At 46.5% G+C, this 70,712-nt stretch overlaps 3 protein-coding genes across 14 annotated transcripts in view; 1 reads left to right on the plus strand and 2 right to left on the minus strand.

Moving 5' to 3' along the window:
• RNF14 (ring finger protein 14) overlaps window positions 1-11,403 on the minus strand; it is an 18,455-nt gene extending 7,052 nt beyond the window's left edge. Inside the window, exons 1-8 of one of the 10 annotated variants that reach the window (XM_058733265.1) lie at window positions 10,927-11,265; window positions 10,472-10,549; window positions 10,232-10,367; window positions 8,737-8,912; window positions 6,367-6,534; window positions 5,141-5,292; window positions 1,767-2,294; window positions 667-895 (exon numbers count right to left, since the gene is read on the minus strand). In XM_058733265.1, the coding sequence (XP_058589248.1) occupies window positions 667-895; window positions 1,767-2,294; window positions 5,141-5,292; window positions 6,367-6,520 (1,063 nt within the window). In that variant the 5' untranslated portion in view covers window positions 6,521-6,534; window positions 8,737-8,912; window positions 10,232-10,367; window positions 10,472-10,549; window positions 10,927-11,265. The other 9 variants (XM_058733256.1, XM_058733273.1, XM_058733308.1 and 6 more) reach the window with 9 other exon arrangements.
• Window positions 11,404-21,842: 10,439 nt separating this feature from the next.
• PCDH12 (protocadherin 12) lies at window positions 21,843-37,104 on the plus strand. Its single transcript, XM_058733344.1, has 4 exons — window positions 21,843-24,722; window positions 28,021-28,118; window positions 29,980-30,131; window positions 34,877-37,104. Exons 1-4 carry the CDS (start codon window positions 21,843-21,845, stop codon window positions 35,362-35,364), a joined length of 3,618 nt encoding a protein of 1,205 aa, XP_058589327.1. The 3' UTR covers window positions 35,365-37,104.
• Window positions 37,105-38,731: 1,627 nt separating this feature from the next.
• DELE1 (DAP3 binding cell death enhancer 1) lies at window positions 38,732-54,416 on the minus strand. Of its 3 annotated transcripts, none has more exons than XM_058733363.1 (13): window positions 54,165-54,416; window positions 53,396-53,510; window positions 53,176-53,299; window positions 51,065-51,212; window positions 49,964-50,125; window positions 49,620-49,708; window positions 49,422-49,518; window positions 46,591-46,733; window positions 45,382-45,540; window positions 45,188-45,280; window positions 42,527-42,692; window positions 41,763-41,993; window positions 38,732-39,688 (listed from the first exon to the last, which is right to left on the minus strand). In XM_058733363.1, exons 1-12 carry the CDS (start codon window positions 54,193-54,195, stop codon window positions 41,764-41,766), a joined length of 1,557 nt encoding a protein of 518 aa, XP_058589346.1. In that variant the 5' UTR covers window positions 54,196-54,416; the 3' UTR covers window positions 38,732-39,688; window position 41,763. The 3 variants fall into 3 exon arrangements, with proteins under 3 accessions (XP_058589346.1, XP_058589338.1, XP_058589356.1); XM_058733355.1 differs by lacking the exon at window positions 38,732-39,688 and adding an exon at window positions 40,447-41,024 and having other exon boundaries at window positions 54,165-54,413; XM_058733373.1 differs by lacking the exons at window positions 38,732-39,688; window positions 45,188-45,280 and adding an exon at window positions 40,447-41,024.
• Between the last annotated feature and the right edge of the window lie 16,296 nt (window positions 54,417-70,712).

Genomic DNA, 70,712 nt, shown 5'->3' on the forward strand with positions numbered 1-70,712 from the left:
TAGATAGAAATGACCTTGGGGCGCCTGGGTGGCGCAGTCGGTTAAGCGTCCGACTTCAGCCAGGTCACGATCTCGCAGTCCGTGAGTTCGAGCCCCGTGTCAGGCTCTGGGCTGATGGCTCGGAGCCTGGAGCCTGTTTCCGATTCTGTGTCTCCCTCTCTCTCTGCCCCTCCCCCATTCATGCTCTGTCTCTCTCTGTCCCAAAAATAAATAAAAAACGTTGAAAAAAAAAAAATTTAAAAAAAGAAATGACCTTGCCATTCCTTCTCTGTAATGGTCCCCTGGTATCTGCATGGCCGTTTCCTTAGTTCCTTCTTCAAGTCTTTATTCAAACCGCTTTGCCAGAGAGGCCTTCCCCTGGTTTCCCTAAGTATAAAACCTCAAGCCACTTCATATTCTGTTCCTGCTTTATTTTTTTTCCTCCATAGCACTTAAAACCATCTAATATCATTATTGTTCTGTTTGCCTACCCATTAAAATATAAGTTCCATGAGGGTATTTGGTCACTACGATACCCCAGAGCCTAGGACAGTAACTGAAACAAAAATATCTGTTGAAGGAACACTTCCAAATGGAAGGACTGAAGTGATAAGGATTTTTTTTTGGCGGGGGGGTGGCGGGTGGCATAGAGGATAGGAGGACTGAGTTGACACAGTTAACACTTACCAGCAGTTACCTTACATGGAGAGACCCCGTGGTAAGTCAATCTGCACAAGGTACAGAAGGCAAAATTGCAACTAGAGCAGATGCCCATGGTGCAACCGGGCTCCTGCATCACAGGCAACTGGCAGCAGGGGCGGGGACAATACACCACATCTGCCATCAAGTCCAAGGTGGACTGGAGGAGAAGGCGGTCATAGCGGGCAAATAACTCTGTTTCCACTAGCTCTTTGACCTGGAGGGAAAAATAAACCACGCAAGTTTAAAGATGCCCAAACGGTTCTGATTCTGGGGAGATCCTTAAAATGCCGGTGCTAAGTTCACATGAATCAAAACACTCTATCTCACTTCAAAATCAAACCAAATGTGACAAGTCTAGACCCTGACTGAGGTGGTAGTTATATGGGTCTACAAATGTGTGAAAGCTGAGCCAACGTACACTTTAAATGGGTATAGTGGGGGCGCCTGGGTGGCTCAGTCAGTTGCGCGTCTCACTTCGGCTCAGGTCATCATCTCACGGTGGTCTGTGAGTTTGAGCCCCACGCTGGGCTCTGTGCTGACAGCTCAGAACCTGGAGCCTGCTTCAGATTCTGTGTCTCCCTCTCTCTCTGCCCCTCCCCTGCTCAAGCTCTGTCTCTGTCTCTCTCAAAAGTGAATAAACATTAAAAAACAAAAAATGGGTATAGTGATGGCTTAACAAAGTTGATTTAAAAAAAAGAGTCAAGCCAAGTACCCCGTCCCTGATTGTTACCCATTCTAAGGATATGCTCTTCAGATCCAAACCTCACACAAAGGCAGGCTAGTGATTCTCCAGGGTTGATGGGAATCCAGCAGATAAACAAAGTAAATCACCAGAACACTTTATAATTACTTTTCTAACACTCATCTTTGCCAAGAACTGCCCATTCCAAGTCCAGCAAAGGAAGCATTTACACTGGCTTCAACAATAAGACCCCAGCATTCTTGATGGATACAGTGAAACTATTTGTGGGCTGGCTCCAAGGCCTCAGCCTGGCCTGATGAGCCCTAGCAAGGAAAATCCTGAGAAAACATCTCCCTTTGGGAAAGAGAAACGGGAGGCAGCTTTGAAGAGAGCAGAGGATTACCTGACCAGGAGTGGCCACCGAAGAGCACTTGGGTTCTGGGCAGTTGAGGCACTGAACTTGGCCATCTCTGATCTGGATTTCAAAGTAGTCCTTTAGACAGGCTTTGCAGTACACGTGCCTGCACTCCAGGAAGTACATGCATTCGCTACCCAGCTTCTCACAGAAACAGATATTGCACAGGAACAATTTACTGTTAAAGCATTTAATCTGCTGAGCTTGATCGAAGTCCAAGATTTCCTGGATCAGACTCGACAGCGATTCCACATCCTGCACCGCTCGCTCATCCACAGCTTCCTCTTGGTCAACATCGGATCCAGCAGCTCCTCCAAAAGCTAGCTCTGTGCTGGGGGAGGCTTGAGCCATCCTTCTCTGCACCTTTTTCTGAGAACCCATCTTGAGCTCAAAAGGAGAGACAATATTCAGGTATGCTAAGGTCTCTTCCTTAAGAAACTGCATCCAAGCGAACAGGACCACGCTGCCACGGTGTTCTTCCCACAGGTTGTCTAAGTGCTTGCAAAGAGCAGACAGCTAGGAGGAAACACACGAGGGTGCTGGTGAGTTTGGAAAGAGGAGGATACTGTCAACTCCTCATTTCTCTTGAAATCTTTTTAACCTCTAAGTTAGGCCCTTACAATTCCAAACATGTTTTTTGTTTGTTTTACTGCTGTGATAAACTGTGCTGGAAAGAGAGTAAGAATATTCTTATATTCTTTAACTATCCAACAATGTGAGTCACAGCAGAAAACAAAGTCAAAAACTAAAAGAAGTACCATGAAAACAAGAGACATGGCAAGGCTGTGAAGGGCACAGGTTTACATAGGGGCCACTGAGGTGGAGGAGTTTTCGATTCTTTATTTGTTCTTTGTTTTAGTGTTGCTACATATCTCGTGTAGGAGAAAGAGAGCTAATTTTAAAATGAACTATTTCTATTCCTTTGGAGTCCTAGCCCTGTAGGTACCCTGCATAATAGAAAGAGGGCAGTTTAAAAATATCGTCCAAGTTTTTAATTCTAGCTTTCAGTCCTATCAAACAGCCAACTCAAGAGAAAGAGTAACTAACAGAATCCAACCTCAGAATCCTTGTTATTCAGATTTATAAGCTGGTTTTAACTAAGCAATCTGAGCTTACACCAGATCCTGGTTAATGAAGGGACACAGAATGCTATGGAACCTGGACACGATTATAAGCCCTCAACATGATTCGGCTGCCATAGGGAAAGCTCACACTCTCTAAGCTGAGCAACCAAATTTAAACTACTTCGACTTTTCCTCTTTAAAGGTGGTGTGTTCAATTTGAAAGGCAAATATAAGAGGATTTTCCATTAGAAATGTAAAATATTGGTAAGTAGAGCTCAGGAATTATAAGCAGCTTTTCTTTTTAGCTAAACACAAAAAAATAAGCCTTCCAGATGCAGACAAATTTTGTAAATTTAAATAACAAGTGAAAAAGGACCACATTTTCTGTTCCTTGCTCTGCACAGTGCCATTCACTAAACCCTATATAAGCATGAACTTAAACACTTCCTGAACTTAAAAACTTAGGATGTTAAATACCGTTCAAAATGCTTTTTCACATGTACATGAATATGCTTATAAGATCAATCATACTTTTGAGAAACCTGCTGAAATGTGTAAAATGTACTAAATACGAAAAGGGAAACTCTGAGTGCTATTTGGGCCACCAAGTCCAATGAAGAACCATTCTCAATCCTCTTTTTTTCTCCACCCCTTCTCAAAAGGGGCAGCTGGGGTACACATAAATGTAAGGAGGAAAGAATAAGAGAGAGACTGTGTATGTGTATGTATATATATCGGGGGAGGCATAATGGAAAATACTATGAGGTTAAACCCACTTCCCTTCTACCAACCCCAATCCAGTGACAGATAGGACCATGTGTCAACTTCACTATCAACAGGTGACATTCACAATGTCAAGGAAGCAGGGCCCAGCAACCAACAAGAATTGAACCAAGAAGGAATACAAGGCCAATTAAAAGATCAATTATACGCATAACAATTTATCTGACAGGGAATCCTACTGTTATTTCAGCTGTAACACATAAAATAACAAACAACCCTCCTCTCCCCACACTCCCAAAAGCCAGCAGTAAGGAGATGCTACTTGGCTGGAATCTGAAACTGCAGCCATGCACTCAGTTTATCTGTCCTTGTTTTGTGCTTGTGTGAGTGTGTGCACACAGGCATGGATACAAAGTATCAAAAGCTCTCTGGAGAAATGTGATTATAAATATCTAAATAATTCAGTCAGCTTTCAGTGATCTAAATGTCAAACAGCCTTGACATTCTTGGGCAAATAATCCACTGTCTTGCATGTATTGCCTCTGGCCCAGATATCAGAATGTAAGGTAATAATACTCCTTTCTATTCTACATGTATTATCCTTCTGTAAAATTTAATTTTGTTTTTAAACCATAAGCTCAATTTTACAAAAGCACTCAAAGATTAGACTAGTCAGTGAGGTGGAATAAAAACTCCATGATCAAACAGGAAAAACTGACAAGCTGTTCCTTGAGGTCAAGGAACTCTGACAGCTTTTGTCTTAATATACATCAGCCTATCAATCTTCATCACGACTTGTAGAAAAGTAGCTGCTATTGATCCATTCTCTATCTCAGAGGGCTTTATATTAGCTTCAAGTCATACTTATGTCTCAATCAAGAGTCGAGGTTATTACTTGAAAAGGATATATAAGCCGGAGGAAATGAAGGCTTCATAATACAAGGTTCGTAATATAAGGTCTCAAACCTTCGTGAGATAGAAGGTACAGGAAGAGATAGGAGACCTCTTCGTGACATAGGAGATACATACACATTTCTAGTTGTGTGTATTTACATCCATGTGAGACCAGTCAACAATTATTTGTTATTTACAGATCTCTAAAAATAAAAGCACTTATTCTGTTTACGTAGCTAATTTGTTTATTGTAACTACATCAGCACAACTTTAGCCTTCCTAATTACAGTTAAATCTTTGATTTAAGGAATGGATAAGAAACTAAGAAAAAAAAGGCATACCAACATCTAAGGAAAACGAGAAGGACCTTATAGTCTCTATTGCAATACAGATTAGATGGGAAAAATAGCAAGAGAAGAAAAAATATATATACTTGATTAAAAATTACTCATACTGCAATTCACAATAATCAGTCATCCTAATTACTGCCGTTCCTTTCTAAAACACCACTTTCAATTCATTAACATCAGGTTTCATGAAGGCAAGGGGAAAAAATTACAAAATCAAAGCCATTTGTTCTTCATGCACTGAATTCAAGATCATCAAGGTAGTAGTCTTCAATTAAAGATGATTTTTTAACTTTCTAAAAATGGATAGGAGAAATTAAGTTTCGGGTCTAACCTGAGTTGGTGACAGCCATTTGCCACTAAGTGTGAATGAAGGTGGGGAGGAGGATGGATAATCTGGTGGCAGTTCAAAGTTCAGCACAAGTGGAGGCAGAAAGCAAATGGTGTATTCAAAGCCACTATTCTGGAGACACTCATTTGAATTGCCTGAACCAAAAACAAAAATTAGAAAGAATCAGTCGGTCAACACTTGAGTGTCCATTACTATTGAGCAGGTGCTCAAGAAAGACTAACGCTTTAGCTGAGGGGATAAAAACCCTCCCCCAAAGCACCTTCTATTTCCTAATTATAACTTCATAGCCACCACCTTTAAAAAAAAGAAAAAAAATCTTATAAGCCCCTGAAAAATCTACTAAGCACCATGACATTTCTAAGGAAGACACATAACTTACTCTTGTACATACTTGTGAGTACAATTCCTAACACTAGTAAGTAATACACAATGTTTTCTTTTGTTGTTGTTTTACAGTAGATGATTAAAGACACTATCTAGAGAAAAGGATTTTTATTTCTATCCAAGAGCTATGACCTACTTAGACCAGCATGTGCCAACTTCCCATGAATCATAGTTGGGACAATTTGTGCCAACACAACGATCTCAGGCTCGAGGGCAAGATACAGCACACAACACTCTCACGAAGTTTCATTTTAGATTATTACCCTTACTTTCTTTACTCAAGGCCTTTATAGTAGAAACATTTTGAGAAAGTGTGCATCAAAGTCTTTTGTGAACGTCTGTATCAAAAGCAGCAATTTTTTATTTTTGTGTGTGTTTTTTTTCTGAAGCAAAAGGTCACAGAGTAACAGCACGTCACAGGCTTATGGTAGTTGAAATGATTCTGGAAACCAAATAGTATTGACAACCACCACGGTACTTTAAAACTTTCCAAGCGTTTTCATGTACATGATGTCATTTTCTCTTTTATTATTCCTGTTTAACAACTAATGACTCATAGCTGATAAACTGCTAGTTAGAAGATTAGGATGCATGAAATATGCGGGATAATATCCCAATTCAGTGGTCAAAAGGCAAATCAAATTGAAAACTATGCACCCTCAGTCCAATTTTCAATTAAAACAGGAACATGCATTAAATCTGTAATACTACCATCTATCACCAATGCCTATAAACACAAGATGGTAAATAATTTAGGGTACACTAAGAAATTGAGAATAACTTTTATTTAGAAAAATCTGTTTAAGAGAGTATTATTAACTAACCGCTCACGAATATCTTGAAATTCTGCGGCAAGTCCAAATAGATCCTGGTTTCTCCACCTTGGACAGACTCTGCTTTCCTAAATTCATCTCCATCGTAAATACTCGCCAGGGCCAGCAACTCATCCTCCTGAGCTTCTCGGTCTTCTGACGACATTTAATTTTCTGGAGCTGAAGTTAAGTTAATCCAAATCAGTTAAGAATAGAAAAGGCAGAGAGTTTGGAAAAATCTAGGGGCAATCCCCACCCTCACCCCCCAAAAAAGGTTAAAGTTGCACCCAAAAAACTGCAAAGAATTAACCAATACTATCAATCTTCTGCTCAACTAAAAGTGATAGACACATCTAATACTCCAGTTCCTTTGCAATAGTAACAGCTTTTTCAAAAATGATGATTGTGGTGCTTCTAAGTGCTGACTGTAACAGACATCAGAAATTTAGGGAAAAAAGGCATGATCTAAAAATTTTTTAAAAATTTTCAAATTATTCTGACTTGTCCACCAATCCTAGCAAATTGCCTTGCTCACAAAATTAGTCAAAGTAGGGACCCCTGGGGGGCTTAGTCGGCTGAGTGTCTGACTCTTGATTTAGGCTCAGGTCATGATCCCAGGGTCATGGGATCAAGCCCTGTACTGAGCATGGAGCTTGCTTTTGAGATTCTCTCTCTCCCTCGGCCCCTCCTCTGCTCACACTCTTAAAAAAAAAAAAAAAAAAAGTCAAAGTATAGGTAATATACTTACTAAAAACAAATGAATTATTTATTATTTTTTTTAAGTTTTATTTATTTAAGTAATCTCTACACCCAACGTGGGGCTTGAAGTAGCAACTCCGAGATCAAGAACCATAAATTGCTCCAACCAAGCCATTCAGGCACCCCTAAATGAATTTTCTAAATCCCTAAAAGTCTCTAGGGCAGGTTTTCTTCAACCTCGGTACTACTAACCTTTTGGAACAAACAATTCTTTGTAGTAGGAGGCTATCCTGAGCCTTACAGGATATGTACCAGCATCCCTGGCTTCAATCTACTAAATTTTTCTTTAATGTTTATTTATTATTAAGAGACAGAGAGAGACAGAGCATGAGCATGGAAGGGGCAGAGAGAGGGGGAGACACAGCATCTGAAGCAGAGACTCCAGGCTCTGAGCTATCAGCAGAGCCCAACACAGGGCTCAAACCCACAAACCACGAGATCATGACCTGAGCTGAAGTCAGACAGTTAACCAACTGAGCGACCCAGGCGCCCCCCGGCTTCAACCTACAATATGCCAACAGTGTGCTTCCCCCTCAATATAGTCAAATGTGCCCCCCAGGGGTGCAGTGGGGGATGGCTCCCAGTTCAGAACACCCTGTTCTAGAGAATGCTACAGGGACAGATACTATATAAGAGGGTTAGATAACTGAGGAAGCAGCAAAATAACATCAAATTTTTATATTTTTTAATGTTTATTTATTTTGAGAGACAGAGAGCACACACGTGCCCAAGTGGGGGAGGGGCAGAGAGAGAGGGGGAGAGAGAGAATCCCAAGCAGGCTCCACACTGTCAGTGCAGAGCCCAACAGGGAGCTCAATCTCACTCACCAGGAGATGACGACCTGAGCTGTTATCAAGAGTCAGATGCTCAGGTGTCCCTAACATTAAACTTTTAAAATACCACCAGACTTATTAAAAATAATTTTAAGATCTACCATTATTTCAGGTGAAACTGAGAATGAAAATATGCTATAATTAAAATGTAAAATTGATACTTTTTAATTGTAGCAACTGAAAGATGCACCACAATTTCAGATAATTTAAATGTGGAAAAATATGTAATGAGTATCTGTGAAAATTACTTTATTAAAACAAAAAATTACCATTCTGTCAATTAAAATACTGGAGTATAACTGGATTTGCAAATGCCCCCTCTTGACTAACATTTTTTATTTTTTTTTTAATTTTTTTTTTTTTTTTTTTCTCCAACGTTTTTTTTTTATTTATTTTTGGGACGGAGAGAGACAGAGCATGACCGGGGGAGGGGCAGAGAGAGAGGGAGACACAGAATCGGAAACAGGCTCCGGGCTCCGAGCCATCAGCCCAGAGCCTGACGCGGGGCTCGAACTCACGGACTGCGAGATCGTGACCTGGCTGAAGTCGGACGCTTAACCGACTGCGCCACCCAGGCGCCCCTAACATTTTTTAATTTAAGCATACACAATTGCAAAGTTAGGACATTATAAAAGGTGACACTTCAAAATTTGAACAAATTCATTTAAAATGATTCCATTTAAAAAATAATTTTTTTTTTTTTCCCAGCAGATCCTCATGGTTCTGCTTAAGCTACATTCCCATCCCAAACAGAACACACTAACATATTCTAGTTGAGGTGAGTTAGTACCTGTTATTAACAATCAGAAGAAAAGGCTATTAGCAATGCAGTCTGTCTTTCAATTCAGAATGTGGAATTCATGCAAATCCCATTTATTCTCCAGGGGGTGGAGATAAGAGTGTCGAAGCTGGATAAAATGCCAAGATCTGGAACTCATGCTAGATATACTATAGAAATCCTGCCATCTGCAGAAAAAAAAACAAAAACAAAAAAAACCCAGAAGATGGTGTCAGGACCCTCACCAAATTTTAATTCCAAATTTCCATTATTACCAGTTAAGTCAAACACATCCTAACATATAGTCAATCAATCTACAGCTGCCTATTACTTTCTTTAGGACAGCCTAGTCTTTCTTTAGGACAGAGCCATGTGGTTAAAGGAGTGTTTACAAGGCCCCAGCAGTGTGAGAAGCCTTATCTGACTGCCCTCAGCCCTGGGAGGAGTCAAGGTGGAATACCAACATCATATGAGAGTTGAGCACACCATGTCTCATAATAAACATCTAAGCATCTTCTTGGATTTGTTTTGTTTTTGTTTCTCCCTTCTTCTTTCGCTTCTTCTATTCTTTCATTTTCTATCCCCCTCCAGTTCTTCCTCTTACCTGCTATGAAATTAATCCTGCTAGGGACACTCAACATTAGGTCAATTTGAGTGTGACAGCAAGATATTTAAAAATAGAACAAAAGCGTGCAAAGGTACACATATACACACACTTTCAAGTTCTACTTTGAAAATTTTAGAGCCAGACTTCTCAACTGGGAGTAAATGGAAGTGGAGGGTGGTCGATAAATGGGTTATGGAGAATCCTAAGAACACTCTGAAGTTTTATGTAAAAATCCTGTAAGAAATGGTAATTCTGAAACCAAATTCTCAGATGTGTGACTCCCAAATAAACTAAGAATGAAAGTCACAATCAATTTACATTCATTGAGCGCCTATTACATATTGTATTAGGTCCTTACACATTACCTTATTTAATGCTAAACAATTAAGTTTGTTTCTTCCAGTGTAAACATTTGTAAATGGGGTGAGAGATGATTTTATAATGATTCAGGTTTTAGGTTACTCTTCTCCATCTTGTCTGCACATGGGAATCACCTGGGGAGCTGCTTTTTAAAATCTCAATACCCAGGCCATTAAATCAAGCAATTAAATCAAGCATCAGTAGTTGCCCAAGCTCTCCAGGTGATTCTAATGTGCAGCTAGGATTAAGCTCTACTTCAACCAGAGTTTCCCATCCACAGCTCCTCAAAACCTACCGCACAAACCCCAGCTTCTGAAGCTGCCACCAGGTCCCAGTGCCTTAATTCACATGACAGACCTACATTTCATTTTCATTCTATCCACTCAGCTTTCAAGACTCATCTCCAAAGACCCTATTCCATGTAGAAATTTTCAATTAGATGTCCTGTCTTTAAAAATCCAGCAAACTTTTTTTTTTTACGGTAACTTTTCTATGACATTATCACATCCCACTTTGCATTACAATAGTTTATGAACTTACACTTTCAGGCCACATTAGCTCCTTAAGGGCAAGTTTCAAGTCTTTTGCATCAGTGTGTTGCTCTCAGCATCTAGCAGTGCCTTGCGTTTGACAATGGAGACAAATATGTAACTGAACTGGTTTAAGATGCAGCGTGCTGAAAAGGGGGACCAGAATTCTAAGGTTCAGTGACTGCTTTGCTACAGCCCACTAGAAGCAGGAGTCACAATAACACCGAGAAAAGTAACACCGAGTTCTTACCGTGTGTCAGGCATTGTGCTAAGCACTTTAAATGCATTAACTCCTGGCAGATTCCCACAGCCCCAAGCAGCAAGTCCTCTATTTGCATTACACGGATGAGAAAAATGACAGTTTAAGTCCGTTTCCGGCCCAAGGTCACAAAGCTAATATGTAACTAAATCTGGGTTCAGACCACTGTTTCTTCATCTGTAACCCAGGAACGAGACGAACCCCCAAGCCATCCGACAGATATTAAGTTTACTACTAGTCTCGGCAAACGGAAACTGCTACACCAGCGAGGGAAGCCCTCCTCCGCCGGGTTTCCCTTCGGCCTGCGAAAATCCTCCTCATTCTCCCAGGCCACACCGTGCAAAGTGTCGAGCTGGGGTCAGCCCTGGCTCCGGAATGAGCACGCCGCCGAGTGTGTCCCCAACGCTCACCACCCGGGGTGCTGAGTCGTTGTTGGTACGACTCACCTACAACCCGGGGGCAGGCCCCAGCCTCGCTACCTGCCCCGGCGCTCGGACACAGAGGACGCTGCAAGAACGTGAGATGTGAGCGAGACCCAGGTGTCCCGAACCAACAGGGCCTGGGCCTTCCCCTTCCTCCTCTGAGCGCCCCGAGTGGGAAGAGGGTTGGGCTCTTAGCCGGACCGGGCTGGGGACGCCCTGTCCCAGGTCTGGGAGGCTCAGGCCCACAGAGCAGTCCCGGCCCGGCCGTTCTTCTCTGCCTCGCGCGCCCGGAGCTCGGTCCACACCGTCGCTTCAGGCCACCCCGCCGCGCCGGGCCCAAAAGTTCCGCCCTCCGCCCTAGCCCTGGTCCGCTCACCGCCACCGCCGCCCCGGCCTGGAGACGCCCGGCTCAACCAGCGCTCGGCACCGCCTCTTCCGTGTTTGGAACTGTCAGCTGAGCCGCGCGGATCCGGCTGGCGGCCCGGCGAGGGGAGGGCTTGCGCAGCCGCCGTGACCGCCCGGTCCCTCGGCCGCCCCCTGAAGGCCAAAGGCGGCGGTGCTTGGGCGATCGCCGTCACCACTCTCCCCGCCTCGCCTGGTAAATTTGTTTGCCTCTGGAGAAGTGGGTAGAAATGCAGATTCTGTGACCAGGAGGTTCCTTTCCGTAGTTCTGGGATGGGCCCTGGAATTCGAAATTTTGCCAATCCCTAGAGGTGAGAGGGAGACAGTTCTCTATCCAAGACAGACACTCCTGTAACAATCTCAGACGTGCTCCTCCAGGTAGAGTAAGCAAGGTTCCCCCGTCCAAACTTCTCAGAAATGCTGCCCATCTTTGGGGCACCTCCTCCATGAAATCATTCACTCACTGTTCATATTACAACACTAATAACTACCATATTTATTGAGCAGTCAGGATGCTTCTCTTCACCATAACCTTATGGTTTTAGAGACTATTTGTTATTCCTACTTTATTAATGAGGAAATTCAAAGTAGAGAGGTTCAGGAACTTACCAAAGGTCACATGATTATTAAGAAACTGAGTGGGAATTATAATCACATGCCCTCTACCTCATACCATATGCATAAGTAACTCAAAATGGATCAAAGATCTAAATGTAACGCTAAAACTATAAAACTCTTAAAAGAAAATGTAGGAGTAAATCTCCTAAACTTGGATTAGGCAATAGTTCCTTAGATGTGACACCAAAAAAACACAAGAAAAAATAGATAAATTGGAATCAACACAACTAAAATCTTTTGTGCTTCAAGTACACTATCAACAAAGTGAAAAGACAATCTACAGAACAGGAGTAAATATTTGCAAGTCGTTGATCTAATATTCTGTATATATAAAGAACTTCTGTAACTCAACAATACAAAAAGCAAATAACCCAATTAAAAAAAATTTTTTTTAATGTTTATTTATTTTTGAGACAGAGAGAGACAGAGCATGAATGGGGGAGGGTCAGAGAGAGGGAGACACAGAATCTGAAGCAGGCTCCAGGCTCCGAGCTGTCAGCACAGAGCCCGACGCAGGGCTTGAGCTCACAGACTGTGAGATCATGACCTGAGCTGAAGTCGGATGCTTAACCGACTGAGCCACCCAGGCGCCCCGCAAATAACCCAATTTTAAACGTTTTCAAGGTTACCCATGTTGTAGCATGGGCGAAGGATCTGAATACACATCTCTCCAAAGAAGATATACAAATGGTCAGGAAGCACATGAAAAGATACTCAACATCATTAGTCATCAAGGAAATGCAAATCAAGACCGCAATGAGAAACTACTTCAAACTCACTAGGATGGCTATAATAAAAAGATAATAACAAGTATTAGTGAGGCTGTGGAGAAATAGGAACCCTCATACACTGCTGGAAATGCAAAATGGTGTAGCTACTCTGGAAAACAGTTTGACGGTTCCTCAAAAAGTTAAACATTAAAAAAAAAAAAAGTTAAACATAGGGTTACAATAAGACCCAGCAATTCTACTCCTAGGTGTATACCCAAGAGAATTAAAAACATACATTCACACAAAAACGTGCACAAATATGCAACTACGTTTGTACCTATTTCTTTGTGTATAGTGTACATAAATGTTCACTATAGCAGCAATATTCACAATAGTCAAAAAGTAGAAACAACTCAAATGTCTGTCCTTGGATAAGTGGATAAACAAAATGTAGTATATCCATATGATGAAATATTATCCTGCCATAAAAAGGAATGAAGTACTGATCAATACTACAACATTGATGAACTTTAAAACCATTGTGCTGAGTGAAAGAAGTCAGACATAAAAGGCCACAAATTGTATAGTTCCAGTTATATGCAATGTCCAGAGATGGCAAATCCACAGGGACAGAAAGCAGATTTGTGGCTGCTGGGGGCCGAGGCAGGAGTTCATGGGAAGTGACTGTTAATGGATATGGGGTTAGTTTTGAGGGATGAAAATACTGTGGAACTAGATAGTGAAGAAGACTGCACAATTCTGTGAATATACTAAAAACCACTGGACTGCACACTTTTAAAGGGTGAATTTTATGAAATGTGAATTATATCTCGATAAGAAAGTTTTAGCTACAAAACACTAAAGTTCTCAGCACTTAAGTGGGATGCTAAAATGTTGGCTCCAATTCTTGGAAACCATCAAACTAATGTGCCCTAATGATCTAATAAGCTCCTGTGTCCTCTTTATCATATACTTCTCCCCCGAGAAAAGCAACTTGCAAGGGTAGTCCTCTAATGCAAACCTACAGGATTCTAAAAGTCTTTACCACCACTATCTTCCAGGCAGGATTGGCTTCAGGGGCCAGCCACCTGTGTACAAGCCATGGGGCCTTGTTTTCAGGAAGGCCTCAGGCTTACAAGGGTCCTGCTCTTGATCTAATGCTCTCCTATGGCCATCTTGAAATTCTTAATTTTTTAATAAGAAGCTGTCCATTTTCATTTTGCATTTGGCTCCACAAATTATGCTGCTGGTCCTGCACCCAGAAGAGAAGAAAAACCAAGTGAGTAAATCAAGGCTTTGGAGGGGTTTCCTTGACTGTCACCAAAGGGAAACTTTTGAATTGCAAATAACCACTCCTAATTTTCCATATTGTCACAGACCAGAAACCTAACCAACCCCTGTGATAGATACCCAAACCAGAAACATATTCCTTAAAGATGCAAAGACAGAAGAAGAGTCTCTATAGTCACTCACTAATATCATTATTCATGTTTAGCCAAAGGAAATAAAACCAAAAGCAAAACATACCCTACCATACATACCCTACCTCACTTTCTCACAGGTGAGACCATGAATCCTGTCAGAGACCTTCCAGATGCAAAAAGTAAGGGAGCCTAAGAACCAGTTCGGGAAATTCTCACAAATCTGAGCAGGAGGTGAATTGTGACATCATGTCATGACCTCATGTCAGAAGTCACAGGATGGAGGGAATAGAAGAGAGAATTTCAAAGCAGTGTTAATAATTTGGACTCAATGCTTAGCGTCCAGAGACAGTGTTGTAATAAAATTTGGTTTTGGACTCCATAAAAATAAAAGACTTTTGTATCTTTGGTTTCATGTCCTTTATCATTTTTCAAATGAGCTTTCCCCAGGGGTGCCTGGGTGGCTCAGTTGTTTGAGTGTCTGACTTGATTTTGGCTTAGTTCATGATTCCAGGGTTGTGGGATCGAGCCCCATGTTGGGCTCCACACTGAGCATACAACCTGCTTAAGATTCTCTCTCTCTCTCCCTCTGCCCCTCTTCCCAACTCGTGCATTCTCTCGCTCTCTAAAATAAAATATAAATAAGTGAATAAATAAATAAATAATTGAGCTTTTTTGCATGTGCCCAGCCCTATACTGTGCTAAGCACTTTACGTGCATTATCTCATTTAAATACCCAGGACTCCATAACTGAGGCAATCTTGTCTCCCCATTTTACAGATGAGGAAGTTGGGGCACTAATGGGTGAAGTGATTTCACCAATGTCAAACAGTGGTGACATTCAAGATTAGGACCAGTCCCTTACCAATCTGACACTCTGCTGTAGCCTACAAAAGAATTAGGTTTGTTGTAGCAGAAATACAAAGAGAACAAAATAGTTCTTGCCATAAGAATTAAAAGGGAAAACCCTAAGGAAATCAGGATTAGATTTTACGACATAATGATAGGTGAGAATGAGAATACAGACGGAAAGAAAGAGACTCCCCTCCATCACTGTCCCCAAGCCTAGTAGATGATGGAGCCATCCTCAATTATCATCCCTATTTTAAAGCTAAGGAAACTGATAACAGAGAAGTTAAGTGACTTTTCACTGTCACACACATGGTATATTATGGAACCGAACTTTGAATCCAGGCGACTGGAGCCCTGAGCCCACATCATTAACCCCAATGCTACGCTTAGATCAAGTTAACACTTCACTCAAGGGAAATGGTCAGTTGGGTGTGTAAGGAGAAACAGCCAGATCACCTGTGAGACCAGCTTCTTAGGTTGGGGTAGCTCATCCAATACCTCAGGTCATCCCAGGGTTATATAAAAATAGACTCCTAAAAAGGCTTGAGGTGGCTGACAGCATAAAATGTTTTCTGTGCTTCTGATGCAAGGCAAAATTTGATTTACAATAATAGGCACAGAATGATCATGTTTATACTTGCAACCTGGCATTTTATTATTATTCCCCTGAATAACTGTGAAAAGGGTTTTGTAACCCCAAGGTAACATGGCTCTGTAAGAAGGAAAGGGGGTGAGATTTAGCAGCAGCTGCCATCATAAATCAGTGTGTGGCTGTTTCTCTCAGAGCTCCAGGCTCAACTCCTGGCTGTCATAAACTTACAAAGGGAAGCCCCATGAGAATTTATGTAATGATAGGAAGACTCATTTTCCTTCCTGCAAGAACCTTTCTGAAGCAAGGCAAGAATTAGGTTGATTAGATTCTGGGTGAAGAAAGAAAACCAAACCAATGGTTCAGAGGAAGGGAAAATGTGGGTCAACTTGAGCTACTTTCCTTGCCAAAAAAATTGACCTTGTAAATAGAGACGAACATGCTGAATTCCACCAAATAAATGAGTGACTGGATGACCGAATAAGCTAATGAATGAATGTGATCCAGGCTTCCCCCTGGGGTGGTTCTGTCAGTGTGAGAACGGTTCGATATTGGAGTCACCCAGCAATGCTGAATATATAACAAGGCCAATCAACACAGTCAGCTTCTGAATATTCATGCACAGACGATGCTTCCAGTCAATATGTTTGATTTTTGTGTTCACTGATAGATTTTCAAACTCGCTGTGTAAATCAAAATTCTAAAGAAGAAGGAGAAGGCCAAGAGGAAGGGGAAGGGGAAGAGATTGGGGAAGAGGGAAAAGAAGGGGATGAAGGAGGAGGAGGAGGAGGAGGAGGAGGCGGAGAGAAAACAGAAAGATAGAAGAGAAACTTGTGTTGAGACTATATATCACTCTGAGTAGGACTGCCAGGTAAAAATACACTAAAAAATTGTCATCATTTGTCTAAAATTCAAATTTATCTGGGCACCTTGTATTTTTATTTTTTAAATCTTTACAACCTGTTTCTGGGCTAAGAACCCTATGGAGAAGAGAAGGTTGAGGACAGTATCTGGGGACATACCCACACCTGGGACTCAGAAGGAGGGAAAACCAAGGATGGAATCAAAGAAGCAGACAGAAGAGTCAGTCTGCAGAAATATGGGGAGAGAACCAGCTATGCACAGAGCTTCTACTGAGTAGTGACACAAGCATGGGGGAGAGTTGCGGACCAGGAGGACACACAGTAAGAAAGGCCTGATGGCTGTAGAATTTGGCTCTGACAAAGTTGTTAGTGCTTCTAAGGAGTTCTAAGTCAGTGGTTCGCAGTGAGATTGGTGTGGAGATGGGGTGTATGTCAGAGTGACTTATATATCAGAATTAAAATCTACGTGCTAGAAGTAGCCCACTCTCCCCCTGAGGTTGGGGGAGAGAGACAAAACACATGTGTAACATGGGATGCCTGGGTGGCTCAGTCAGTTGAGCGTCCAACTTCGATTCAGGTCATGATCTCACGGCTCGTGGGTTTGAGCCCCGCCTCGGGCTCTGTGCTGACAGCTCAGAGCCTGGAGCCTGCTTCGCATTCTGTGTCTCCCTCTCTCTCTGCCCCTCCCCCACTCGCATTCTGTCTCTGTCTCTCTCAAAAATAAATACACATTAAAAAAAATATGTGTAACCCTTATCAACTCAGAATTTATGTGCTCCCATTGTGGTTACTAAAGCTAATAAATTTTAAGTCTTTTCTTGCATTTTTCTTGAAAATCATGAAGGAGACCCATGGTTCACAACAATTCATTCACAAGTCCTCAAATTCAAGTTGCTACCTTCCTTCACAGTACCCCCTCCATCATTTCCGCGGCCTTCATCAACCCCCCTCTCCTATTTTCCTTTTATTATGTAGATCAATTAAGCCTCTCTTTCCAGAACCAAGTTCCAATCAACTTCCCCAACTCTGTCCCAAATAAAAGGTGAAGACTTTTTGAAGGGATGGTAGAGGGAATGGAGCTGGCAGTTATAAAACTCTCTTCAGCCGGGTGGGAAGGGGATACGTTTGAATTTTCTTGCCCTGTCTCTGGAATTCAGAAAAGTGATTCTGACACCTGGCCCTTTTTGAGAGCTATCACTCTTAACCAAGACAACCAAAACACAAAGCCTTTTCATTCCTTGAAAAGTTCTATTTCTTGGCAAACTTTCCCCTACAAAGTACATCTTTCTTTCTGCACTGGGCCCAGAAAGAGGTGCCATTGTGTGGGAGTGGACATCTGTCATCTGTCCCAGCAAAGACCACAAAGTGCCATGTCAGGGGCAGGAGACTCAGAACATCTACCTGAGTCTCCCCATCAAGATTCCTGGCCAGACTGACTCTAATTTCAACAAGGCCTTGCTAAAAGAAAGGGGCTGCCCTTGGGTGGTCCTGTCATCCTCCCAACAGGAATGATCCCAAGGAGGATGAAGCTTGTGAGCTTCACCAAGTGGCCTTGTGATGGTGACTGTGGCAGCTGCTGGGCAGATTCACAAGGAGCCCTGAGGGTGGGAAGCCAGCCAAGCAGCACGTTCATAGCATAGAGTATGATCCTAAGCCTGCATCCAGCTGAGCGGGGAGTCCCCCCAAGGGTCAGAGTCCCACCTTGCTGGTCTGACTCAAGTCTCCTCAGGACACCAAGTGTTTTGAAAAAATCCCGACTCCACCCCTCCCACTTCATCCCCCAACCCCTCCCCATAGCCAAGGGCCCAAGTGTGAATGACCTCAAAGTTGGTGGTGAGCAAGGCTTTCAAACACCAGCCCTGATGCTGCCCTCTTTAAAAAAAAAAATATTTCGGACATAAGGGAGGCCATCCTTAGCTTTTCCAAACCTATTTGAGAGTACCTGCATGACTTCAAACCAATTTTCAAAACTCAGAGTGATGAGGGCTCTCCAGACAAACTCCATTCACCTCTTGACATATGACTGCTAAAGAACAACTGATCCCCGCAGCCAGAAAGGAAGAGAGGAAATCACTAAGTGGGGATCTCATTCCCAGAGAGAATCACCTTGTTTGCTGGCTTTGGATTCTTATAGGGTTGTCTCAGCTTTGTGCCCCCAGTGTGAATAAAAGAAACAACAACCATAAAAACCATCTGTGAAATCTAAATTCAAGTTTTCTTGTGACCTGTGAGACCACTTTTTGCATCCATGGTACAGCCAAGGCAACACATACAAACAGAGCATAGATATCACAGTGTCCCTTCAAGAATATAAATATTAACACAGGTAAAATCATGAATTCCATAATTCTTTCAGTGGGCCTTGGGTGACATTAGGTTTCTCCTGAAAGGAAGCGATTGTCTTCGTGGATAAGCTCCTTACGTTGTGTTCCATGAAGCATGGGTCTAGAGCTATGGATATGGATATTCGTGAACTCTAGCCACCCACCTCTCTGCCTCTGTACCTTTTTCTCTGCCTTTGGCCACCAGATGGCATTCTGGAAACATTCTTTGCACCAGAGTTTTCTGCACCAAAGCTCCCCTGCATTACTCCCAACTGCCTCCCCCTCTCCCTCCTCTGTTTTCTTCCAGTCCATTTTCCAGAGTGCAGCCCAAGGGGCTTTTTGGAGGTCCAATTTGCGTGATCTTGGGCAAGTTAGCGAGCCCTCTGTGCTCAGCTTCTTTCTTTGGTATGAGGGTGGCACAGAAGGATGTAGGTAAAGACCTCAGGACAAGGCCTGGCCTATAGCTACTGTCCTCATCATCCTTCTCAGAGCCATCTGATCCATCTCCATTCAAAAGCTCCCCTGTGGCCTTCAGGACAAGGTCCAAATTCTTAGCATGGGACCCCAGGCCCTCCAGGATCTGGCGGCCCCTTCTAACGTCCCCAGACCACCTTCTTCCTCCTCTTTCTTCACACAGGCCCTCTTGAGGTACTATAAGGAGCCAGATCCCTCACCTCTGGCCTTTGTCCACTCAGCTCCCCCTGCATGTTCAGTCTCTCCCTTGTTCACCCACCTTCCTCTGACTAACTCCTCCATGTCTTCAGGATTCAGCCCAGTGCCCTCCATGAGGGAGCCTCCCCTGACCCCCAGGCCCGAATGCAGAGCCACTGGACCCACTTCTTTCCTTTTCCCCATGCCCTCCTTAGACTACAAGCCCCTTGTGGGTCACTTTGTCTTGCTAGCTGCCTTGCACATGATAGGACACATGAGGGCCAAGAAGCGAGGTTGCCATGCAAGTTATCACCCAGGGGCAGTGAGCACACGGCACGTCTCTGAACATGGGGCCTGTGCTGGCTCACTCTGATGCACAGGCAGCATGGCCCAAGCCTGAGCTGAGGAAGCCCTGGAAAGTGAGCTTTCCTGGCCAATGAGGACGGAAGGGACAAATGCAAGGCCATCTTCACCATTTGCATCAGAGGCATAAAACCTGGGGAATAATACAAGCTACAGTAACAGTCCCAATGAGTGCCTTCCCTGTGCCCTTATAGGTGTCATCTCGTTGCATCCTTACCACAACCTCAATAGGTGGGTGAAAACTACATTCTACAGAGAAGGAAACAGACGCCCAGAGAGGTTAAGGGACTTTTACAATGTCTCCAAGCTTGTGAGTGTTCTGTCTCTAGGACCATACTGTAGGAGATGGCCCCATGGATTCAGGCCCTTGCTGTGTGTGGTTCAACAAGTGACATGGACGGGAAACCTCCAGGAGTGGAACATGGACCGGGTGTGGGGAAGAAAAGATGAAGGGAAGGAAGGGGGCACAGATGGCTCTAAGGCCACGGGACTTCCTCAGCTGCCCCTGTCCTACAGGCCCACAGGACCAGTCCCAATGGGTACCTCCAGCTTTAAGGACTCAGCAGCAAACACCCACCTCAAGGAAGCTGGCCTTAAATTCCCATTATTTCAAATCCTTTACAAACCTCTAGACTCAGCCCAAGGCAGGGTGTAAGACCAGGATGGTGCTGGGGCAGCAAGTGATCCTGGGGGCCTCACTGTTGTGAGGAGGTGAATGGGGGAAGGGCACACCCGAACACATCCACCTCCTTAGGAGTGTCGGGGGTGGAGAGGAGTACTGTTCGTGGGACTCTGTCATAAACAGGAGTGGGGAGACAAGAATCAGGGGAAGGGAGGGATAAGGAGAGGAAGGCGTGGGAGAGGGAAAAGTATAAAAATCTCCGAGGCAGGGGAGCAGGAGGCCGGGGATTCCCCTAGACAGGGACTCAGGCAGGACCAGATGCAGAAAACAATGGGCCTGAAGGCTGGGGAGCAGGAAGGGAAGGGGGAGGAAGCCACGTGGTCAGGTCAGAGAGATTCCTGCGCTTCAGGAGCCAAGGCCATGGGCACCCTCCTGGGTTTGTGTGGACAGGGGCTGCCCCAGGGCCAGTGGAAGAGCCAGAGCTTAAGGCGGGACCAGCAATTCAGTTCTCAACACCCACTGCTCACAAACTTCATCGACTGTGACTTTGAGCCAGGACTCAGCCCTTCACGCATCATTTCATTTCGTCTTCACAATTTCCTGTTGTGAGTGCTACTGTTCTTATTCCCATACACACTTTAAAGATGAAGTGGAGGAGGCCCAGAGAGGTTTAGTGACTTGTCCCACATGGCCCAGCTGGTAAATTGCAGAGTCAGGATTAGAACCCAGACAGTTGGGCTCTGACAGTCACTCTCTTAATCACAGTTGTTTCCCAAGAGACAAAAATGGGTGATCCAGGCAGAGCCAAGACTTTGAAGTAGATGAGTGTAAGGAAAAGACTGGAATGGGAGAGGAATAATGGGAATATGAGGGAATCAAAGAGAGCTGAGGAAAGGAGAGACACAGGGTGCATGACACGGCCAGGAAGGGTATCAGGGGCAGGCGGAGGCTCAGTCTTTCTGCCCACTTGTTTGCACAGCAGCCTTTCCCTCGGCGGCCACCTTGAGTGGATAGCACCTTTCCATTGGCCTGTCCTGGGACTCCCATCCTGCTCAGCCACAGGCCACTCGACAGTGGGGGAAACACTCTTTCTCTAATTGGCATTGAAACTTACAGCCCTCCCTTTTCCTGTAGGTGGGGTTTCCATAGGAAAAAGCTGCTTCTCCGTTTCCCCAGCCCAGCAACTGTTTGGAAGTCAGATCCCCACATCCTGCTTTACTGGGTCAAGTCCCTCTTGGACCGGCTCTTTCTATCATTTACTGAAGAGGACAAATGGGTGCCCCTGTGTGGGGTCTCCCTTAGCAATTCCACTTCATCGGTGCCTGGACCTCTGAGATCTCTTCAGATGAACATGGCCTTGCCTGGGAATCCTGCTACTTCCATCATCATCTAATTATGGGACAAGGCTGTGACAACAGGTTTTGGAGAACGGGGCTAATCAAGCCCCCCAGGAAACACTGGAGGACTTGCCTACCCTTTGAAGAACTCTAGTGGTTTCTGAGTCTAGCCCACTCTGGCGGTAAGCATGATACAACTTCTGCCACTTCTGCTGGGGCTTTTGGGGCCAGGTAGCTACTTGTTCCTTCCAGGGGGTTGTCAGGAGGTGGCCACTCTCACTGTGAGATACCAAGTGTCAGAAGAAGTGCCGTCTGGCACAGTGATAGGCAAGCTGTCCCGGGAACTGGGTTGGGAGGAGAGGCATGGGCAAACGGGGACTGCTTTCCAGATCTTGCAGCTGCCTCAGGCGCTCCCCATCCGGGTGGATCCTGAGGACGGCCTGCTTAGCACAGGGAGGCGGCTGGACCGAGAGCAGCTTTGCCGGCAGCAGGATCCCTGCTTGGTTTCCTTTGACGTGCTTGCCACAGGGGATTTGGCTCTGATCCACGTAGAGATCCAGGTGTTGGACATCAATGACCATGAGCCACAGTTTCCTAAAGGCGAGCAGGAGCTGGAAATCTCTGAGAGTGCCTCTCTGCGCACCCGGATACCCTTGGACAGAGCTCTGGACCCAGACACTGGCCCCAACACCCTGCACTCCTACACGCTGTCTCCCAGTGAGCACTTTGCCCTGGATGTCATCGTGGGGCCTGATGAGACCAAACATGCGGAACTTGTGGTGGTGAAGGAGCTAGACAGGGAAATCCACTCATTTTTTGATCTGGTGCTAACTGCCTATGACAGTGGGAACCCCCCCAAGTCAGGCACCAGCTTGGTCAAGGTCAATGTCCTGGACTCCAATGACAACAGCCCTGTGTTTGCTGAGAGCTCACTAGCACTAGAAATTCAAGAAGATGCTGCCCCTGGTACTCTCCTCATAAACTTGACTGCCACGGACCCTGATCAAGGCCCCAATGGGGAGGTGGAGTTCTTCCTCAGTAAGCACGTGCCTCCAGAGGTGCTGGACACCTTCAGTATCGATGCAAAGACTGGCCAAGTGATTCTGCGTCAACCCCTAGACTACGAGAAGAATCCTGCATATGAGGTGGATGTCCAGGCAAGGGACTTGGGTCCCAATCCCATCCCAGCCCATTGCAAAGTACTCATCAAGGTTCTGGACGTCAATGACAATGCCCCAAGCATCCACATTACATGGGCCTCCCAGCCATCGCTGGTATCAGAGGCTCTTCCAAAGGATAGTTTCATTGCTCTCGTCATGGCAAATGACTTGGACTCAGGAAATAATGGTCTGGTCCACTGTTGGCTGAGCCAAGAACTGGGTCACTTTAGACTGAAAAGGACCAATGGCAATACATACATGCTACTAACCAACACCACACTGGACAGAGAGCAGTGGCCCAAATATACCCTCACTCTGTTGGCTCAGGACCAAGGACCCCAGCCCTTATCAGCCAGAAAACAGCTCAGCATTCACATCAGTGATGCCAATGACAATGCACCTGTGTTTGAGAAGAGCAGGTATGAGGTCTCTACTCGGGAGAACAACCTACCTTCTCTTCACCTCATTACCATCAAGGCTCATGATGCAGACTTGGGCATTAATGGAAAAATCTCATACCGTATCCAGGAATCCCCAGTTTCTCACTTGGTAGCTATTGATTCAGACACAGGAGAGGTTACTGCTCGGAGGTCACTGGACTATGAACACATGGCTGGTTTTGAGTTTCGTGTGATCGCAGAGGACTGGGGGCAGCCTCAACTTGCATCCAGCGTCTCTGTGTGGGTCAGCCTCTTGGATGTCAACGATAATGCCCCAGAGGTGATTCATCCTGTCCTCGTTGATGGAAAAGCCAGCCTCTCAGTGCTTGTAAATGCCTCCACAGGCCACCTTCTGGTACCTGTTGAAACTCCTAATGGCTTGGGTCCAGTGGGTGCTGATACAACACCACTGACAACCCACAGTTCCCGGCTGTTCCTTTTGACAACAATTGTAGCAAGAGATGCAGACTCAGGTGCAAATGGAGAGCTCCTCTACAGTATTAGGAGTGGAAATGAAGCCCGTCTCTTTGTTCTCAACCCCCACCTGGGGCAGTTGTTCATCAACATCACCAATGCCAGCAGTCTCGTTGGGAGTGAGTGGGAGCTGGAGATAGTGGTAGAAGACCGTGGCAGCCCCTCCTTGCAGACCCGAGCCCTGCTGAGCGTCTTGTTTGTCACCAGTGTGGACCACTTGAGGGACAGGGCCCGTGAGCCTGGGACCCTGAGCACATCGGTGCTGACAGTGATTTGCCTGGTCGTACTTCTGGCCATCTTTGGGTTGGTCTTGGCTCTGATCATGTCCATCTGCCGGACAGAGAAGAAGGACAGTGGGGTGTACAACTGTCGGGAGGCTAAGTCTACCTATCGCCACCAGCCCAAGAGGCCCCAGAAACACATTCAGAAGGCAGACATCCACCTTGTGCCTGTGCTCAGGGGTCAGGTGGATGAGCCCAGTGAAGTTGGACAGCCCCACCAGGATGCAGGCAAGGAAGGGACGATGGAAGCAGGCTGGGACCCCTGCCTACAGGCCCCCTTTCACCTCACTCCAACCCTGTACAGGACCCTGCGTAACCAAGGCAACCAGGGAGCACTGGCTGAGAGCCAAGAGGTGCTGCAGGACACTGTCAACCTCCTTTTCCACCATCCTAGGCAGAGGAACGCCTCCAGGGAGAACCTGAACATTCCTGAGTCCCAGCCTGTGATGGGCCAGCCACGCTCAAGGCCCCCGAAGGCTATGGGCAGCCCTGCAGGGAGGCTGCCAGGAGACGCAGGCAGCGAGGAGGCTCCACTGAGTCCACCGGCCTCCTCTGCAACCTTGAGGCGGCAGCGGAATCTCAATGGCAAAGTGACCCCTGAGAAAGAGACAGGTCCCCGTCAGATCCTACGGAGCCTGGTCCGGCTATCTGTGGCTGCCTTTGCAGAGCGGAACCCTGTGGAAGAACTCACGATGGATTCCCCTCCTGTTCAGGTACCTTGGGTGTGGGCAGCTCTCTCTGTGGTCACCCCTGGACCACCACATCAGACACCCCCATTACCCTCACATTCATCACATGCATTCCTTGGGCTCACTAGGGACTTTACGGTACATTGGATGCAGTGGGTCAGGGCACAGTTCTGAGGTCAACAGAATTTAGCTGTTGGGCACCTTACTTGCTATCTGAGTCTTTGTTTTCCTCTCTGTAAAGCAGAGATCATGGTAAGAGCATCTGTCTTGGAGAGCTGTCCTGAGGACTTAATTAGTTCTTATAAAAGCACTTACTTACGGTCTGTCAAGTAGACACACAGCAACAGGCATGCTTAAGAATACATGCTTTGGGTTCACACTGCCTGGGTTCAAATCCTGGCCCCACCTCTTCTTAGCTGAGAACCAAAGGAACATTACTCAGCTTCTCTGTTGTTGAAGACGTCTGCGTTAATTGTACCCATCTCCTAAATTTGCTTGAAGATGAAATGAGTGCACTTAAAGCCTAGAATAATGTCTGGCACATAGTGAGCACTCAGCAAATGGTTACGATTACTTCTGCAAAAGCTCTTCATCTCTTCTTATCTGGGCAACCTCCCCATGAAGCAGGCCAGCATGGGCATCATTGCCCCCGGGCTCAAAGGCTGCATGTGACTTGCCTAAGACTAGACTTTGCTGGCGAGGCCTGTAGAATGGGGCAGTGGAAACAATCTCAGAACTTGGGAGTCTGGCAGATCTGGGTTAAATTTCAGCATAGCGGCTTAGTAGCTGGGCAAACTTGGGCAAGTCTGTCAATATCAGAGCCCCCCTTTCCTCATCTATTAAATGGCAATTATGATGCCAAAATTACCCTGCGTCTACCTCCCAGGGGTTGAGGATCAAATGGGATAATGAAGGACAAATATCTAGCGACCAGGGATTTGCTAGACAAAAATGGGAAACCTTTTTCAGAGACTGTAACTTATCTCACACCCATATCTGTTCCTCTCCACTTCAGATAACTTTCCCTGTGCCAGGCTGCCCACTCAAGGCACACTTCTGTTTGGCCAGGCCATTGGCTCAGGTTTCCTGTGGAGCAAGGACACAGATTCCTTCCCCTACACCCTCCCCAGGAAGCCACCTGGCGAGAGCCCGGCTCCTCTCTTAGGAATCTTGCTCTGGGACCTATGTAGCCCCAGAGGTTGCCCAGAGCCATTCATTCGTTCGTTCATTCATTCATTCATTCATTCGTCAAATGCTTACTGAGGGAGCTTTTTGAGCCAAACACTGCGCTAGCAGAGATAGCAGAGAACAGGGACTGTGGTTGAACCCACCGGGATGATGGAAAGAAGGGTGCCCAGCTAGGATCAACTTGACAGAAAGAGGCAGCTTGCTTAATGCTCAGGTCTTTCCAGCAGCCACAGCAGAGCTAGATCTGGGATCAAATTGTAGCCTACTACTACAAATACTAACTGCTATGTAGTCCCTGTGAGCCTCATGTTCCACATCTGCAAAATGGGTGTAATGGTGGTATCTCATCCCTAGGGTTATTGTAAAAATTAAATGAGATTATACACCACCCCTACAGTTTTTAAGTGATTATCATAAGATCTATTAATAAATGAATTATAGGGGTGCCTGGCTGGCTCAGTTGGTAGAGCATGTGACTCTCGATGTTAGGGTTGTGTGTTCGAGCCCCATGCTGAATAGACAGATTACTTTATTTTATTTTATTTTTTTTTTAAATTTTAACGTTTATTTATTTTTGAGACAGAGAGAGAGAGAGAGACAGAGAGAGAGCATGAACAGGGGAGGGTCAGAGAAAGAGGGAGACACAGAATCTGAAACAGGCTCCAGGCTCTGAGCTGTCAGCACAGAGCCCGACGCGGGGCTCGAACTCACGGACCGTGAGATCGTGACCCGAGCGAAGTCGGACGCTTAACCGACTGAGCCACCCAGGCGCCCCTAGACAGATTACTTTAAAGAAAAGTAAATAAATGAATTATATATCTTCACTCATTTAATCCTTATAACTACAACCAACTGGGCCTCATTATTATTCCCTTTTGACCGCTGAGGAAACCGAGACTCAAAATGCTTAATTTCTCAAGGCCATCCAGTTGGAACTGGAACAGGGGCAGATTTAGAATTTGAATCCAAGTCTGACTGATTCCAGAGTCTGTGCTCTAACATTGAAGTGACTCTGAATGACAGCACTATGTTCAGGGCGTGGCAGTCGGGGACTGTCCCTGAAACATCAGCTAACCCTTGGAAGAGTGGCAGGTGCCTTAGCAGGGCTTCTGGGCCCGGGCAGAGAGGTGGGATCTGCCCTGAAGCAGGCAACTGGACACTGACTCTCCCAAGTCACAGTGAGACCCCAGCCCTTACCACCTCCTCTTCCAACTGTCCTCTGTGGTTTTGGCACTTTCTAGCTGGAGCTGCCCAGAGAGGCCAAGTGGGCCTTCTCAGGGAAAAGTGGGGGTAGGCCCAGGAGCCAGAGGCAGTGTTTCTAGGAGCAACAATCCTTACTCCTCACATTCTCTGAGCATTTAAAATTTTAAAACCATTGGATTAATCCTGACAACCCGGTGAAGAAGGCTGGGTGGGTATTTCCAGCTCCAACTTAGAAATGAGGGAACTGAGGTCTGAGTATGTCTAAAAACCTGCCTAACGTTACACATACTAGAAATGACCTTGAACTAGAACTCCACTTCCCAAGACTTGGTCTGTTGCCTTCTCTTTCACAAGTCCCTGCAGGGTCTGGTCCTGACATCTCATTCACCCCCTGCCCCACTGTCCAGCCTTTTTGAACCTCTACCGTCTCCTCTGGGCTCTCAGCTTGCCTTCTGTTCTCATTCTTACTCTTGCTGAATGAATGAATGAATGAATGATACATTTTGCTTTCTCCACAGCAGAGTCTTGCGGTCTGAGTGTTTGAATACTGCTAAAGGCATGGAAATAACACCTTCAGACAACGTTTATCAAAGTAATAATGAATTTATGGTCAGGAAATGCCCTTTTCACCCCCATCCCACAGATTCCAGCGGGAGCAGGTCACTGAGAATGAGAATGAGGGGATGGGCCCAGGGGGTCCCCATTCTCTCCCTCAGACACCCATGTCCTGTGGTGACAGGACAAAACAAGGAACCTGCCTGCACAGGTCCCTGCCTCCGTCACTGGTCACCATCCCCCATCTGATCACACAAACATCTGAAGCTGGAGGAAAGACTATAAAAAGAAAGCGCCGGCATTGAGGGAAACATCCGGCAAGGAAGTGTGCTGGGTCGGAATTGTGTGGAGTCAACAGATTTTTCCTGTCTTGCAGCAAATCTCCCAGCTGCTGTCCTTGCTGCATCAGGGCCAATTCCAGCCCAAACCAAACCACCGGGGAAATAAGTACTTGGCCAAGCCCAGCGGCGGCAGGTAAGCAGCACATGTACCCACAGGCTTCTCGAGCCCCCCACCGGCTCGCGTGCACCCCTGCGGCCTCTGTGATCTGAGGAGGGGTGAGCACATCCCAGACAGCAGTCCCCTGGGAGAGCACCGGACTGCATCCATCCCCCCATTCCAGGCAGCGTGGTCCCGGAGCAACTGTATTTATAGTATTTATAGGACCCAGAGTCTCTAAGGAAATGACTTCATCCCTGAGGCTCTATCTATCCCCTGATTGCAGAGGTGCTGGGCTAGGGCTTTAAATGTGTAACTTTCAGCTTTCTTTCTCTTGACCCTTAAACATAATATAAGGACTCCCCGGCTAAGGATATGGGTGTGTGGATGTGTTCTTTTGGACACTCCTAGAATTAAAGAGACCTCAAGGGGACATCTAATATAATTCTTTTTTGTTACGGATGTAGAAACTGGAGCTCTAAGTAGTTTGATCCGACCTCGCTGTGTTAAACTTGAGCAAGCCAGATAAATCCTCAGGGCCTCAGTTTCTAATCTGTAAAATGGAGGTCATCACACTTCCTTGCAGTGATGGGGTAAAGATTTACTGATCAGATTTACTCGAGGCCCACAGCCCAGTGACTGGCACACAGTAGGTGCATAACCAATGCTCAATCCTTTCCTCCTAAAGTGACTTTTCTCAAGGTCACATAACCAGTGAGTGGCAAAGCTGGGACCAGCTCAGGGCACCTGACTCCAGGTTCGGTGCTCTTGCCTTGACAACTCATACCTTCTTCTTTGCAAAGATGGTGGGAGGTGGTGGAGAGCACCACTGATTGTTTTTCTCATTTGCAAAATGGGAATAATAACAAGAGAACCCCTTACAGATGTGAAAAGTCTGAGAAGGTGCACATACCTTGCAAAACCTAAGGCCTGACTCCGAGTAATTGCTTAATAAACATTAGTTGTTGTCATCATTATTGCAAACTTGTCACCTCCCTGCTGATTGCTTCATGACAGCAGGAATGGTCACAGAAAAAAGGCAGAAAAGATGCCCAGACCTTAAAGCTCCTCAGGGAGCCTTCCCACCTGCTGGAATGTGGGGCGAGACCTGTCCTGCCATACTGAGGCAGTCCCGAGAAATAGCCTCCCCAAGTGGTAGGCAGGGTTTGCAGGAGGGAGAGGCCAGGATGGGGACAGCAGGAGTCAGATAGAGTCCAAGTGGCTTTTGGATTTCTCACCTTAGCTACATCTTCTGCTGCCCTGTTCTTCTGGTCTGGGATTTGGCTTCAAATAGGGAATATGGAATATTCAGTCACTTTGTCCACAAAGTATTTATTAAGCACCTACTTTGTACTTAAGCCAACCCTTGCTTTGAGCACTGGTGAGCGGGGAATGAGGTGGACAAAAATCTTTGCCCTCACTGGAGCTCATACTCAGATGGATGGAGGTGGATGGATAGATGGATGGATGGGTGACTGCATTGTCTCAACCAAAGTTACTCTGCTCCTACTTTGGGCCAGGCATTGCAAAGGAGTGGGAGGGACAATGGTGAGTAATGATATCAACGCATTCATTGTTATTTCTATTTGCTGAGTGCTTGCAAGGCATCAGGCACTGCACTGATTTCTTTACATACAATGTCTCATTTTACCCTCACATGACCCTTGAGGTGGGGGTTATTATCCCCATTTTAGAGATGAGGCAACAGAGTCAGAGTAGTAGCGCGAGGCCTGGGACCAAGTTATCCAGTTCGTCTGACTCTGAAGGCCGAGCTGTGTATCCAGTTCCTTATGTGAAGGAATGAATGCTGGCATGAATAGAAGAATGTTCATGAACAGGAATGAATGAATCTATGTGTGAATTTCCTCACTCATGGACTGGTTGGCTTCCTTTGTAGGAGCACAGTCCCAGACACAGATGGCCCAGGTGCCAGGGCTGGTAGCCAGGCAGAACCAGACCAGGAGGAAGGGCCCCTGGATTCTGAAGATGATCTCTCTGTGAAGCAGCTGCTAGAAGAAGAGCTGTCAAACCTGTTGGACCCCCACACAGGTAAGGAACTCCTCAGGATCACTCTGACCTTGCTTCTGCCTCCAAGGTCACCTTGCATGCCCTCCATGGGAGAACACAGACATTCTGTTTCTGGGCAGGAATATCAGCAGCATTTAACTTTCCCTAAAGCTTCAGGCAATCTTCATTTGTTTAAAGACAAGATGCTACTTTGATTATTCATTTTAAAAATCATATTAATAGCAAATGAGCTCTTGGTATGTGCCAGGTACTGGGGAGTGTCTCATATACATTATCACATTTAATCTTCCAGTCTTTGGAGGCAGATGTTATGAGCTCCAATTTAGAGATAAGCAAACTGAGGCTCAGAGAGGCACCGCAGCCTGCCTAGAGTCACTTAGCTCATCAATGACGGAAAGGGAACCAACCTGGGCCTGCATGCCATCAAGGAGACCTCCCCTTACTTCCTAAACCACTCATTTGTGTTTCTTTGGTGGGCTTAAATATCCTTTGACCCTGAGAACTGAGTCAAATCTTTAATGTGTTAATATTTCTAATTGAAACAAAAATCACATTTTCTAGAGAAACAATTAGTTTTGATATTAAGTACATAATCTGGTGCTAGCTGGACATTGGTTAGCCTCCTTTAGGTAACATAGCATACCTCTGTACATCCCTACGCTGTGGTTTTCGGTTTCTGTGGTTAATAATGTTTCTCAGCTGCACGTATCCTATGTGCTCCATTTGGCTGTAAACACATCGAAGTCATGGCAAGGACTATAGCTAACAGGCGCACCTGGGTGGTTCAGTCGGGCGAGTGTTGGACTTCAGCTCATGATCTCATGGTTCATGGGTTTGAGCCCCATGTCGGGCTCTGTGCTGACAGCTCAGAGCCTGAAGCCTGGTACAAATTCTGTGTCTCCCTCTTTCTCTGCCCCTCCCCCACTCATGCTCTGTCTCTGTCTCAAAAATAAATAAAAGCATTTTAAAAAATCTTAAAAAATTGGGGCGCCTGGGTGGCGCAGTCGGTTAAGCGTCCGACTTCAGCCAGGTCACGATATTGCGGTCCGTGAGTTCGAGCCCCGCGTCAGGCTCTGGGCTGATGGCTCGGACCCTGGAGCCTGTTTCCGATTCTGTGTCTCCCTTTCTCTCTGCCCCTCCCCGGTTCATGCTTTGTCTCTCTCTGTCCCAAAAATAAATAAAAAAACGTTTAAAAAAAAAATAAATAAATAAAAATAAATAAAAATAAAAAATCTTAAAAAATAAACATGGGGAAAAAAATCTTTACAAAAGTATAGTTAAAATTTATGGAGAGCTTTCTATGTACCAGTCCCTGTTCTGTGCTCCTCACGAGAAAAATCTTACAAGATAGAACATCTTAAGAGAAACTATTCGTTATCACCATTTCATAAAGGAAAAAACTGAGGGGTGAGAGTGTTTAATAATTTTCCCAAGGTTGTGCAGAAAATGGTTACTAACACTGGCAATGTGGCTCTAAATTAAAATTAAGGAAAGTTAAATCTAATTAAAATTAAGCTAAATGAAAAATTCAGTTCTTCAGTTATAGCAGCCACATTTCAAGTGCTCACTAGCCACTTGTGGTTAGTGCATATTGCTTTGGGCAGCATACATACAGAAAGTTTTGTAGGACAGCATTGTCTAGAATCTACAACCATGAGGTCCAATATGGTAGCCACTAGCCACATTTGAAAAAGGCTAGTCGGAATCAATTTGGGTTATATGGGGGCCTGTACCTGGCTCAGTGGGAAGAGCATGCAACTCCTGATCTCGGGGTTGTGAGTTTGAGCCCCATGTTGGGCACAGAGATTACTTTAAAGAAAAAAGAATCAGACATCTTTAAAAAAACAAAAACAAAAACAAAACCTGGAGCGCCTGAGCCGGCTCAGTCAGTAGAGCATCTGACTCTTGATCTCTGGTGGTAACTTCTAGTCCCGTGTTGGGCATAGAGCTTACTTAAAATAAATAAATAAATAAATAAATAAATAAATAAATAAATAAATAAATAAAAATGTATTTTAAAAAGTGTAACTTATTATTTTTTTAAAAAGGATGTGATAGGGGCGCCTGGGTGGCTCAGTCGGTTGAGCGTCCGTCCAACTTCAGCTCAGGTCACGATCTCGCGGTCTGTGAGTTTGAGCTCCGCGTCGGGCTCTGGGCTGATGGCTCAGAGCCTGGAGCCTGCTTCCGATTCTGTGTCTCCCTCTCTCTCTGCCCCTCCCCCGTTCATGCTCTGTCTCTGTCTGTCTCAAAAATAAATAAATGTTAAAAAAAAAAAATTAAAAAAAATAAAAAGGATGTGATAAACATATAAAACACACTTCAGATTTTGAAGACTTAGTATGAAAAAACTAAAATATCTCATTAATTAAAAAAATTACATGATAAAATGATATTAATTACAAAAATGTTTTACAAATCAATTTCATCTTTCCTTTTGACTTTTTTAACATGGCTCCTAGAAAATTTAAAATGACCTCTATGGCTCGCATGAATCTCTACTGGCCAGCTCTGGGCTGGAACCTGTGGGCATTGCTGCCACACGGTCCTGCTTCTCCACAGCACAGAGGGCAAAGAGCACAGGAGCACTGTAAGAAGTAGGGGGGGTGGTGACGAGGGCAGCAAGGATAGAAAAGCCTGTGCTGCTCACAGGGCAGGGCTGAGAAGGGGTGAGCTTGCTGACCCCAGAAGTCTGGGGAGCACCCTTCTGATGATATGATAAGGACAATATTTAACTGGTCACACGAGCTCACTGAATGCTCCCAGCAACCTGACAAGATGAGTCCTACTATTTCACCACTTTATGAGAGAAAAAGGAGGCTCAGAGAGGTTACAGGATTTTCCCAAGGTCACACTGCTCATAAATGGCAGAGGTGGGAAATCAAGCCCAGGCCAGCCCAGCGTCTACCTGCCTCGGGGTGGATTCACCACTGCTTTTCAGCCATTCTTATACACTCCAGTGATTTTCTCATTCCAAGCCTCATTCCTTCTGAAGCTCTCTGACCCTGGTACAAAAGCCTGATTCTATAACACCAAAAAAGTTTCAACCTTATTACCAGAGTCTCAGGGAACTAAGGTTTACATTTCCCAAATGCCCAGGTTAATATTTATGTTCACTGAGTCATTCAAGAGATGCTTACTAAGTCCCAGGCAGGGGCTGGACCAGTGGGGAAGAGGTCTGAACCTGACAAGGCAAGACTAAGACTCATTTATCAATATAAACAGTGATTAACTGTATTTTGGAATAACTTTTCCAAATTACAAAAGTAATATTTGGTTAAGGTAGGAAAATGTAGGCAAACAAAAAGAGAATAAATCACTTCTGCCTAGGGGTAACTCCAGTTAACATTTTGACATATCTCCTTCCAGTCTTTTATTATATGCATAGATTCTAAAGCAGCTCACCTGAAGCAAACATTAAATACACACTAAAGTGGATGTTGTACCTTTTTTTTTACTAAACACAGTTGCTTAACCATAAGACTTATACTTTTTTTCCTTTGACTTGGCCTCTACCATTGGGCCCAGGGCTAGTTTTCTTTTTTTTTTTTCTTAAGTTTTTATTTATTTCTAATAGAGACAGAGACAGTGTGAGCAGGGGAGGGGCAGAGAGAGAGGGAGAGAGAGTCCCAAGCAGGATCTGCGCTGCCAGCACTGAGCCCGATGCAGGGCTTGAACACACAAAACTGTAAGATCATGACCTGAGCCAAAACCAAGGGTCAGACACTTAACTGACTGAGCCACCCAGGTGCCCCCAGGGTTATTTTTTTGAGATAGTATTTTTGTTCAAGAGATGTGAAAAGGAAAAGCGTGATGGTGGCATTAGGGATCTAGGGGACAGTTTTTCACTGTCCCTTTCCTGGGACAGCCCTTAGGCAGACAGCCCTTTCCCAGCCTCGAGGCCAGGGTTTCCTGCAGCTTGAGAAGTAATGTTTGAGGAGTTTAGGGCATGCTGACAGTACAGACCTTAGCAGGCCTGGGGATTCCAGAGGCCACAGGGGGGCACCCGGAGCACCCAGGGGGATAAGGGGCCGGCTCCTCAGACAGTGGGTGGGTGGTACAGTCACATGAGGCTTCGAAGTCATCAGATTTGGTATCAAACCTTGGTTTGGTTGCCTAGTAGATGTATGATTCAACTTCCTGGAACTTGAGTTTCCTCATCCATAAAATGGCATAGCACTCTTAACTTCAAAGGTATGTGCAGAGGTTAAATGAGAGAATTATATAAATTGCTTGGCACGAAAGAACTTAAGAAGTGGTCACTATTGTTATGAACACAGGCAGATGGCAGGACCAAGTCAGGAACTCCAGCCTCGGCTAAGAAGAGGGATGTCCCCTCCTGCCCCCCCACCCCCTCACCCCCCCCACCCCACCCCCACCCCACCCCCTGGCAATGCCATCTTCACCTACTAGTGCCCTGAGGGAGCGAGGATCCCGACTACCCGGGTAGACGGAAGACACCCAGCCTGAAACACACCAGGCCCAGGAAATTCTTCAGGAAAGGGTCAATTTCTAATTCAAGGTCTTCTTCCTCCTCCTGCCTCCTCCCTACTCACCTCGTGTGGGTACTTCAGTCAGCAGCCTTCCTGCCCAGCAAGCTTCCCTGTCAGGGCCTCTTCCTTCCCGTCCCGCTCTGGCCTCCCCGTCTGTCCCCCGCCATTTCCCTTCCCTCCTTTGTCCACTGCCCTTGCCCTGCCCACAGCCCCACCCTGGCCTGCCTGGCCCTTCCCTGGGCCCAGCCCTCACTGTGTCCCCTCCTTCCCATGCAGGCTTGGCCCTGGACCGGCTGAGCGTCCCTGATCCGGCCTGGATGGCGAGGCTCTCTTTGCCCCTCACCACGAACTACCGTGACAACGTGTTCTCACCAGACGCTCCGGCCATGGAGGAGCCGAGGACCTTTCAGACGTTCGGCAAGGCGACGGGGCCTGAGCTGAGCCTGACAGGCACGCAGCTGGCCAGCACCTTTGTCTCGGAGATGAGCTCACTGTTGGAAATGCTGCTCGAACAACGCTCCAGCGTGCCTGTGGAGGCTGCCTCCGAGGTGCTGCGGAGGCTCTCTGTCTGCGGGAGAACCCTCAGTCTGGACCTGGCCACCAGCGGGGCCTCGGGCACAGAAGGACAGGGGGGCCCAGGTGGAAAGAAGGGGGCTGAGGGCAGGACTGGCAGCAGCAGCAGCAGCAGGGGGCTGTGGATCCAGGAACCAGGGATGTTAGGGAGCCCAGGCACTAAGGATCCTGGGACACGAGCTGCTTTCTAAAATCTTTGAATTCACTGTTGAGAGGTGGCCCAAGAACTTTAGGGCGACCTATGCTGCCCCACAGAGGAGGCAGGGGAGCCACAACTAACATCTGACTGACCAAAGCAGCCCCTTGTGAAGGGCTGGCTCTGCCTGTGAACTTTTTGGAGTGAATTTTTTGGCTGAAATGAGTGTTTGCTGGCAAAACACATGTAGAGCACAGAGGGTCAGGCCTCCTGTGGAACAGATGCCAAGGAGTGTCAGAAGCAGGAAAGGATGGCCTCATCGCATAGTTGGGGGTGGGGTGCTGGTCCTGGGGTGCCAGGCAAAGCTCTCTGACCTACTAATAAAGGAAAAGCACTGGCTCATTCTCCTGTTTGCACCTGTCAAGAGGGGGCAGGGGAAGGGTAGCAGAGTGAGGTGTCCTTGTTGCCCATTTCCTGGCAAGATGGTATGCTGGACGTGGACAGGAATAGGGCACATTAGTACACAGTGCTAGGTACACAATGATGAACACGTGTGCTCTTGACCCTACTTCCCTATTGCTACCTTATCAAATAATCTGCTTCTCAGCTGGAAAATTAGGGCTAAGAAAAGCATGACTATTTATAGAGCATTTATGTGAGCCAGTAAAGCCCTGGGCTTTACGCTAGGATTTAGTTTAATTTCCCAACAACCTTGGGAGGGAGGTGTTATTATCCCCATTCCACAGGCAAGGACGTGAGGCTTGAAGAAGCAGAGTGTCTTGCCCAAGATCAAGAGTGGAGGCAGAAGCAAGCTTTGGAACTAGTCTTGAACACCAAAACCTCTGCCCTCCACTTTGACACTACACTGCCAGCCAAGGAGAGGGAAGGAAAAGGCCCCACAGCTGAGCTCCTGCCAGGTGTGGACTTACCTGAGTTCCCCTCATGAAACACTGTTGAAAAGAACGTTTCTAAAGCTGCTCAGGCCTCCACAGCTCTGCATTTCTGAGCACAGAACAAGAGGGACTTGGATCTAATCTGACACGGGCCTGAGCTTCTGCAGGCTCCTGTGCCTTCCCAGCGATTAGCCCTTCAGGTACAGACGTCATCCTTGCAGACGCACCGTTCATGGGTAAATCTTCCTCTGTCACAGCAGGTTTGGGCCTGTGAATTCAGGCCCTAGAGAACAGTGTATGAACTGGGTCTATGAAATCGATACTGACAGCAGCAAAACTTCCAGGGCAGGAGGGAGCAAAGAAATAGCAAATATTTTTCCAAGTCTTAGCCTTATAATTTTCCTGGAAATTTCCAAGCAGTCAGTCAGCTAGCCATTCAGCTTCTCGGTAGCATGGGGCCCTCCTGGACACTACAGGCAAAAATTTCTCTCTGTGCTCCCCCTTTCGTTCTCTGTTGGAGGCCAGTACTTACGTTCATTGTCCACAGTAACGGGCCAATCATACTCCCAGCCAGGGATAATGAAAATCATATATATTTGGAATCCAATGTGGCACCCTTATCCAGTTATTCCATTTTACAGATGAGGAAAATGAGGCCCCCAAAAGTTAAGTGCCCCAAGAGCAGGGTCTCTGGGTGTGTGTCACCTCACTTCAGGCCCAAGTGATCTCCTTATAAGATCTGTGAGTTTTAAGCTGTTGGGTTCCCCAAGTAAATGAGAGACGCCAGGGGAAACTAAGCAGACAGGGTCTCGAGCCTGACCAGCCAGGTGACTGGCACAAAGCAACAATGGATGTATACTTAACTTGTTGAATGAATGAGTAAATAAATGGATAAATCAGTGCTTCAGAGTTTCCTTTTATCTGTATTGGAGCTGCAGGTAAGACGTCATTACAAAGAAAGAAAGAAAACTTCCATTATGGGAAATCAAAGTCTGAAAACCACAGAACTAGAGTAAACTACGCTGACCGCCACTCTCCACCCACAATTACTAGTGGATTTTTGATGCAGAGCTCATGTTGGGAGGGTGGAGAAAAGAAGAGATGGGGGAAGAGCCAACCTAAGAAACCCGGAGCCAAATTAATTAATTAAAAAGAAAGCTGGAACTGTGGCCGTCAACTGGATCACTGGATGCCCTTGATCACTGCTTCACTCTAGTTCAAAAATCCCTAATCTGTAGCTCTTGGACCTTGAGAATACTAGGCAAAGCCTTGTGTATAGGTGTTTTTCTAGGCAGAAGATGCAAAGTCCTCATCAGATTCCCAAAGTAACAAGTAACCTATGAAAGGTTATACTGCACCTTGTCTAAATCACTCCCTAAACCTCCACAAACACAAGCAATTTTACTCGTAAGGAGCCAGAACATTTTATAGCCAAGAAAAAAGCAAGACACTTCTGATCTGCACAAAGCTGCACGGCGGGCTTGTGGCAGGGCTAGGATTTGGATCTGGAATTTGTGTGATGTTCTTTCTAACAAATCAACAGTTCTTAACCTGGAGTCCATGGTCGGGCTTCAAGATCTATAAATCTGCTAAAGTGCATGCAAAATTGAAGGGCTGCATACTTTTGTATGGGAAGGAGTCAGTGCTTTTGCCACATTTTCAAAGGGGGTCTGGGGCCTCAATAAGATTAAGGACCACTGTGATCCTCTCTGTTGGTCCTCGGCTCTGCCTTCTCCGCAGACCCTAAGGAATTCATGGGTAGAGCTGTTTCTGTTCTGAGGCAACTGATCTCTGGTCAGAGTGGGGATGTATGTAGCTGCTCTCGTCTGCAGCATGCAACCAACTCCTAGCATGGGAACACCCAGCACTTTCCCATGAACAGGCTGAGTGACACAGTGTGTATGGTGACAAAATTGAGCATGCTGAGCAAAAAGGTTACGGAAACTTCTTCGCATCAGCCAAAATGTCAAAGCTGAGACTTCGGACATGCTCAGAACAGTTTTCACCAAGATGGGCTCAATCCCCTGGGATATCGAGGGAGCAGGCAAGCCAGCAAGCACTCAGTTAAATGTCGTCTCAATTTGGAAAGCGCAGAGGGACTTTTTTTTTTTTTTTTAATCAACAGTCAGCCGGTTCTCCAGCACGAGGAGTGTGATGCAGTGCTCACTTGGAGCCTGGGGGCAGCTCAGAGATTGACAGGCAGCCTCCTTGTCTGTCACCCAACTTCAGCTTGGCAGCTCACTGACCCTACCTCTCCTCTGGCTAAAACAAGAGTGAGATGGCAACCAATACCCATGGGACTCCGGAGAGAACCATATCCCAAAAGGAAGACAGGAGGGGGAGGGAGGTGTTTTAGCACGGGCTCGGCCTGGCACATAGTATGCACCAAGAAAATAGGTCAGCCTTTTCCAGCTCCTACTAAGTATGGAGTCTGACGTAATGGGGCAGGGGAGGACGGAGGCATGATCAGAAACACTCATTCAACAAACACTTTGTATTTATTGAGCACTTACTAGGTGTCAGAAGTAGCACTGGAAGCTACTTCTTCCAGTGGGGAGTATACAGAATCATGGATTCAACAAATATTTAAAGCACTTACTATGTGCTAGGTAGGCTTGGTGCAAGGAACTGGGTGGAAAGGGGGCAATGCATAAAATCACTCATTCCTTCAATAGATATTTACTGAACATTTACTAAGCACCCTGCACTGTATTAGCACTGAAGATATAATGAATCGAACAGCCTTGTCTGTACTGTGTCACGGATCCCTGAAAGCAACATCTCTGGATAAGGGAACTGAGTCAGCACAGCCTCGCACAAAAGTCTCACTGCCGAAGGGCACCAGGTCCTAAAACTTGGGTCACCCTGTACCTAACCCAGGCAGGGGCCACTCCCCTGTCCTCCCCACCTCATATTTCCTTTCAGGGCACTGATGACAAGTCATTAACAATGGAATTGTAATGGCGAAAGCACAGCAGTGCCTGGGTCTGTGGATGAAGGCCCACCCCTTGGGGATGGACGGAGACCGCAGTGACTGAACAGCCAAGGATTTCTGGTCCCTTGACAACATTGCTCTCACGACTCTTCCATCCTGCCTTTCCACAAGGAGAGCTTAAAAATATCCTACCTCCACGTTTAGCACCCCAAATTGAATCAGTACTTAACTTGTAATTACTGAGGGGGAAGGAGAGCTGCATCTGGCCCTCAACACGGGACGCCCGCTGTCCCACGGCTGTCTGAACTGCCACTCCTTCCCCAGAAGGAATCGGTAAGCCAAAATGACAAGAGGAGGGGAGGAGACTGGAGAGTAGGGTCCCACAGGAGGGCAGGAAATGACATTTTACAGAAGGTGCCCCAGGAAGTTTGATCGGCAATCTGTGTGTGGCTGGGCTCTGTGCTTGGCTCAGGCTGGCAAACATGGGGTTAACCAAGTTCTTTACTGCAGGACTTCTTGGAACCTTAAAGATGCTGATGTACACTGTAAATCTATAAAAAAAGGGATGTCTGGTATAGCGTTTCCCAAACTTATTTGACCACAGAAACTTTTTTTTTCTTGCAGAGATTAGTGCATTGTACAGCTTAAAAACCTAACCTTTAACCAATGTGTGTATTGAGCTCCTACTAGCGTGGGCCTTGTGCTAAGTGCTGAGGATACCAGAATACAAAGACAAGGTCCCAGATCCCAAGGAGACATCTGTGGGAGGCAGCCGCATGAGGGGATCAGTGTGGGGGTGGGAAGGCCAGCATGCAGGGCAGCTCTGGAAAGGGAGTAGCAGTCAGGGGAGACACTAAAGTTGAAAGAAGCTTAGGGCCCCCATGACAAGAGGAAAGTGCTAGAAAAGTGTGGCAGGAGCCACTGGAGGTTGGTAAGAGGGGTGGGCAACAGAGAAGACAACCTCCACCCCCAACTCCTTCCACTGTTGAACTGGCCAAGCTGGGTGATCTTTCACATCTGAACAGTTACTAGAGGGTTTGGTCCTTCCCACTCCCTACCCTCAACCACATCCATGCTATTGAACTTGGGCTAACATCCAGAAGCCAGGGAATAGCTATTCACAGATTCAGTAATTGGAGTCATTAGTGTTGACTCAGAAATCATTTTTTCCTAAGTCTCTCCCTTGGAGAAGCTTTTAAGACCCTTCAAATTGGTTAATGGAGAGTTTAGAGATGAGGTTGGAGCCTCTGCTTTTAGCTCCCCCTGCCCCACCCCCGGCTCTCCCCAACATACTCAAAGGCAAGAGTGATGAGATAATCCAGTATCTATTTTATTAAACTCCCATCCATTTCTGGCACACCCTTCACAAACAAGGATCTCAAAATCTATACTTTCCTGCTCCAAGCCTCCACTTACTCCCTCACATTGGAGAGATGTGACAGTAACACATAAAGCTAGTGTGAACTGGCAAAACAGAGCCCTGAGCCAGGAGTCAGGGGGCCTGGTCTTCTCTTGGCCTGGTGACTCATAAAGCCATACAACCATGGGCAACAGTCTGCCTCATTGGGCCTAAGTGGTCACCAAGGGCCTTTCTGCAGTGAAATGCCCCCCATGAGCTCTGTAGGGTCAAAGGACATACACCAATGCCTTCGGTCAACAACTGAGAAAACAATGTAGTGGGTCAGGTCACTACTTCATAAGGTGACACGGCCAGGCAAGGTGACATGGCCAGGACCTGGGTCTTTACACACTTTCTTCTTCTTTACTATGCTGGGGCAGATGCTTAAGTTTCTTTGGGAAGTTGTGTAGATATCTGGCCTCTGCTTTGGGACTCAAGTTGTAACAGAGAAGCCACAGGCTCCATCTTTAGGGCTGAAGTGAGAAGGTCTGAAAAAGTCAAGCAGACATATTAGGTATGTAGGCAAGAAACTCATTCCTCCCAAATCAGTGATGAAGATGATCCTAACTCCACTGGGGATGAACAAAAGTGAATACAGAAGCCCATCTTGGAAATGGCCTGACTCAGTGCTCCTCAAGTTTTAGCCATTCATGGAACCACCATGGGTGGGACCTGTGCTCCCTTTTATCCAATTTCACAATGTTTTTCTTTAAATGGATCGTTTTTAATATCTGTGAAACTATAATGTGCTAGTCACATTTTTACATTATATATTAAATATACAACTACTAAGATAGAAAATATTAGAGTACCTAAAATCCTCTTATGAACCACCAGAAGCACATACATCAGATGTTGGCAAACATCTGTCATGCAGTCTAAGCCTAAGGAAACTGAGACATGGGAAAGAATATGTAAGTGGTTTACTCAGTCACAGGCTATGGTAAGACTCTGGAACCTTCAGGAGAGTTTTTTACAGGTCACTGAATGAATCCCTTTCGTGCACAGAACCAGAAATAACTATCAATGTTTCCACTGCCCACCTGTGAGGCTACCAACTGGAGGAAAGGTCAAAGTCATTTATTAGCCATGCACTTGAAATTGCTTGAGAACCTCAGCTCTCGCTAGAATGTCCACCTCAGAAAGGGACACTGACACCTATTTTTGTTGCCATCCAACCTGTGCACCCTCCCCACCCCAGCACCAGTAACTATGTCTTATCTTACCTTAGCCAAAACCCAGTCTGACGAGACTCCTTTCCAAAGGGTAGTTGTGTGGGGGAAGAGCTCCCCTGGGACTGGCTCCGAGACGCCCACTTCTACAGAGGAGGCCAAGGTTCCCTGTGCTCGAGGCATGTGGGAGGCGTGAGGCTCCCGCCAGCAGGGTGTTGAGGCTGCAGAGGGAGGGGCTGGAGAAGGACTTCAATCCTTTAACTGCCAAGTCGCTGGGCCCCAGGGCTGTGAGGAGAGGTGAGAGCGACTCTTACTCATACTGTGGGTTCTTACTTTGGAGCAAGGACTTCTTAAAGGGCTTGGTTGCCCCTGGCGTTGGTAACCCCGGCCAGCCCGAGTGACTCAGGAGTGAGCACTCAGAGCCCTCGAAGGGTAATTCAGGGAACTGAGGCAATCTCAGGATACGGTCTCTCCTGAAAAATCCTCAGGGAGGCTACCATTTATTCAACACCTGCTGTATGCCAGGTTGTGCCAAGCCCTCTAGAACCATCTCATTTAATCCTTACAACCGAACAAGTAAGGTACGAGTAGTACCCTCATTTTCAGAAGTGAAGAACCATGCCATTTTCAAAGACATGGAGTCCGAGTTCAGTGACATAGCAGGGTTGTTAAAGCTCAGGTGTGTCTGACTCAAAAAGCTGTGCTCTTACCCATTACTGGGGCAAGAAATGCCAAGGAGACCAAGGACTACTGCCACCCCCTTCTCTGTCACAGGGCACTGAGCTCAGGGAAGGGAACTTGTTGGCTCTGACATGCACCTTTAACCGCTGCTTCCATGGAAAAGAGGGTCCGCAACCTTTCCTGGGCAGGTTCATTGCCCAGAGCCGCTGACTGCTGGTAACATCTTATAGCCTCTCCCAGATTCCTCTGCACACCAAGGCCCTTCTCATAGCAAATTCCCAAGTGGTATCTGCTCTGTGAGTCCTAAAAGGGAAAATAGACAGCTGTACAGATATGCACACATGCAGGAGAGAAGAACTGAAATGCTAAGGCAAGAGGAAGGTGGGGTAGTCGGGCAAGCTGGGGCTTCATCCATATAGGTCCAGTCCCAGTCCCCCCTGTACCAAGGGATCTCAAGTATGAAAAGCCAGAGGCCCAGAGTGTGCCCAACACAGAGGAGCGGGGGATCCCTCTGCCCAGGGAGATTCGAGTGGCAGTGTGGCAGCCTCTCGCTGAGGCTGATGCTGAAGGCAGACAGAAGTGACGGCCACAGGAACTACCAACCCAACTGTGGGGAACCTGGGAGTCAGGCTCCTAGTTAGGCTAGAAGAGCCAGGAGCCAGGGTAGAGGCTAGGCTTCTCAAAGGCCCCAAATGCCTTTCTGAATCTCTGCCCAGGGGCTGCAAAACATACACTACAGAGAGTGTCCCTCCTTTTAAAGGTTAAAAGTCTAATAATCCCTTTGCCCAAAATGCTGGATCCGCTCTCCTCTCACTGAAAACTATGATCCTTAGAGAGGCATTAGCAGGTAGGGCTTAAGAGAACAACCTATATAGCCAGACTGTCTGGGTTCCAATCTTGGCTCTACCACTTACCAGCTACGTAACCTCAGGCATATTATTCTATGCCCCTGTGCCTCAGCGTCCTCGTCTATAAAGTGGGAAATAATAATAACACCCACCTGATTGAATTGTTATGAAAATTATATGTGTTAATACATTAAAGTGCTTACTGTTATTATTATTTTCTTATTATTTTAGTTGCCCTAAAGAGATTTTATTTTTTATTTTATTTTATTTTTAAAAATTTTTTAACATTTATTTATTTTTGAGACAGAGAGAGACAGAGCATGAACAGGGGAGGGGCAGAGAGAGAGGGAGACACAGAATCGGAAACAGGCTCCAGGCTCTGAGCTGTCAGCACAGAGCCCGACGCGGGGCTCGAACTCACGGACTGTGAGATCATGACCTGAGCTGAAGTCGGACGCTTAACCGACCAAGCCACCCAGGCACCCCGCCCTAAAGAGATTTTAATCTCTCCCTCTTTACTGGAAAATTATTATATTCAAGCGCCCAACTTAAAAACAAACAAACAAACAAAAAACTCTGTTGATCCCCAACCATGGTCTCATTTCTCTTCTAATTTCCAGAGTCCAATTTCTTGAGAGAGTTTCTGTAACTTGCAGGGCAAAGTCTATGTAATAAATATGGTGGACTCATGACCGTAGACCAGCTCAGAACACAGCGCTGCACATTCCTAAGGCCAAAACAGCCACCCTGCAACACTGCTCAGTACAAACCTACAAAGACACAATTACTCCCTGGGGGTGGGTGTGTGTGTCAGGACTGTGCCCAACACCCTCTGTGCATTTCTCCCAGCGTCCTGACCGAAGTGGACCAAGGTGCCCTCAGGCATGTCTAGCACATGAGACGGTGAAGCACACTCAGCCCAAGATAGAGCTGGGACTCCATCAAGGAAGACAGGCACAGAGGCAGTTCTAGTTGGTGACACTGGTCTCCTTCTGAAAGCTACTACAGGTAACAGAGTAAAAACAAAAAAGTATTCTGATGCCCAAGAGTCCAATCAGGTACCACTGTGTTGGCCAGAATACACCGAGAATCAGCAGCCCCAGTGCAGGAAAATTCCAGTACATGCACATGGCTTGCTTTAATCCACTACTCCTGATCTTTCAGCATGCAGCGCCCAAAAAAGTCCTGCTCAAGTACATTTCAGGAATACAGCAAACCACAGACACCTTTTTGGTGATTCACACTGAGGTGAAGCTTTGAGATCACCTGCACTGAAGACACCTGTTTAGCGCAGCATTTCCCAAACCCATCTGACCATGTTTTCCTTCCTATTATAAACACCCCATGAAACTAACACTCTGGGGAACAAACTCACGGTCCTGCAGCCTGGATGCCAAGGCCCCCAGACACCTGCCACCCCTGAAACTGTGCAGTGTCTTCTGACTTCCCCAAACTGCACTGTCCATGAGGGTGCACCTTCCCTGTGTTCAACTGACCAAGCACTCACACACCTGCTACCTCAGTTAGATTTTGATCCTCACAACACCCCTGTGAAGCAGTCGACAGGTGAGGCAGTCATTCCATCGCAGTTTTCCAGATGAGGAGAACAAGAAGTGACCGGCTCAGGAATATGCTGGTAAGCGTAGCAACTGGCTCCGCAGTGAAACAGGCCCTGCTCTGGAGCATGCCGTCATTTCTGTGGTGCAAATACTCCACCCACAGCTGATTTTAAACTACCGACAGCTCTCACTGATTACTGTCAGCCAACTCCAGGGCCCCACTAGACCTGCCCAAGGGTCACACAGTAAGTCAGCAACAGTTAAGACCTGAAGCTGGCCCAGCGTTCCTGTCAACCCTCTCCTATGCGCAGCAGAGCCTGGTACCAGTTCCAAGATTCCCTCTTTCAGCAGACTCGATCCCCAACATGTCTGGACACTGGCAATCCCATACCCCATTGTTGGCCGCAAGCCAAAGGTATTTCACAGCTCTCTGCTCATCCAGGTGTGGCTCCTTGGTGAAAAGCACCCCGAGGAAAGCTTGAGCCTGTGGTTCAGGAGGAAGGAAAAAGGCATTTCCATCACTTTCAGGCCCCGCATACTCCAGGAGCCCAGGAGAGACTCCCCACACCCACCCTGGGCACTCACCTCTCTCAAGCCCGAGTGTGCAGCCTGCTTAAGCATGGACACTGCCCTCTGGCACTCAGGATCCCAAGTGGAGGCTGGGCCTTGCAACAGGCACCTGGCGTAACGGTACTGAGCCAGGCGGTGACCCTGGCTGGCAGCCAGCTGGTAAAAAAGAACTGCCTGGGACAAAGGGAGAGACACCTAGTCAACTGATACCTCTGCAAGCTAGCCTTCTCTTTGAGCGAATTTGTAAAAACTATTTTAATTAAACAATACATCATCATTACAGATTCATCAGAAAATAGATAAGCCAAAATTTCAAAATAGATAAACCAAAAATAGAAACATAAAATCCCCCCCAAATCCTGCCTCCTAAAGATCATTCTCTGTTCACTTTTACTTTACAGCTTTGCAAATTTCTTCCCACATATATGTGTATTTATACATGTACACATATACACGCACACACACATACACACATAAATGTGTGTATGTGTGTGTGTGTGTGTGTGTGTGTGTGTATAGGGAGAAATAGTGAGAGAGAGAGAACATTCACACTTTTGTAACCTGTTTTTTCACTTAACAATACACCATGAATGTCTTTCCCTGCCAGTAAATATAGATCTAGTGCATCATTTTTAAAAAATGTTTATTTACTTATTTTGAGAGACTAGGGCAGGAGCAGCTAGAGAAGGAGAGAGAGAATCCCAGCACAGAGCCTGGTGTGGAGCTCAAACTCAGGAACCATGAGATCATGACCTGAGCCAAAATCAAGAGTCATATGTTCAACCAAATGAGCCACCCAGCTGCCCTTGGTGCATCATTTTTTAAGGCCCACATAGATATTATTAACCAACTTACTATTGAATAACTTTCAAGTTGCTTTCCCCTTTTTTTTTTTGCCATCATATACAATTCTAAGAAAAGTACATTCTTATATATATATAACATCTTTGCGTACTTATCCTACATTTTTACAATGAATTAATCCATTCATCAAGGTAAGGTTCTAGGTCCTGAGGATACAGCTGCAAAGAAAAAAGACAAGGTCCCTGGCCTCCTTCTGAATCTAAATTCCTACAAGTTAGGAGCTTCTGTCTTCTTTTTCCCTCATGGCTGGGAGAGAGAAGGTGAACTCTCCCCAAGCCCTCCTGCCGCTCATTTCTGGAGGTCAACTTTGGGCAGGGCAGCTCAGGAGACAGGCCTGGGGACAAAGAGGAGGTGCAGTACCTTGCCAAGGTCCCTGGGGGTGCCTCTGCCATGCTCATGACACAAGCCCACATTGTACTGTGCTTTGCTGTAGCCACGGTCTGCTGCTTTCTGGAAGTAAGAAAAGGCTGCCGTGTAGTCCCCATTCCTCATGTTCTCTGTCCCTGTAAGAAAGCACAGAGTGTAAACACAACTTCCTCTGTGAACCTCCCCACATCCTTGGCCAGATCCTCATAAGCTGCTTCCTTTCTTTTTTGTGCTAGACACTCAGCATATGTTTCCAGCCTCCGAATATTTCACTGGTTTGCCAGAGACATCAGTGGGTTCTGCCCTCCTATACAACATCCTCCTCTTGGTACCAGCACCCCAGTTTTCCTTGGAGAGCAGCCCTCCTCCCCGCTGCCCAGTGCTATCAGTCATTGTGCTATGCTCTTCCCAACCAGTAGGTCCCTCACTCAGGAATCTGAATCCTGATCTGGTTGAGGCAGGAGAGAAAATAGCTTTTGCAGGTTTATTCTGACAGCAAAACTCTGAAGACACTGTCCCTCAGTTACTGCCCCCTGGATCCCCGGACCTTCTCTATTCCTGTCCTGAGATTTGGCAGATCAACAGATCCCAGTAGATTCCTTTTGTGCTTAAGTTAGCCAGAGTGGGCTTAGGCTGCTTGTGATGAACTAGATCGAATTGATAACAGCTGATACTGTTAATCCTGCTTTAGGAGGAAACCGTGAGAGAGAAAGTAAGACAGCTGTGACCTGAACTCAGGTGTGTCCAACAGCAAAACCCACGTTCCGTTTTATCATCCAAACAAATGAGCAAACAGAAAACACAGACGGGGCTGGGCACAGCCAAGTCCCAACTCAAACCTTTGCTCAAGTTGTCTCTCCTCCCTGGGCTATCTTTCTGCCTCCACCATCAGACTTTCTCATTCTGCCTCTGCTCTGGAAGCTTCAGACCACACTCAGGCTTCAAACACTCTTTTGGTTTTTACTCAGGATACAAGCCTTTTTCCATGAACTAAACTGTTTCCAGAGTACAAGCCCTGTCTCCTCAATTAGACTGCAAAATCCTGGAGGCAGAAGCAGAAAAAGAATGTAGAAGAAATAACTTCGCATAGGGTGAAAGCTCTATACAAATGCAAAATATGATGATGGCTTGTGCTCCCTTTGTGTTCTGCCACACTGCTTAGCATTGCTGAATAAATGAATATATGAATGAAGGAATGGGCAAGAAAATCCTCAGAAGAGACTGTCGGCCCATCAAAATCACAAAAAGCTAATGAGGTAGAAGCCAGGTTCCATTCAGCCAGCAGTGAATTAAAGTTACCTCCCTGCTGCCTGAAAATTTGCTGTCCAGGATGCACAGAGCCGTCTGTCCTTGAGAAGACTCAAGAGGGCAAAGGATCCCACCCCTGTCCCCACTGTCCACACTGGCTCCTCGATCCATCTCTCTTCTCTGTCCCCTCTGCCTCTAACCTAGACCAAGCCACCATGACGCTTTGCTATGCCATCAGTAACAGCTCCAACCCAGTCTCCTGTTTCCTCTGGCATGCCTGCACTCCACATTTGTCCACACAACAGCCAGAGAAATCTGAAAAAGTACATTAGATCATGTGACTGCCCTCCTCCTCTTCCACTGTAAAACCCTCCAATGGCTTCTGATCTCCCTTAGGAAATCCACACTCCACAGTGGCTCAGAAGGCGTTGCCTGACCTAGCCCCTTCCTCCTTCTCTCACTTCATCTGTTTCTACTCTCCTGGTGATTTCTAAGTTGCAGCCACACTCACCTTTCTTTTATTCCTTTCACAAGCAAAACTCAATACTGCCTCAGGACCTTTGTACTAGCTGTTCCCCCTGTTTGGAAAGCTATTTCTCTATACAGAAACAAGACTGGCTTGTTTTTGTCAGTCAGATCTTGGCACAGAGTTCTTCCCATCAGTGAGGACTTCCAAATCAAAAGCTGCTCCTTCCCCGAGTCACTGACACATTCCCCTGTTTACAATTCTAACATTTACCATCATCTGAAATTCTTTTTTATTTATTTGGCAATGTTTTATTCTTCTCCCCCTCAATTCACACATCAGCTGCATGACAGTAAGAACTCTGTCTCATGAATCACTGTATCCCTGACACCTAAAATAGGGCCTAGAAAAGGTGAATGCTTAACAGCTTTGTGCTGAAAGAATCCCACCTTCTCATGCATCTGCCCATTACACTCCAACAGATGCTGTTGGCAGTCTGGGTCGCTGCATTAAAAGGCCTGAAACTTAAGCCAAGTCACTGCAGAGAACAGAACAAATGGTGGAGGGGCATCTAGAGTCTCCAGATGTGGTAAGAGTTCCTGTCTGTGCATTTGAGAGCCTGCTCCAGACCTTAGGAGTCTCTTCTCACCTAAACGTGTCAGAAAACGTAAGGTATCCTCCCAGATTTATCTTCTGCTTCTTACATAGTAACAGAATGTTCAGGTAAGCACATGGACATTCAGCTAGAGACTACATTTCCCAGGCTCCTCTGTGACCAGGTGTGGTCAGAGGCCTACATCCTGGACATTGATTTGTGCAACTTTCTAGGTGGGGAAGGAGTAGTCCTTTAGCTTTCCCACCTATCCCCTTCCAGAAAGAAAGCTGCAATAGCCAAACAGGACCTTGAGACGGAAGTCAGTTTTAAGAATGGCAGAATCATGAGGATGGGTCCCTGACACCACTGTGCCACCATGCCAGGTCTAGTCTACCTACCCGGGAGAAGATAAATTCTCTCAATTTAAACCACTCCCTGCCCTAACTCTGTTTGACCAACCCCATACGCTTTCCGTTCTCCCATCCGCCTGCCTTGATGCAAGGTCCACCCAGTTACCCAGGAAGTTGAAAGCAATGGAAACACTGAGCTGGAAGAGCTGCTGAATGGAAGTCACAGCCTCCTCGAGGGAAAGAGTTTTTGATTTATCTTGTTCCTGGGGAAGAAATATAAAGACTCATCATGGGAGGGTTCACTCAAACTGCAACCTGCCCAGGGGAATGTGATGAGGGTCTGGAGGCCACATCTGAACCATACCTGCTTTTGTCCGGTGGGCACAGGCTGGGCTGGCTTTGCCCCGGATCTGAAGCTACTGCTGGCATGCAGGAAGCCGAGATCACTAGGGTCTGCAAGGGAAATGGGTGACACCCAGCCAGGGTAAAGGAGAAAGTGTGGTTTCTCCTTTTCTCCCACTGCCCCAGTCTCCCCGGCCCCTCTGGCCAGCACCACCACCAGGAATCAAAATCATTCAAAGGGCCCCAGAAAGCACGGGCCCTCACAGGAATGACAATTTCCTCATCTGGCATAAGCAGCAACAAATGTCCATCTGCCCAGTCCCCACCCCCTCTACCTCTGGCTGACTCTAGGTGGTGAAAACATACCTTCTTCAGAGAGACCCTGAAGACCAGATGCCCTCAAGGAGCTGTACGAAGAGAGGTTCTCAGGCCGAGTGGAGGGTTCTTCCTGGCCCAGCCTGGGTACACTAAGGCCAGTGTGCCTGGGAGCTGGGCCATCAGGGCTGGGGAGAATGTGCCTCCGGAGTGCTGGAAAGACCCAGTAAGAGTAGTCACATCAGAAGGGGATCAGCTCAGTCTGCTCAGGCTCGACTGAGTGTTCCCTGAGGTTTGGGGGAAGAATGTGGAATTTCCTCCTTCACATACCTCTACCTCCTCCTCCACTTCCTTTGCTGGGGTCAAGAGGGGCCTACATTTATGCTGATCTCCTGCCCTAGGTATAAATGCTTCATTTGCCTGAATTCTTCCAGTGGCAGGGAGGCATCTACCTCACTCACAGTTGTAGCCCCGACACCTGGCACTCTATTTGATAGTAATATTGATAATGATTATAAGCATAAGAACAAGACCTTAAACTAATACTTACTGGGTACTTACTGTGTGCCAGGCACTGTTCTAACTCGTTGACAGGTATTAACTCATTTAATCCTCCCAAGAGACCTATGAAGTGGGTTTTATTATTATCCCATCTTATGGATGAAAAGATTGAGGCACGGGGGAGTTAAAAGTGACTTGTTCAGGGACACAAGACTAGTATGCACCAGCTATGGGGCCTGAACCCTGACACTAACTCCAGGGCCTTAACCCCTGGGCTGTATCGCCTGTGTACCATGGTACATAGTAGTTATTCAATGAAGATTCACTTAGTAATGAATGACTGACCAGAGAATGACCTGAAGGGTCATGGGTGAAGGGTAAGCAGGAAGCCACACCCAAGATCTAAAGCAGCCTCGATCCCTGTGGGGCTCCCTTCATGGAAGGGGAGGGGAGGACATGGGAGGACACTGAGGGGCAGGGGTGGTCCACACCCTGGGTGGGTAGAACTTCCTCACATTCCCCTTCCTCTGACTTCAGATAGGAAAGGCAAGGAGCTGCTGATGGCTCTTTTCCTGAGGTGTGTCCAGAGATGCTTCCTGGCCTAGAAAAACTCCCAGCCTAGCCCTCCTCTCCCTGGGACTGAAAACTCACAGGAGCGCGGATGCCACAAGGGAGATGAGAGGAAACAGTCCAGGGGTCTGCGCCAAGAGCAGTGCTCTGCTTGTCGAGGTCCTGCTGGCAGGGACGACTGGAAGTGGATCTGCCTTGCCAGTTGCAGGGCCAGCACGGCCAGAGTGCCCTGAGAAAGACAGCACACTGGGGACCCAGCTTTGCACCAGTTACCTCCTTCAGTCTCACCCTTCAGCTCAAACGCCACTTCCTTGGGAAGCCTTTCCTGACTCCTGGCTGAGGCCAACTAATACCCTCCTGGTGCCCAAACTTGCCTGGTAGAGCCCTGATCACACTGGTACTTAAGTAATCACCTCGACAATTATTTGGCTAAGGTCTGTCTCTCCTGTTAGTCTCTAAGCACCATGAGGACAGGAATCATGTCTGTTTTGTTCACCCACGTATCCCTGGAGCCTAGGAGAACACTAAGATGTAGCACTAATAAATAATCACATGTATTTATTACATGCATAAGGAGTGAATGAATAAATAAAGTTTAAGCAGGCAAAAAGATAATGTGGTAAGCTGGGGCTTGGCCACAAATGCAGTGACAGGTCAGGGCTCACCATCAAGTTCATTCTCTTTCTCTGGCCTGAGGCACAACTCTTCCTTTCTCTCTGACCAAGCCACCCCACCACAGACACATTCACACATACAGGCTTGTTGAAGGTATCTCTTCTCTGACAGGTGTGTGGAAAACCTAAGCTAGCTCCTAGCTCAGAGACTGCTTGGTTTTCCCTGCCCCTTCCTGTCCACACCCAAATACCTGTTTATTACAACAGGCGCTGGGTACACTGGGAAAGATGATAGTCACGTCTCTGTCCTTATGGACTTTATATCTTCACTGAGGGAGAAAGACAAAATTCACGTACACAGAGAAATAAATATAATAACAACAAATTATGCTAAATGTAAAAAAAAAAAAAAAGAAAGAAATCAGAGGAGTTTACACAGAGCATAAGAGGGAGGTCTGACAAAATAGGGCATTAAGGATAGCCTCTCTGTAGGCGTGATGTGTGAGCTGAGGCCGGAAGGAAGAGAAGGTGCCAGCATGTAAATAACAGAGACGTGTATCCAGAATACTGGGACAGCTCGTACCCTTTCACAAGGGCAACAGTGACACAGCTGAGGGACAGCATCAGGACCCCCAGAATCCAAGCCCAGATTCTAGAAGGACTCACTGTAGAATAGCTCTAGGGCTCAGATCTTTGACAAAATGAGAAAATGCTCCCTTCTCCAAAGTATGTTATACCCCTAGTCCACAGCACCAGAGAGAAGTGGCCCTACCATGGAGACATCCCAGGCTCCATTCCGCTGATGACACCAATTTACAGATAAGACAACTGATGCTCGGGGAAGTCAAGTCTTGCCTAAAGCACACAGCATGAAAGTGACAGGGAGGAGATGTGACAGAAATGAGAGTGATGTGTGCAGAACCTGGATGACAAAGATTCTGCCTTCTTGGACCTAATGTTCACTACTGAGCACCTAACTTTATACATCAGAGTCAACAAATATTTATTGTTCTGTACTGGGATCTGTAGTAGGTGCTTTTACAAAGCCACACTAAGTATAGCAACCAAGCTGTAGAGCATGGTAGCTAAGAGCATGAGCTCCAGAATAAAACCTGGTTTCTCTACTTAAGAGCTGTATGGCCTTAAGCATGTTACCTAAAGGTCCAGAGCCTGAGTTCCCTTATCTATAAAACAGAGATTATATTTCCCTCGCAAGATTTTTACAAGGATTAAACAAGATAACGCATACATAATATTCTACATTAATATATAACATGTTAGCTATTTAGTATTATTCATTGATAACATCTACCCTTGTTCTCAGCTGTGTCACAAGTGCCTAACAAAAATGCCTGGCTCAGCGAAGGTGTTAAATAAATGTTTACTGAATGAAAGGAGAAATAGGACTGAGGGGAAGAGGAGCCGCAATATCTCCCCCAAATATGCCCCAATGACATGGGTTACTCACATTTTGAGTGTGGGGACAATGATGCCCTAGCTCTTGTTTCTAGGCTTTATTACCATGCAGGATCATTCTCATCCACACAGAAGGTCAAGGACAGAGCTGGGAAGCCTTACCCATGATATGGCATCCCACAAGGTGTTTGGGGAGACACGGGCAGACATCCACTGGAAGGCATCCTTCCATCCATGAGACCTTGGGCCCCTGTTCGTGCCTGGGCCTGGGCCATGGGGGCCTGACCTAGATGAGACAAGAAAAGCTATCAAGTTATATATCCCAAGTGGAAGGAGTGGGGGGTAAGGGGAAGGGATGGGTGACGGAATGGTAATATCTCACCTGTCAAAGCTGGGGACAGGGACCAGCAGAGTGGAGGAGGCAGCCTGAGGCTCATTTGGGTTGGTAGACTTTGGAGTCAGCCCCCGGAAGCCGGGTCCCAGCAGACGGGGAAGAGCTATGTATAATAACAAAGATCAACCATCTCAACATGAACGGCCCCACCAATCTTCCCTCTGTTCCTTGACAGAGCCCCACTCCTGGAACCCAGGAATCACTGGCATCTGCCACTGTGTCAGTTCTTAAACAAGGACATAAGTGGGAATCTTTTGCCTAGTACAGTTTCTGAGGTGCCACCCAGGCCAATAAACCAGGATCATCCAGGGCATATTCTGAAAATGCTCCCCGGGTGACTCTGATGTCCTCCCAGGGCTGACAACCACCATTATGAAATTACCAGACATTCCTACGCAAACTCTCGCTCAATGTTTGGAGCGCCCTGACTCTAAATCCTGCCCCTTTTCATTGGTTCCGCACTCCATTGGCCACTACCCACCTTTCACGAATTCGGAACTCCAGCCACTTGACCCCTCCCCCTTTAGATAGCCCCACCCATCTCCGTGGCCCTAAGCTCCACCCTCTTCCCCACGAGCCCCACTCACACCTCAAATTCTAGCAGCCCCTGACCAGCGGGCGTAGCCCCGCCCCTGTGGGCCCCGCCTTTCCTCAGCTTTAACCCGGCCCGCTCGGGCTTCGGCTCAGTCCTCCGGCCCGCCCTTCTCCAGCTCGGAGTTTCAGCTGCTTCTCGACACGCGGCTCCGACGCCCCCTACCTCTGCCCAGGAGTCCCGGGAGGCGCCACATGTCGTCGCCAACAGCATAGAGAGCTCGCAGTCCAAAGAGCGAGGCCAGACCTACGGGCGGCGGCTAGAGAGGCCGCTGTCGCGCCCTCCGGACGGCCGAGTCCCGAGGAAGCTTCCAGCCAGCCAATTAGAAAGGAGCCTAGCCGGAAGACCGGCGCTGCGCGAAAGGAAGTGGGGGCTGGCGGGGAGGTGAACTGCGGCAAGGGCATGGACGTGGGCCCGGCCTACCCTGGAAGAGGCGTCGCTTGCCGCCCGCAAGGGAGTGGGGAGAACGCTCAGCGGTGGGGAGGGGTGGGGGTGGGGTCGCAGGTGGCGAAGCTGAACCGAGTCGGAAACTGGACTGTGGAGAGGCGGGGCTAAGGGCGGCCTCGGTAGCGCGGGACGACCTTGCAGACACCGTGGAGACGCGAAAAGGGGAATAGTGTACCCCAGCCCCGCGCCTGGACGAGGCGGTAGTAAGCAGGGCCAGTGGGCGGAGAGGAACGCTAGGGTCTAACGAGAGAGGCCCGTAGTCCGCGCTTTTCCAGTCCAAGGCCCTCGACTAGGAGATTCGGGCTGGGACCGACGGGGTAGACGTTAAAAAACTGTGCAGGCAGCGTTGTGATTCCGGGGTTCTAGCTCTGGCTCATCTTGTGTGTACCGTGCAGCCACCGGACGACCTTTTCCCCTGTCTGGGCCTCAGCTTGCGCCATGATAGGATCAGATAGATGGAGGGATCTCGAGTAGTCCTTCCTGGCTCTACGGGAACAACTTGAGTTGCTTTCGAAATACCTAAGAGGAGACCGACCCCCCACCCACCCCCCAACACCTGTTAATCAGAGCCCTCATACTCAGACCCAGCCAGTGTTATCTATGGAAGAGAATGGTTCTTTCACCAAATGTGAATATATGAAATAAAGGACTTCAAGTTCAAATCTAAGGTTCTTAGACATCCTTCCTCCTTCTTTCCCCCAGGTACATGACTTCTGGTTGGGAAGAAGTCTACACCTGGGCTAACAGCTTACTGGGGTCACCTTTTAGACCTGGTTTTGTGATAGGACAGTTGTATTTGTTCACCAGTTTTTGAGCCATGTGGCAGTCCCCATCGTAGAATCTGAGAAGACAGATGAGTAAAGAGTATTTGTGGCCTTGAGGAACACTTGGTCCAGTGTTTTAAGAATGGCCTCTGGAGTTCCACAATTGCTTTGAATAATAGCTTTCTTACTTCCTAGCTATGTGTTCTATAGCAGTTAACAACCTTAAGCCTCAGGTTCTTCATCTATAAAATAGGAGGAAAAAATACCTCATGAAATTGTTGTGAGGATTAAATAATGCATTTAAATGGTTAGCAGAGCCCATAGCACATAGGAAGAGCCTAATAAATGTAAGTTGCTATTAATTGCAGTGGCAGAGGAGGTGAGTAGGGAAAAACGATAGATCTGTTGCAATAGAATCGTGAATACTGGGCTATGGGATACTGAGGAAAGATTCAAAAAAGTCATTGCATTTGAGCTGCATCTTTACATATGAGAGTTTCCTAGGTGGAGAAGGGAGAAAGCCATTGCAAGCAGAAAAAAACAATAAATAAAGGCCTAGGAGTACAAATACTGGGAAACTGTGTTCAGAGATACCCTTGCTTTGGGATTTGGGGCAGGCACCTTTCACGTTCCTTGTGTTGCTGCCCCAAAATAGCTGATTTGGGTCTGTTCTTTCTCCCTGGACTTCTGCACCTTTCTTCCTGCCAGCTTGTCTGCAGTTGTTTTCATGCCCTGAGGCTCGGCCACATCCAGCTCTTCAGTGAATACTCCCCAACTGTTGGAGCCCTCGCTGCTCTCCGCTTTTCCCAATTTCTTAGCACTTAATTTCTTGCCACACAAATTAGCAGTAATTATATGTTGTCCTGTTATTTAATTGTCTCATTTGTGTAAGTCTAGTCTCCCCAGTTCTTTCCCCCGGGGCAGGGATGGCATTTTCCCATTTTGTGTCCCGCATAGAGCTTGACACAAACTGTCAAACCATGTCTGTTGACTGGACACCTTGTGCTGATGATAGTTACAGACAACAGCACCAGACCCCAATCAGGGACTTATTGATTTGGGTAGGAACGTATTCATTCCATATACAAACATTGAAGGGCCCTTCATGTTTGAAGCTGGTTGAAAAATTGTGAAGATGAGGTGTCTGTTTCCACGTGTAAAATGACATTATGACATCTGTTGTCCCTAGAAATCTAAACAACTAACCACTGTGTAGATGGCAAGGGCAGCTGAAGTCTCACTGGCACAGCAGATCACCTGTTAAGTGTTGCCCAGAGGAGCCCCATCAGAATGACAACTTTGTTCCCGTGCCTTTGGCTTTGCTAAAACCATTGGCCATTCTCTTCTTCAGCTCCCAGGGTTGCTCCCCGTTGTTGGCTTGTGGCCCAGTCAATTTGACCCAGTCCTTCTACAGAGATAAGCTGTCTAACTTAACATCAGGAACCTACTGCCCAGATAGCCACTTCATTACTTTTTGTTCATGACACTGTATACTCATCACAGCCAGTGTTCCAGACATTTTTTGTTGTTGAGTCTCAGTTTACATTAATCAAATATTTTCGTGCTTATTCTGTGCTAGAGAATGTCCTGGTATATAACAATTTTTAAAAAATGGATGTGGTCCCTGCCTTCACAGAGAAAATAGTCTAGCAGGGCAGACACACTCAGTAGACAAATAAAATACAGAATGGTGTCTTGGTACAGCATACAAATTCTCTGAAATTTAGTGGCTTAAAACAATTATCTCTCACAGTTCTGTGAGTTGACTGGGCTCAGCTGGGCAATTCTGCTGGTCTCACTTCAGGTCTCTGGTGAGGTGGCAGTCAGACGGCACCTGAGCTGCAGCTGGAGTCCTATGAAGGCTCAACCAGGACACTGGAACAGCTGAGCCTCTTTCCTTCTCCATGTAGTCTCAGGGCCGTCCCAACTGAGTAGCTGAACTTAAATGGTGGCTCAGAGCTTCTGAATGTACAAAACTGTAAGCTGCCAGGCTTCTTGAGTTTTAGACCTGGAACCTGCACCTATACCCTGTTGGCTAAAGCAGTTCATAGAGTCAGCCCACAATCAGTGCGGAGGGGAAGACAAATGTTAGGAAGTGTGGTTTTTTGGAGACCAGCAAGAGCTTTAGTGGGGAAAGTACAGGTGCTATGAGAACACCTAGGTACGGAAGCTGGGAAGACTTCCTGGAAGCAATGACATCTTAACTGATGAGCCTGAGTGATGAGGTCTGGGATCTAGTGAGATGAAGAAGGGAAAGGGCAACAGTTCAGGCAGGGAAAATTGCTGGTGCAAAGTCTCAGAGAGGCAAAGAGAGCACAACTTAAGATCAGTGTGGCTGTAGCTGGGTGGGGAGTGGGACAGTGGTGGGAAAGTAGGCGAGGGGGTGGTATAGGATAGGGATAGCCCTTTAATCTGGAGAGATAAATAGCCTGATCATAACGTCTAGTAAGCCCCCCTCCCTGAAGATGTCTGGACTCTGTCCTGAGGGCATGGGACACCAAGGAAGGAAGCAAGGGCATGATCAGACCACAGAGATCCTAAAGAGGCTACCAGCTACTGTGTGGGGAATGGATTAGAGGAGTTAAATTCTCATTTGCATCCAGACCCATCCAGTGACCTCACCTGTCACCAAGAAGACTGAGTCATCACCTCAGCACTAACATTAGTTCTTGTTGCTTTTTATTAGTGGGAATGTTTTTTAAGATTAAAAAAAAATTTTCTTAACATTTATTTACTTTTTAGAGAGAGAAAGTATGCACGCGAGCATGAGTGGGGAGAGGCAGAGAGAGGGAGACAGAGGATCCGAAGTGGGCTCCATGCTGTGAGTGCAGACCCCAATGCGGGCCTTGATCTCACAACCGTGGGATCATGACCTGAGCTGAAATCTAGAGTTGGCTGTCCAACCGACTGAGCCACCCAGGCACCCTTAAGATTTATTTTTAAGTAATCTCTACACTCAATGTGGGGCTTGAACTCATAACCTCAAGATCAAGTGTCACATGCTCTACTGACTGAGCCAGCCAGGTACCCCTATTAGTGGAAATTTTTATTAGAAATGCCAGGTCCTTTGTACAAGTTTTTTGTTTTTATTTTAAAATGAACATGTCAAAGGAAGTCTTCTACCTGGTAGAATTTGGACATAAGGTTGGCCAGGTGATCAAACAATTTGTGCTTAAGTGTAAAGTGTGTTAAGGAAGAGCTTGCCTGCCAAGGAGAGGGAGCAGGCCAGATTCAGTGGATTTTACCCCTCAGTTAAGTAATGGTCAGTTAAAAGAGCCCCTATTCTAGGAAAAAGTCAAACAGTACTAAAAGGCTTAGAAAAATTATAAAATCTTTTCCCTCACTCCTCATCTCTAAGATGGGAATGACAATTGTAGGCTTCTCGTGAGATAACGGTATATAAATTGCCTGGCACATGGTCAATAAAAGGTGATGAAGAAGGTTCTAACTTGAGAGCTGCTGTGAGTACAGCTGTGGATGTTTAGTTGCACACTAGACAAATAAATGTAAGTCATGCATAGGAGTTAGAGGAAATGACAAGAACATAGACTCATTTGGAGAGGTCTGTCTCTTCCCTTTGTTCTAAGGCCAAACTCTGCTCTGAGTCCCATTCTCTTCCTGCCTCTTCTAGAACCTTGTCACTATAATTAACCTGACCCTCATGCCAAAGCATATGTGTCTCTACTGGTTATTTTCTTTGAGCCTATGAAATATACAAGCGCCTTTCCTATCTTGGGAGGAAAATCCTTCATTTGATCCTCCTGCCCTTTTCAGCTACCATTCTGTTTCATTCTCTCTACTGCCAGATTTCTTAATTAAGTAGCACACACACTGCTTCCTATAACTTCACGACTCCTTTGCTTTTCAGTTTTGTCTCCCAGCTTCCATTGCTGTTCTTCTGACACAGCTGTCAGTGCGGTCGTCAAAGACCACCTCATTAACCACCAGTGGGCCTTTGCTCAATCAATCTCCTTGGCCCAGAGCACTTGACTCAGTGGACTGTCCACTCCTTAATTCTCACATACAAAACCACCTCATCATCCCACTTCCTTATTTCTGTCAATTGTATCATTTCCCCAAGCCATTCAGGAAAGAAACCTTGAACTCAGGGTTGGCTCAACTCCCTTCTCTGCCCTCCCCCACATAAGTTTTGACTTTTACTGCCAGTATTAGAAATTCATTGGGGCGCCTGGGTGGCGCAGTCGGTTGAGCGTCCGACTTCAGCCAGGTCATGATCTTGCGGTCCGTGAGTTCAAGCCCCGCGTCAGGCTCTGGGCTGACGGCTCGGAGCCTGGAGCCTGTTTCTGATTCTGTGTCTCCCTCTCTCTCTGCCCCTCCCCCGTTCATGCTCTGTCTCTCTCTGTCCCAAAAAAAATAAATAAAAAACGTTGAAAAAAAAAGAAATTCATTAAGATAGTTTTTGGGAAAAATTTGATCAGGATACGGAGGAGCGGAGGGACATTTAATGGACCCTAAAGACAGGATATAGTTGGAATCCAGGAAAGACCAGGACTGTAGACTTAGGAGTCGATGAAGTGAGCCTTCTCTCTCTAGCTTTCTTTCTGGAATTCTCGTGATCTTCACAGACACCCCAAAGGTGCTAGATACTCCCACACCTACTTAGTCCCCAGGGCCCATCAAAAATCACCATCTTTTGCATCAGGCCCTTGAATCTGTCTTCTCCCCAGCTTCCCTTCTACTGCATTTCCTGTGTTGGTTTACCTTCTGATCATTCTGTGTCTGCCATTGCCTCTTCCTCCTCCTGTCCCTGAGTCCAAGCATTGCCCATGTTTCAGTTCTCTGTCCAATGCCCTTTTCTTGAACTCTCTTCTGTGTTGTTGACTCCTAAAGGAGAGGAGACTCTAGGGGCGCAGGGGTGGCTCAGTTGGTTGAGCATCTGACTCTTGGTTTCGGCTCAGTTCATGTTCTCATGTTTCATGAGATAGAGCCCTGCATTGGGCTGCAAAAAGACAGTGCAGAGCCTGCTTGGGATTCTCTCTCTCTCCCTCTTTCTCTGCCCCTACCCCCCTCGTGCACGCACACGCGTGTGTACACGTGCCCACATGTGCACGTGTGCGCACTCTCTCAAAATAAATAAATAAACTTTATATTTAAAAAAAAAAAGGAGAAGAGAGTGGTTAAGAGTTTGGATTCCAGAGTCCTAGTGGCCTGCGTTTGAATCTCCCACCATTTTCTAGCTGTGTGAACTTGGGAAAGTGACTTGAATTTTTTGAGCCTAAATTCCTCATCTGTGAAATGGGGATACGGGGATAGTACCGGTACCTTCCTGACAGGGTTGATGTGAGGATTCACTGAGCCATCATATGTAAAGTGCTTAGTTAGCATAGCACCTGGCACACAGAAAGAACTCAATAAATGGCAACAATTATTAGGCTTAGCCTTAGCCTTGTTCTTTTTCCTGAGTTCTAGCCTGACATCATCTGCTAGACTTTTCCATTAGATGTCCTGCTGTGACCTCAGATCCACCTGTCAGAATTCTCTGGATACTGCTGGAAGATGCAGAGGGGACCTGAACAAAGAAAGGTGGTCTCATCGAGTCTTTGAAGGAACCCCCACCTAACCTCAGTCAGGCCTCAGCAGAGAAGACTCTGAACAGTTTCCCTGTAAGCCTTCAGACCCTTTGCCGGCTGACTCTTGGAATCTAGGAGAGCAGGCAGGGCTGCCATTAAGAGAGCAAATGAAGGCTGTGAATCCAACCTTTAAAAAAAAAAAAGCCCTGGGGGTGGTGAGAGGAGATGTAGCGGGATCAGTGGAGCTTTGAGGTGGGTGTGAAAGGTGAGAACAGCACCCTCAGGGCGCTGAGGCTGGCTTAGGCAGGGGCCTCCCTCCACTGCCTGGGATTTGGCAGCTCAGAAGCCAGAGGCACTCCTGTTTTTAGCTGAGCTTTTGCAGATCTCCTTTGCCACCCTTGTGAACATTCCTCATTAAGCTCAGCGTGGGGAGCAGGGTGTACAGCTTTCACCCGCCCTTCAGCCCCTTGCTCCTACCTGCCTCTCTGCTTCTGGGTGGCAGCATTCCTACTGCATTCGTGGGCAGGGGACAGTATCCTCAGAGCTGTTTGCTCTGAGCCAGAGTGGCCAAAGAGGTAAGAGCTCTGACCCTAAAGCAGAATGTGTCTCTATTTGAAGGCCCCTGTTGGAAGGAACTGGTGAAACAGTATAAAAGACTCAAGATTCCCTCAGGCCTCAGGGTCCCACCAGCCATGCTGGGTGATTCACAACAAATAGAGGTCCTAGGCCAGTCACTGTTCCAGGGCTTGGGCTTGCAATAGGAGAGGCTCCTGGCCCCATGGGGCAAACTGTTCAGGGGGTGGTGGACATTAAACATAACAAAACTGATGATACATTCCATCTAGGAGCACTGCTAGCAAGGAGAAGCCCAGCTGCTATGAGAACAGAGGGCAGAGATTACATTTGGGGAGGGGAAAATCAGGGAGATTTTCCCGGATGATGTGACAAGTAAATTCAGGCTCAAAGAAAGGACAGGCTGGTTTGAGGTGGAGGGTGGAAAAGAGCCTTCCAAGCAGATGAAACGGTGCATGCAAAGGTCCTGAGGCAGAAGGGAACTAGGATTTTGGGTGGTTAATGCAGCCAGCCGAAGCTCAGTAATGAAGGCAGACAGTGGCCTCTTGAAGGCCGCAGAGCTACCAGCATGGGTTATGCAGAGCTTTGCAGACTATGATGAGAATTTGAGCCTTTATCCTAATGATGATAATGAGCATTCAATTTCATGTATACGAGTGCTCTACTAAGTACTTTAGGTGCGTTTTCTCATTTGCTTTTCATAAGTCCCCTAGGAGGCTGGTGCTATTATTCCCATTTTACAGATAATGAAACCATGGCTCCGGGAAGTTAAATTGCTCAAGATCACACAGTTGGCACGGCAGAGCTGGGATTTGAACCCGGATATCAGGATCCAAAGGCTGCCCTCTTAATGTCTGCAAGGCCCTCGGCTGAGAGCTGAGAGCTAAGGGTGGCCTTTGAGCTCAGTTCCATCTTCCTCAGACCTAGGTTCCTCTATCGCCGCACGGATGTCCCCGATCCTTCTGCCCAGAAACCCAGGCAGAGGTTTGTTTTGGCCAAAGGAGAAGCGGGCCGCGCCGCGGATTCGCCCCCCGCCCGGCCCCCACGGAGGCGAGGGGCTGGCTGGGGCGCGGGCGCCGCGGAACCGCCAAGCGCGGCCGCAGTGCGGAGGGCGCTGGCGGGTGCGCGCTAGCGCTGCCTGGCAGCTGTGAAATCTGGAGGTAATGGACCCCAGAGAGGAGCGGGGGGCGGGCGCCCCTCCGCGTCCGGCAGGGGGCTCCGTCTCCCCGTGATCCCGGGGCCGAGCGCCTCAACCCCGCCGCCCGGATCACGTTCCCTCCAGCCTTGAGGGGGAAAACAGCGTTCATTTCTGATTAAAAATGACTATTTTTTAAATGGGCTTCATTCTTTATTTCTTTCTGTCCTCTCCCAGGGCCAGAAAGAGGCGGAAAGCGACACTGAGAATCCATTCCAAACGAGCAGCCAAGAGGAGACGCGGCAGCTCCCAGATGTTGATGTTTTGTTTTTTGACATAAATCTTTGCACTCATATGGGAGTTTTCATTGATTCATGTTCCCATCTGCTGAATTTCCTCTTATTTATTTAATATGGCTTTTTGGGGAAATCTTGCTCCGAAGCTCTGGAGGAGCGTAAACTGTGGCAACCGCTGCACCCCACCCTCCCGCCTCCAAACATTGGCTTGCTGGGGGGAAGGGAGAGGCAGTGGCACCCTGCTTCACGTTCTCATCTTGGGGGACAGGAGCCCTAGGCACGTGCTAACGTGACTGTTCCCGTGCTTGGGGCCTGCCTGAGGCTGTAAACCCGAGAAAGAAACAGCATGAGACAGTCACATTGAGTCTCCCTTCCTTTTGCTTCCTGCCCACCCACAATACCGCGTTCCCTTCAAGCTAAAACACTCTCGGTTCAACAATTTGGAAACCAGGAAACATTTAACAGTGGATGTCCGCATAAAATTTACACTATCTCCTCCTCCTCGGGCTCATCCTGCACACCCCCACCCCTGTAGTAATTCCTAGTAATGAAGAGCTTCTATTTTAGAGTCAGACCACCTAAGTTTGAATCCCGAGTCTATGAATTCTTGAGCCAGATAGCTTCTCTGAGTGTCAGATTCCTCATCTATAAAATGGGGATGTGGGGCGCCTGGGTGGCGCAGTCGGTTAAGCGTCCGACTTCAGCCAGGTCACGATCTCACAGTCCGTGAGTTCGAGCCCCGCGTCCGGCTCTGGGCTGATGGCTCGGAGCCTGGAGCCTGTTTCCGATTCTGTGTCTCCCTCTCTCTCTGCCCCTCCCCCGTTCATGCTCTGTCTCTCTCTGTCCCAAAAATAAATAAAAAACGTTGAAAAAAAAATTAAAAAAAAAAATAAAATGGGGATGATTATGACTTCTTTTTCCAATACATTTTACAAATGAGGAAACTGAGGCTGAGAGTAGTTAAGAGGTTTGCTTGAGTACAACAGAACCAGGACCCGGAGCACATGAGTGGTTCAGTTGGTTAAGTGCCTGACTCTTGATTTTGGCTCAGGTCATGATGCCAGCTTCCTGGGATGCAGCACGGTGCTGAGCGTGGAGCCTGCTTCGAAGATTCTCTCTCTCAGGGCACCTGGGTGGCTCAGTCAGTTAAGCGTCTGACTTCGGCTCAGGTTGTTCGGTTCAGGTTGTTCATGGGTTCAAGCCCCACATCAGGCTCTGTGCTGACAGCTCAGAGTCTGGAGCCTGCTTTGGATTCTGTGTCTCCTTCCCTCTCTACCCCTCTCCCACTTGCTCTCTGTCTTTTAAAAATAAATGTTTAAAAAAATTAAAAAAAAATTATCTCTCTCCCTCTGCCCCTCTCCCCTGCTCACTTGCTCTTTCTCTACAACAAAAACAAACAAACAAACAAACAAACAAACAAAAAACCCAGTACACACTTCTCGGCCTTTGTCTTCCTCATCCCATCCCACCTCCACCCCTTGCCCAGCTGCTCCTTCAGGTTTCCCAGGATAGGCCATCTGCCTGGCAGAGAGAGGGTACTTTCTTTTCCATGACACACAAAGACTAAAAATTAGTGATTCACAATGTCTGACACCTTAGAACAGTATCCATTTAAACTTAGAACATAGGGCCAGATGTGGAAAGGACCACAAGGTCATCTCATCCTGTCCCCTACCTCATCCCTGCAGGCTTCCCTGACAGGTGCAGAGAATTCACCCCCTTACAGGACAACCTTGTCCTCTAGGTATTAGGAGACCCACAGACCAATGAATGGGACCACTTGAATGTAAGAAACCATGGTTGCCACAGAGCAAGCCCCATAAAACCTATTGTTGCTAAGACCCGAGACTGTATCTCCAGTCCCAAGTGGAATGGAGAGATTACTCACAGTGTGAGATTATTGTACAGCATCATCCTTTGTGAAGCACATACTGAATACACATTCCTTCCTGATGTATATCCCGTCCAGTCCAGGCTTCTCTGCACATGCTACATGGGAGTCTCCTTGCAGGGCAGGGTATGGCTGTATATCTAGGACTTTGTGATTTGGTTCTTAGCTCACCCTGTAAATGCACGTGCCCTTAACTCTCATCCATGCAGGCTGTTTTCTGGAACTCCCGTGTGTGGTAAGCAGATATGATTGACAATCATAAATTTAGTGCAGAGTCAGAGAAGACACAGAGGGGAGGGGGAATCTGGGGACCTGGACGAGAGAGGTAAGAGCAGTGAGGAGAGAATCGCATTTGTGCAGGCCTCCTGTGGGAGGCCCAGGCATGAGGCTCCAGCCAGTCCCTGAGATGCCTCACTGACACCCTCTTGGCTACATCACGCTTCCCGCAGTGTGGATTTAGCCTCGGAAGTCAACACAGGACACAGTAGGATGGCCCAGGCCCAGTTCAGCGACAGTGAGGGAAGCCATTCTGCTGACTATATGCTCTAAGGCACCGTGGAAGCAGCCAAGAATAAGAGTTGTCATCCAGCCAAAAGGCACTGGAATTAGCCAGGAGGCCAAGAAAACCTGGCCAGGGTCTTCCAGCCAAGAAATGCCTACAGGGGTGTGCACCTCTGAATGCCATGTCCACAGGTCTTAGAACAGAGACTTGTGCCCAAGCTTGGCCATGAGCTCCTTAGATGTACCTCCCACGAAAAGCCCAGTAGGGGGTACTGGGGAAGGCCTTTTGAAACCAGAGTGTGCTGATTTCCACACCAGGGACTGATACACTTTGTCATATGATAGAAGTCCTAGAGAAAGGGGTGTTCAAATGCTGGACTCACTACACAGACTATGGGTTCCTGGGCTAGAGACACCTTGGGATTTTTCCCTTTTACCCTTCCATTTTACCCTGGATTACCCTTCCAGCTAATCCAATTCAGTAATTCAATTCATCCTATATCTGCTAAGGACGTGCAATGCCCAGATGCTTTTCAAATGCTGAGGATCTTATGGTGAATGAGGAAGACATGGGCCCTGCCTTCAAGGAGTTTACAGTTTAGGGGGAAAGAGGTTCAGGATAATTACAATTACAGGTGGCTTACAAAAGGAGAGGCTCAGGGATCTACGGAATAGGATCAAAGGAAGTTTAACATAGCTTAGTGAAGTTTCTCAACATATGGTACCTGGGCCACCTGCATCAAAGGCATCTAAGGTACTTGTACAACATTGAGATTCTTAGCCCTCATGCCAGTTGTACTAAGTCAAAAGCTCTGACGGTGGGGCCAGGAATCTGCCTTTTATTTTTATTTTTTGGAGTAAAATTAACTAAGATACAACTAGCCATTTAAGTGCCATACTTCACTGGCACTTAGTACAATCACAACATTGTGCTGTCATTGCCTCTATCTAGTTCCAAAACATTTTCATCATCCCCCAAAGAAACCCCATACCCATCAAGTAGCCACATCTCATTCCCCCTCCCAACATCTGGCAACCACTAATCTGCTTTCTATCTCTATGGATTTACCCATCCTGGACATTTCATATGAATGAAATCATACTACATGACCTTTTGTGTCTTCCTTCTTTCCCTTAGCATAATGTTTTTGAGGTTCATTCATGTAGCATACATCAGTACTTCATTTCTTCTTATTGATGAATAATATTCCCATATATGGATATACCACATTTTGTTTATCCACTTATCCATCAGTGGAGATTTGTGTTGTTTCTACCTTTGGCTACTGTGAATATTGCTACTGTGAACATTCTTGTACAAGCATTTGTTTGAGTACCTGTTATCAATTCTCTTGGGTATATATCTATGAGTGGAATTGCTGGATCATATGGTAATTCAATCTTTAACTTTTTCTTAAGTTTATTTTTATTTATTTTGAGAGAGAGAACACGAGAAGGGGAGGGGCAGAGAGAGAGGGAGAGAGAGAATCCCAAGCAGGCTCTGCACTGTCAGTGCAGAGAGCCCACTGCGAAGCTTGATCCCACGAACCTTGAGGTCATAACCTGAGCTAAAATCAAGAGTCAGAGGTTTAACACCCGCCCAGGTGCCTCCCTATGTCTAATTTAAGGAACTGCCAAACTGTTTTCCACAGCGACTATACTATTTTACATGCTGACTAGGATTGTATGAGGGCTCCAATATTGCTACATCCTTGCCAGTACTTGTAATTTCCCTTTTGTTATTATTTTTTTGAGTTTATTTATTTATTTTGAGAGAGAGTGTGTGTGTGATCAGGGGAGGGGCAGAGAGAGAGGGAGAGAGAGAGAGAGAGAGAGAGAGAGACAGAGACAGAGACAGAGAGAGAGAGAGAGGGAGAGAGATAATCCCAGACAGGCCCCACACTGCAGGCAGAGCCCAACTCTGGGCTCAAACCCATGAATTGTGAGATCGTGCCTGAGTCAAAACCAAGAGTTGGACGCCACCCAGGTGTCCCTTATTATTATTTAAGATTTTATTTTTAAGTAATCTCTACACCCAATGTGGGGCTTGAACTCACAACCTTGAGATCAAGAGTCACATGCCCTACCAACTAAGCCAGCCCCAGACACCTCTATTATTTTTTATTATAGATATCCATTCTAGTGGGTGTGAATTAGTATCTCACTGCATTTCTAATTTGCATTTCTTTAATGACTAATGACACTTAGCATCTTTTTATGTACTTATTGGCCATTTGTATATTTTCTTTGGAGAAATGTCTATTCAAGTCCTTTGCCCATTTTTAAATTGTATTATCTTTTTGTCATTGAGTTGTAAGAGTTCTTCATATATTCTGTATATGAGAATCTTATTGGGTATATGATTTGGGAAGAAAGAAAGAAAGAAAAGAAGGGAGAGAAAAATGTCTTTTCACTTTTTTGATGGCGTCCTTTGATGCACAAAAGTTTTTGAATTTGGTGAAGTCCAATTTATCCATTTTTTCTTCTGTTGCTTGTGCTTTTGGTGTCACTTTTAAGAAGCCATTGCCAAACCCAAGGTTATAAAGATTTGCTTTCACATTTTATTCTAAGAGTTTTATAGTTTTAGCTCTTACATTTAGGTCTTCAATCCACATGGAGTTATGGAATTAATTTTTGTATACAGTGTGAGGTAGGGATCCAACTTCATTTTTTTTTTTGTTTTTTTTTTTTGTTTTTTTGCTTTGTTTTGTTTGTTTTGGCATGTGGATACCCAGTTGTCCAGCACTATTTGTTGAAGAAACTATTCTTTTCCCATTGGGTGGTCTTGTCAGTCTTGTTGAAATAGCAATAATAGTAATTTATTGACACCATATGCCAAGCACTGGTAAGCATTTTAGAACATTATTTAACTAATTTTTCACAACAGTCCTATAAAGTGGGAAACATTATCATTTCCATTTTATTTAAAAAAATTTTTTTTTAACATTTATTTATTTTTGAGACAGAGAGAGACAGAACATGAACAGGGGAGGGTCAGAGAGAGGGAGACACAGAATCTGAAACAGGCTCCAGGCTCTGAGCTGTCAGCACAGAGCCCGACGCGGGGCTCGAACTCACAGCCCTCACGGACCGCAAGATCATGACCTGAGCTGAAGTCTGCTGCTTAACCGACTGAGCCACCCAGGCGCCCCATCATTTCCATTTTATAGATGAGGTAACTGAGACTTGAAGGAGAGATGTAACTTGCCCAAGGCAATCCATCTATCAGGTGGCAAAGGCAGAATTTGAACTCAGATCTTTCTTTTCCAATTTCTTTCGTCCCGCGCCCCCCCCCCCCCGGCCCCGGTAAACTTTAATCATTTCTTTGCAACAAAAAGCAAAACATCAGGGGCACCTGGGTGGCTCAGTCGGTTGAGCATCTGACTTTGTTTGGCTCAGGTCATGATCTCATGGTTCCTTCCTGAGTTTGAACCCTGTATTGGGCTTTCTGCTGTCAGCACAGAGCCTGCTTTGGGTCCTCAGTATTCCTCTCTCTCCCTGCCTCTCCCCCCAGTCACGCTCTCTCTCTCTCTCAAAAATAAGCATACACACACACACAAAAAGAAGTAAAACATCAAACATGTGCCTTTTCCGGCCCCTGGTCCAGTCTTTCCACATTCTTCCCAGGCTATTCATTCTTTAGGGCCCAGAGAGGTCTTCCCATTCTAAAGTAGTTCCTTATTGTTATTCTCTCCCGTTGAATTGATGGTTGAATTAATGCATAAATAAAAATAAGTAGCAATGAGAACAATTTGCAATTATATACTTATTTGTGTATTTTTTTAATTGATTTATTTATTTTGAGAGAGAGAGACAGAGAGCAAGGGAGGAGAAGAGAAAGAGGGAGAGAGTGAATTCCAAGCAGGCTCCATGCCTAGCATGGAGCCCAACTTGGAGCTCAATCCCATGACCCTGGGGTCATGGCCTGAACCAAAATCAAGAGTGGGGCACTTAACTGACTGGGCCACCCAGCTGCCTTTGTGTATTTGTTAAATCTCTCTCTCTGCCATTAAACTGTCAACCCATGTAGGCAAGATTCCAAACTATTCAGTTCACCTAGTACCAGCAGGTGCTTACAAAGCATTTATTGAATAAATAAGGAAAGATAGGAACTCAAATATTTTGGGGACATTAAATGAGTTATTTTTATTTTGAGAAAGAAAATCAAGTGGGTTGTGAAATGTCATTTAAGATATTAACTATAGATTCCTTCTCTCTCTGGAAAAAATCTTATACCCCATAGAAAGTGCCAGAGGTTTTAATTCCTTGGAAGGAAATACAGAAGAGACCTTAGTCTGATCTAAGAAGCATCTCCTTCCCCATTGGCAGGTTTGAATGCTGAGATGGGGATGAGAAAGTCTCTTTTCAAGAATATCATTGCGCTTGGCTGGCTCACTCAGTTGGAAGAACGTGTGACTCTTGACCTCGGGGTTGTACATTTAAGCCCCATGTTTGGTGTAGAGATTGCTTAAAATCTTTAAAAAGAAAAGAATATCATCAAGAAGAAAATAGAACATCATCCTAACAGCCTCAGAAGGTCAACTGCCTGCAAAGAAAGAAAAGGGCAAGTGACCTCTCCAGCCCATTTCCTACTCTGGGATTCTGCTTTTCACTGTGGCACCAGAGAGTTAGCAGCGACTATGCTGCAGGTGAAGGCATAATTGCTCCTTACCTCCCCTGGCTCCCCCAGTGTTAAATTAGCTTTATATCAATATCACATTGGCAGCTGGGATGAATTATTGAAGCTCATTCACTGCAGTGGGCCCAGGTTCCACTTACTTTACGGAATGGAGGTGAATGTGAGCATATTATTTCTGTTTGCCTTGTTGTGGTGAGTACATCTTCAGACTGTTGTTAATATGAAGGTACTCAGCCCTGACCAGCAGATAATCCTAGCCCCTGTGGAGACAGGCATAGTGGGAAGGAAGGTGCACAGGAACATGTCTGCTGGCCCCAACCACACAGGGGCTTTTAGTTATCACAATTTATACTGTAGTCCCCAAACACCTATTCATATACACACACATTATATACATATACACACATAAGCACATACAATCAACATTCACACACATATTTATGCACATATACATTCAAAGTCTCAATAAAGGTATGCTCGCCAGGAACCCAGGAACAAGAATACATAGGGTGCCAACATTTCAAATAGTGACTTTCAAAAGCCTAGGCAAATTAAAGCTCTCTCCTCCTCCCTCACCGTCAACACCAATGCTTCCCTAGCAAGGCTGCCTATTTTGTCCCAGACACTGGCAGAGATGGGTGATCTGTGATGTCCCAAGTCATGGGCAAGGAACCAAACTGTTGGGGCTCCTGTGTGCACATGGGGGAACAGTCTTCCTTCTCGGCTCTCCCCCAATTCCATCAAGAGCTGGAGTATCACTGGATTTAAAGATACATTTCTGCTACTTGGCCCCGATGTCAAAATTATTAGTTACAGCTTTGCATTTATCCATACATACCTGCACCAGCATTCACAATCACAAGCATGCAATTATACTCCTACACACACACACACACACACACACACTCACACTCATGCACGCTACATACCCGGAGC

Source organism: Neofelis nebulosa, chromosome 1 (genome assembly GCF_028018385.1).
Source record: "Neofelis nebulosa isolate mNeoNeb1 chromosome 1, mNeoNeb1.pri, whole genome shotgun sequence".
NCBI lineage: Eukaryota > Metazoa > Chordata > Mammalia > Carnivora > Felidae > Neofelis > Neofelis nebulosa.

Bases quoted from the DNA above. Each gene is read 5' to 3' on its own strand.
- DELE1 (XM_058733363.1), bottom strand. From the start codon at position 54,195: ATGTGGCGCCTCCCGGGACTCCTGGGCAGAG. The intron at 49,709-49,963 runs GTATGTTTTCAC...TTTCCCTTGCAG, and splicing joins TCAGGGTCTCTCTGAAGAAG to ACCCTAGTGATCTCGGCTTC. The intron at 45,281-45,381 runs GTGAGTGCCCAG...CCTGAACCACAG, and splicing joins CACACTCGGGCTTGAGAGAG to GCTCAAGCTTTCCTCGGGGT.
- PCDH12 (XM_058733344.1), top strand. From the start codon at position 21,843: ATGATACAACTTCTGCCACTTCTGCTGGGGCTTTTGGGGCCAGGTAGC. The intron at 24,723-28,020 runs GTACCTTGGGTG...CCTGTCTTGCAG, and splicing joins TGGATTCCCCTCCTGTTCAG to CAAATCTCCCAGCTGCTGTC. The intron at 30,132-34,876 runs GTAAGGAACTCC...CTTCCCATGCAG, and splicing joins CCTGTTGGACCCCCACACAG to GCTTGGCCCTGGACCGGCTG.